The 72,089-nt window shown below is 34.5% G+C and overlaps 2 protein-coding genes across 2 annotated transcripts; one reads left to right on the forward strand and one right to left on the reverse strand.

The window, feature by feature from the left end:
* Positions 1–28,651: 28,651 nt before the first annotated feature.
* Positions 28,652–29,599, forward strand: LOC149945179 (uncharacterized). Its single transcript, XM_090176412.1, has one exon. The coding sequence runs from the start codon at positions 28,652–28,654 to the stop codon at positions 29,597–29,599; it is 948 nt and encodes a 315-aa protein (XP_090032538.1).
* Positions 29,600–35,113: 5,514 nt separating this feature from the next.
* Positions 35,114–59,910, reverse strand: LOC149945180 (uncharacterized). The gene is made up of 9 exons (XM_090176413.1): positions 59,784–59,910; positions 56,918–56,988; positions 38,942–39,179; positions 38,869–38,880; positions 38,651–38,778; positions 37,418–38,302; positions 36,648–36,711; positions 36,415–36,589; positions 35,114–35,210 (listed from the first exon to the last, which is right to left on the reverse strand). The coding sequence occupies exons 1-9, from the start codon at positions 59,908–59,910 to the stop codon at positions 35,114–35,116; spliced, it is 1,797 nt and encodes a 598-aa protein (XP_090032539.1).
* Positions 59,911–72,089: the final 12,179 nt, after the last annotated feature.

A 72,089-nucleotide genomic window follows, 5' to 3' on the forward strand; every position in this document is an offset into this window, starting at 1 on the left:
GCGTACGGCTGTGAGTTTGTAGCTCACCGAAACACGTAGCTAGTTCCCTCTATGAGGCTACCTCGCTTACATTGTTAGTGAAGGAGAGTCGAGGGGTCCGACACTCTTTCAAATTTCGTACACGCCAGTAATTTGAAAATTTCCAAATTTCAAATTACTTATTAAATTTTAGAAATCTTTTCAAATTTCTCAAATGTTTTGGCAAATTTTAAATTTTTTATCGATTCCGACAAATTTCTCAAATTTAATAAATCTTATGAAATTTGATGGTTTTCCGCAAATTTTTATGAAATCTTGCAAAAATTTGTAAATTTGAATTGAAATCTTAGCAAATCTTGAGAAAATTAATAAATTTGTACGGAAAATTTAAGAAATCTTCAAAATTTACAAATTTACAAAAAGCCCCGAAGGAGAAATTTCCAAAGATACTGTAAACTATTTCTGTGATAACTGCACACCAGAAGTATAATATGTAATATATTAATATCTTCATATATTAATATTGTAATATTACAATATCTACCCTATTAAAATATTTGTTTCCATATTATTTATTTGCCTTAAATTACTTCTTAAAACAAATTTACCCTATAATTAGGCTTCATCTTAAAAATATCTTTTTTCAAAATTTTCCACTAAGTTATGTTTTTTTAAAATGTCCAATGATAGACGAAATTGTCCAAAAATATACCTTCTTGTCCATAGTTTTCCTAATAGTGTCCAAAGTTAGCGAATTGGTGTCTAATTTTAAACCTTATTGTCCTTAGTTAGCACCCCCCAGTCCAATTCAAAACTATTTTGTCCAATGTTTGACTTACTCACTTCATATCTTTAAATAATTATTGTTTTAAAAATTCACAAATTTTAATGCCAAAAACCAGAGTAAATTAAAAATGAACATTTATTATTTGTATTTCAAATCGTTTTAAAATGGTCTACTCTAAATTTGTGTTTTTAAATGGAATTTTACAAAAAGTGTCCATTCTTACCCACACTCACCCTATATTTTAAAAAAGTTTTTTCTTTTATAATATTTACATAAGTGTCTGACCGGTTTCGTCGGGCTTAGCCCTTCATCGTCGGAGACAAAATCTTCCATGCTAGTTTCAAGACAATATATATACAGCCCGACACCACGCTAAAAAACACAGTTGACCTTTACATTTTGAGATTTCGAGAAGCAGCATACAAAAAAAACCTTTGTGCTATCTGTTTTTATTAATATTTCGTTTTAAGATATTTTAAGCATTTTGGGTTGGTGGATTACAATTAAATGGGGTTTAAGAATTTAATTAACAATTAACATATTAATAATTAAGTTATCTCTTCAAAAAAATTATACTAGATGGCGCTACAGTCGTTTCCGGCTTAATCATTATGCGTGGTTTTTTTATTTAAAATTTTACAGATTTCAATACTTTCTCTGCTGTTTAAAACAAGTTGGCAAGCCAAAATATACCTCTCCTCGGAAGAATTGTCCCTTGTGTTATTAATTTCTCGAGACGACCCTTAAAGATATTTCCGCATTTCAAAGTTATTTACTAAAAACTTAATCCCGGTTCAATCCCGCCCGGTATAAAAATTTTATTTCATTTAAAATAATTGAGACGAAACGACCAAATTTAATTTATTCAGAATATCATAAGTTAAGTAGTTACAACAGTGAGTTAGACGTACTATAACAATTCACAATTGAATTAAACCCTTTTTGCAGAACAAGTTGATCAGTTAAATATAATACGAAGCAAATTTTAATGAAAGAAATATCTACAGAGATTATTATAACGACCGTTAGCTTTTTGGTTTATAATTTTAACGGAATAGGGCCGATTTTAATGAAACGATAGTTTATCGAAATTTTTTTTAAATAATATTCCCTAAGGCCGCGCGATAAATTAACGAGAATAATTTCCCGTCGCCGTTATATGGAAAATTTATTTGATTCGGGTTTGCCAGAACTGTAATGTTGTGGGCGAGTGATTAGAAAATAAAACGGCAACCAGCATTATGCAAAATTATAAATGTTTATTTTTATTCAGAACAGTCTATGGAACGTTCTAGATTTAACTTTCATCAATAACCCAACAATATATATCCCTTCTACGTAATTGTACAGAACTGGTACTCAAGTGTCTAAGACTAGATTTGTCTTAGTTCATCGTGATTGAAAAATAAACCAAAACACACTTACACTTAAGTAAATATCATAAATTATACTGAGTAATTTTAACTAAATTCAAACTACCTAACTATAAACTCTGTCTTAATTAACAGCTGAGAGCTGTTCGCTACTAATTACTTCCAATCTACTTAATTACCCTCACAGGTTGAATTGATAATTTCAAGGGTATAATTAGGCTATTCCAATTCAAAAAATAATAACAATCAATTTTATCTTACAGCTGACTTGAGTTAGTTCACAATTACTTTTACACTTTCAGTCTTAAACACGCACTGTTCTTACACTGAAGTCCATTCACTCACGTTCCAAATGCGAAACACAATTTATCTCTTTTCTTGACCGAAGACCAAACAAACTAATTAAAACCGCAAAGTTACCTCATAACTTTTGACCGACACCAGGACCCCGTCCTGAAGTAGTTCGTCTGACAGCCAAGAACTAAGAAAAACTAAATCTTCTATATTGACGGCAACGGCCTTATATACTGTTATTTTGTGTTTTTTTTACCCGTCGAGATTTGACTGAAGTTCGAAAAATTTAAGAGATTATATTTTTTACCCGGTTTGATTGATAGTTCTCCACACGGTGGCGCAATACTATTACTTTGATATAGTTTCCGCGGGAGTTTTGAATAATTATCCTTTTTCTAAGCGATATTAAAAGGTAACAATGAACTACTTTTTGTGTTTTAACGAAATTTTGTTAAGAAATTAACAAAAATTTAACACAAAACCAAAAACCGTACCAAAGAATAAACAAACAAAGTTCAATAAACAATATATACAGATATTGTATTAATCCATTTAGTAAAAAAACCCGCCTTATCATAATTGTTCCTTTACTTTAATATTTTCCCTAAGGAAGTCAATGGCTCGGCGGCGAACTATCCTTATTGTTTCAATGCGACCCGATTTCAATTCCTGATCACGATCAAATTTTACATTAAAATACTAAAATATATAATTAAATATAAGATTAATATAATCTATAAATATTTAATTAAATATAAGATTAATATAATTTATAAATATTTAATTAAATATAAGATTAATATAATTTATAAATATTTAAAATGATGTCGAATAAATTATAGTACCTAACGTTATAACTTTGTAAAGGACATTCGCCAAAGCTGTTTTTTAGAAAAACACCGTCAATTAACAAGCGTTGGTGGCTGAGTGGTTAGAGTACATCTCTTGCACGAAGCAGACCCGGGTTCGATTCCCGGCCGGCGCCAAAAAATCGCAAATTGATACTAAGACGAATACCATGTACAACTGGTGGAAACCCTGCCATTGGACGTTGAGAGGTTGCATAACTCTCAGCATTCGGTCCGTCCCAAAGTCATTAAGAAGAAGTTGGAGAGAAAACGCCCATACAAACACAACCGACCCAACATCCACAACCTTCATAACACAACCAACTCCACACCCACAACAATCGCAACACGAACTCAACACCCACAACCATCACAACACGAACTCAACATTCACAACCTACACATAAACATTACTATAACGAAATATCCAATCAAACTGAGTTAAAACTGTCGCGACGGTGAGCGTTGACGAAAAAAGACCAACCAAACCCAACCCAACCGCAAAGCAATCCGTTAACGCTCACCGCCAGACTGTGCTGTTGCCAACCCTTCGAGAAACTGCGAACGCAGTGAGCCAAGAAACTGCGTACGCAATGATTACCCTTTGCCCCGAAAATGCGAACGCGTTCGCAGGCCTGACAGACAGACTGACACGGTGATTGTATAACCCCTCCGAGGGTACAAAGGTAAAAATACCGATATTTCAAATATTATTCATAATTACCTCTCCGATGGGACAAAGTCCCCTAGGAGGGGTTATACAACCACCATGTCTGTCTGTGGGTCTGTGGGTCTGTCTGTCAGGCCTGCGAATGCGTTCCCATTTTCGGTGCAAAGTGTAATCACTGCGTACGCAGTTTCTCGAAGGGTTGGCTAAACCACCGTGTGACGGTGAGCGTTAACGGATTCATTTGCGGTTTGGTTTGGATGGTGTTTTTTCGCTCACCGTCGTCACGTGACGGTTTGGTGTATAACGTTTTTATAATGTTTATGTGTAGGTTGTGAGTGTTGAATTTGTTGTGTTTGTGTTATGATGGTTGTGCATGTTGAGTCTGTTGTGTTTTTAAGGGCGTTTTCTCTCCAACTTCTTCTTAATGACTTTGGGACGGACCGAGTGCTGAGTGTAATGCTACCTCTCAACGTCCAATGGCAGGGTTTCCACCGATTGTACACGGTATTCGTCTTAGTATCAATTTGCGATTTTTTGGCGCCGGCCGGTAATCGAACCTGGGTCTGCCTCGTACAAGAGATTTACTCTAACCTCTCAACCACCAACGCTTGTTAAGTTACGGTGTTTTCCTAAAAAACAGCTTTGGCGAATGTCCTTTAAAAAGTTATAACGTTAGGTACTATAATTTATTCTACATTATTTTAAATATTTATAAATTATATTAATCTTATATTTAATGAAATATTTATAAATTATATTAATCTTATATTTCATTATATTTTTATAAATTATATTGATCTTATATTTAATTAAATATTTATAAATTATATTAATCTTATATTTAATTAAATATTTATAAATTATATTAACCTTATATTGTATTAAATAATTAAGTATTTTAATGTAAAAGTTGATCGTGATCAAGAATTGAACTCGGGTCGCATTGTTACCACGCGGATAGTTCACCGCCGAGCTATTGACTTCCTTAAGGAAAATGTTAAAGTAAAGGAACCATTATGATAAGGCGGGTTGTTTTACTAAACGGATGAATACAATATCTGTGGATATTTTTTATTGAACTTTGTTTTTTATTTTTGTGAACTTGTTTTTATTTGGTCGGGAATTGAACCGGGAGCGCGGTTTTAGGACTTTGATTCGTTGCCGCTGTGTTTTTGATTCGTTGCCGCTGTGTTATTGTTTCCTTTTACGTTGTGTTATAAATCTGTAATATTCAATGACATTGTAAAACTCTTTAATTGTCAGTAGGTTTATTTTTTGGGATACGTTTTTTACCTCTCCGAGGGAACAAAGTCCCCTAGAAGGGGTTATACAATCACCGTGTCTGTCTGTCTGTGTGTCTGCCCTGCGAACGCGTTCGCATTTTCCGTGCAAAGGTTAATCAATGTACGCAATGTCTCGAAATCTTTGCGTTCGCAGTTTTGCGTAGTGTTGGCAAAACCACCGCGTGACGGTGAGCGTTAACGGATTATTTTGCGGTTTGGTTTGGATGGTGTTTTTTCGCTCACCGTCGTGACGGTTTGGTGTATTATCAATTTGCGATCGCATCGGGCGGGATTTGAACCCGAGACCTCCTGCTTGACAGGCGGACGTTCTACCACAGAACCACCGACACTTGTTACGCCTTATTGAAAATTAGACTTTCAGCTTTATCGGAAGCATATTTAATAGAGTACGAAATTTTGGTTTAATTGAAATAGAATTGAAATTGAAATTATTGCATCGAAGAAATTCTAATTTAGCGTTTCTCTATTGATTAAAAACAAATACGCCACCCAGGTTTCGAACCCAGGCCTTTCGGCTTGGCAGTCGAGCGCTCTACCACAAAACCACCGATAGCTGCTTAGGTTCACTGAAATTAAGACACGCATCGTAAGCATAATAGGTAATAAATTCTTTTTTTATGAATGAATTTATGAAGGCCTAATCTGTTTTTTTACGAATGAAATTTTAAAGGTTAAATCTTGTTTTAGCGGAGTCAGCCGAGATAAGAGGGTTAAAGGGTAGACCCTGTGGGTGGTCCACTTTGTTAGTTTTTTGTTATTTATTAACGGGTATTATTAACGACCTATATATAGTTGTGTTAATTCAAAGACGATAATTTAACGTTTATTGCTTTAAGAGCTGGCGATTAGTCAAGTGGCTCTCGGTGCTTTGTTGATTGTAAGGTTTTTGCTTCTTGTAAGTATATTTGGTGTGGATATTTGGATATCTACGATTTCTAACGCAGTCAATGATTTCCTGGGTGTGCGAGTCATTATATGATATTGGAAATTGGACGGCATTGGTCTTTTTCATGCGGTATGTGTCACAACGTCAACTGGAAGTCTACGAGTGTTGAAATAAAATGAGCGTTAAAGATGCGGCAAGAATTTCGTAAGCGAGAAAAATACAATTACCATCTGTAGATATTTATTTCATTAAAATTTGCTTAGTATTATATTCAACTGATAAACATGTACTGTAAAAAGGGTTAAATTCAATTGTGCATTGTTTTAGTAAGTCTAACTCGCTGTTGTAACTACTTAATTTATAATATTCTGAATAAATTAAACTCGATTGTTTCGTCTCAATTATTAAAATTAAAATTAAAATTTTTACCGGGCAGGGTTTGAACCGAGAATACGTTTTTCGTAAATAACTCTGAATTGCGGAGATATCTTTGGGGGTCGTGTCGAGAAATTAATACCACTAGGGACAATGCTTCCGAGGAGAGGTATATTTTGGCTTGCCAACTTGTTATAATCTATACTGGTTATGAAATGTACAAAATGATCACCAACTTTTCGCAATAAAGACATTTAGCCACTTGTTTAGAAGTTCCGAAATGCAATATTAAGATAACAGTAGACATTTTTTACGCTTGGGCGTCCGTTGAAATCCAACGTTAAGATAGTAATTATCATAACGTTGGATTTCAACGAACACCCGAGTGTAATAGCTGCCTGCTGTATAGCTACCGCCATGCAATAATTAGTGAAGAATTTCACTAAAAATTGCAGTGAACTACTTACATATAGGTCACCCGGGATGTATATTAGATTTACTAATATCGGTAGATTTCTGATTATAGCCAAAGATCCTACACAGTACTGATGAGCCCCAAAAGAACGACACCGTTATGCTGTTGGAATTTCTGGCTGAAATTTTGACTTTTGATATAGCTTCAAATGTTATTCCTTCTAGTATGTCTAACAAGTTCCCAAAAATCGTAAGTAGCTGCTTCAAACATCAAAAGCCTAGTTTAGATCCAGTCTCCTAAAAATTGTGTAAAATACGTTTAAATAGAGTCTCCGACAAATTGTAAAACGTAGATATAAATTCATATAATTTCGACGTCGTTGCCGTTCGTGTATTAGATCCCAAGGATGTAATTTTGAAAAGTTGTTGTTAATGATTTTTTTATATTTATTAGAAGAGATAAGCAATATACTAGGACACATATAAGTAAGTTAAAAATCTGGAGGTGCATATATACTGCTGAACGATCTCTTAATGATCTTTTAATATTTGGCAATCTGTTGATCACTTTATCGCTAAAAAACAATTGGGGTCAATGAAGTTTTAATATTTCCCTTTTGCGTTGATTTCGATGTTTTTGGCTAATTTTAGAGAGCTCGTAACTCTGAAACGGGACTTTTTAGGGCCATGGTTCATTTAACATTTTAAACTCGTAGGAACCCATAGAGAAAAGTTTTAAAAATTTGGTACTCTTATCCGTAACACCCTGTATAGAGGTGGTATTATCTCTAATGCTAGAGTATCAAAATATGAAAAACGTACTCATCTGGTAGGGGTCTGTAGAAATTTCAAACTCGGATGAAATTCAACTCATGGTTCAAGGTCATTCAAAGTGTATCTATAAAACCTTTGGATTTATAGGAGTGGTTCCAATTTGAAAGGTTTTTTTGATGATGTTATGCATCGGGTTAAAGTTTTTTAGACTTAAAATTTCAATTCACACACTTTTTTCAAACACAACGATTGTAATCATTAAACTAATACCACTAATCGAAATACGGAAAACTGGGTATAAGAAATGAAAGGAAAGTTGCTCCAACTCCATCATGAATGCTATTTTATTTTGAAAATAATCTTTGTAATCAATGCTGCAACAGTGGCAGTACCGATACCACCTGAAATATCAGCCTACGACACTTTCACTATTTGAGTTCCTTCTTTTTCTTCCGTTGAGGTTCCGGGTCACCTCACGCTGAAATTTAACCGGTTTTTCGCAGCCTGACATTTATTGCAGCTGTTGAGCCTTGGCACTTCACTTTTGGGAAATTCGATTAACGCAGTAGCAGTTCTTGATTACCAACGACCACTGTCAGCTAATTTTGCTGTTTCTATTTTGGAAAATCCGTTTCTTCGTGTGAAAGGCCGACCTTTACCTTTTTATTTACGATTTCAAAAGTTTTAAGCTTAAAATGAAGATAAATATTAGCAGATATATCAAATATCAAAATATGAAAAAGAAATCACGATTTATTTCAACACACAAATTTTAACTATTACTGGTTACAATTGAATTTGTGATTGTGCAATTTCTTCACCGAATAAATTGAAATTAAGGTAACACATATTTTCAGAAAACTAAATGTTCAGGAACGACGCATTTTTCCGTTTTCTAAAAACACGATTTTTAAACAATAGTTTTTTGATACAACTTTTATTTGAAAATCTCAGCGATGAGAAACCTCTTGCTTTGAGAATATACAGCTGTTTGATTTAATGCTGTGCTATTGGAAGCTTAGTCTAATGTAGCCTTGAACATTTAAACCAGAAGACCACTTTACTTTACAATATCAGATATAAAAATAATATTTTTCCCGCCAAACTAATTTACTTTTTCCCAAATTTTATTGGTTTTGAAGCCGTGTGCCTTTTGAAACAAGCAAACGCTTTATTAATTCATGATGCTAGAACTAAAATTAGGGCTTACATGTATACGACAGCTGGATAGATCAGAACATGTCAAACCTTTGAATCAGACATTTTTAAACTAGGACTTAAGGGAAAAGCTTATTTAAAAAATTAAAACAAATATAATGAATGAAACAAAACGTTTGAAACTGCCTATCATATTAGTTCTGTTTTACACATTTAAATTATTCGACAGAATTACCTCAGAAATATACAGCAACAAATTTATATCACTTGATAGAATACTAAATTGTGAACCATTTTAGGTAAATCTAGCGTTAGTTATCGAGTCAGGACCAAACACACAAACATCCCAAAATATTTGGAGTATATTTGTGTATAGATTGTATCATAACCACATTTAGATACATTTTATAACCCAATTTTCTACTGCACACGTTTAATCGATTCTACACAATGAAATTCACCTACTGACACCAAATTTATTAATATATTCCCTTCTAGACTGGTTTAATTAATATTAAATGTTTTTACGTAACGATGAAAATGAGATCAGCTATGGTGTCATCCAGATTCAATCAAAAAATTTATTAATCGCAGATAATTATCGTTCAGATTTTAATATGAAAAGATTTTTAAGGAAAATCTTCTTTACTCAATTTTTGTTTGGTTAACAGAAATGTAATCTATTTTTTTATTTTAAAATATTGCTATACAACTAATTCTTTAAATTTCTTATTTGCAAATTATCGCATAAAGGTAAGTAGGATAAAAGTTATCGTAGGAGATACCCTTTCCCAATTTTTTAGGTTATCTGTGGCAGCCATTTTAAAATACTCTTATATCGCATATCAGATTTAACGAAATTGTATTTATAAATTTCTTTTGTTTTTGGAGATGGTGCCCAGTATTCCTTCAATGAAAAAGATTGCAATCGCCGAAACAGTACCAAAAATCCAGATTCGGAAAGCAGGGAACAAGAAAATACCGGATAGTGACTCCACCTCCTTTATCAGTGTTTTTTCATTCGGAAAAAAAGGTGTGTATGCATATTTTTCCGCAAATTTCATTGGTTGTCCTTGATTAGTTTCAGTGTAACGTAAATGTCTGTATAAAAAAAACTTTTAAAGGAATACCTAAAAAATAATTTAGGGCCCGGTGCAGAGACATTTTTAAGTATCGCAAAATAACGATTCCTCGCTAAATTAACAGAAAGGGGGCGTGGTTTCGGAAAATCGCGAGCTTCACGCCATATCGGTATGCAGAAACATTGCGATCGCAAAATAAACAGGAAAACATTACATTACTTCTTTGGGTGTATTCTAATCCTTGGTTTATTTATGGATCCTTATTTGCTGGTAGTGTATGCACTGGGTTTTAACTAATGAGTCATTAATGACCTGGTGAATTGGTTCAGTGTATCAAACATCTTTAACGATCAACCAGCGTTTATACCAATTCATCTACCAAGAAGAAAACTTTCCTCGGGTAGACTAGGAGTTGCGATAAAAGATGTAATGGAATTATGGATATTAATTTTCCGGAAAATAAAATGCGGAAAATTTTCCGCAAATCGGAAATATTTGAAACATAAATTACCTTTTAAGGGTTTTTAATGTTTTTACCTTTTTGTCGATATGAAATGTCTAATATCAGTAAAGATACTACAAAACATTAATAGCGTTACATGGTTAATCAGTTTTAACTATTCTAGAGGTTTAGTTGTACTTTCAGATTCGAAAAAATTAGGCGAAAATACCGCTTTATTTCAATTTGCAAACAATATATTAGACTAATCGGAAAAATACGGAAAATTTCCCGGAAAAAAGTCTTGGTCATTTTCCGGAAAATTTTCCGACTTACAACACTAAATGGAATATTCAAGTTTATTTGGCATGCATCAAGAGCTTACCGATCCAATTTGTTGTATAACCTTAAAAGTGTTTTTCAGTTAACTGTACCCGCTTATATCATTTGTTACCATTTATACCTTGAGTAGGCTACATAAATGTAAGATAATTAGTTAGAACAACACCTTATATCAAAAAGCAGGATCATTGTTTTGCGTGTGATCAATATAGGATATTTAGCTAGAAATTGCTTTAAGACAATTACCAATTTTTGTACACTCGTGAAATTGCTGTTTATTTATTTATTGATTTATTTTATGACTATATGTATTTTAATTGCTATAAGCTAAGTTTTTAAATAAATATTTTCCCAAAAACCAAATGATATGGCTCAATTTCTTTTCGGAAAATGTTGGCTTATAATAGTTAAAAATCTTATTTTCATTCGTTATTTCATTGGTGTACAAACCATATTATAAAAATATATTTTTATAATAACAAAACCATTAAACTGTGTAATAAATGCAACCAATCTAATAAATAATAAGAGAAAAAAGTTATATTATATTATATTATATTAACAGAAGAAACTCATTTTCAGGCACTATTTTATTGGTTTAAAAAGGATTTTGGATAAGCTATCATTCTTCAGAAACTGATTTGCTGCCTTTCGTGGCTATATAATATCAAGAATGTATTTATTTATATTTAGGAAGAATGATTATGTTGCGACAATCACCGGGCACGTTAAACGCCTTTCCACCGTCTCGCGGGGGGGGGGGAGACAAAACGTCACCGGCGTTTGATTGCCATCGCGTTAGGTGGCGTAAATTTTAGGCAGCCAATGAAATACCGGGACTATTCGTTTTATTTTAAGCGGAGGAGCGTACTGGGGGGACCAACGGGTGGATTGAGAGAAAGGATAAAAACCGTCTCGCCTTAGACATTCTTCCTAGGTATAAATAAATACATTCTTGATAATATAAATATATTTTAATAAAATAACGGATTTAACTAAAAAAATTCTAAAACCTAATAATAAAATTAGAGTAAGAAAATTATTAATTAGAAGAGCCAGGCTTTCATCGTCAAAATGCAAGCCAACCATAACCACGTGATAGCTTTTTCCGTAAAAAATTGAGCTATCCTATTGGTCGGTGACTTGGGTATAAAAATTCGGAAAAATAACAGCGTCGCCGATTAACAGGAATCACTAAAACGTCTCTGCACCGCGATTTTGATTGCGAGGATCGCTTAATAAACAGCTCGCTAGATCTGAATCGCTAAATTGCGATCATATTAAAATTAACAGGAATCGCAAAACGTCTCTGCACCAGGCCCTTAGATGGCATTATTTTTTCTTTTTTTCAAAAATCTGCAGGTTCCTGCGAAGTTACATTTTTCAATTAAATAAAGCTAGAATCGCAAAAATAAAAATTATATACTTCCGAGTACTACAAATTATTAAAGTTTAACAAGATTTGAAACAAAAATCGTGCTTAGTTTAAGCACTTGATATATCTTATCAGTATATATATTACCGAAACCTAATTTTATTTTATGCAAGTCACGATCAATTATTTTAGATAAAGATCATATCTTTTTATCAACAGCGATATAAATTAATGTTCCTAAAATTTAAAATTTAAAAACTTAATATATACCGGTAATTGCAGAGTTCCTTTAAAGCAACTTCGAGAGATGTTGAATAAAGAAAGTGAACATAATCATGTGCATACTGCTCCTTTCCCAAATACAACTTCTTGGTGTTAAAGACCTTCATTTTAAACTTGTTTATAATGAAAGTCAGGTAACCTGAACCGTGGAATATCGCCCCTTTTCCGTCGTAAATGGAGTTGATAATCTCATCACTATGTTCCTTGAAGTACGCTCCATAGGAGTTAACAGCGCGCTTTAGATTTGAATATTGTTGATTATCGCTTGTCTAAAATGGTTAAGGAATCAGAAAAAGAAAATTAAATGGACATGAATCTGTTTATTAAGACTCTTTTAATCCTCGTATAAAGCCCCATTTTCATGCTCGCTGGTAGCGGGTAAAAATCGACAAAATTCGCTTCCGCTACACACTTTTTCACTTTCCGCGTCGTTCTGTTTCAAACAGATATTTTAGCTTTATTTTCACGCTTGCGAGTGGCGGATGCGTATTTTGACAATTTTTATCCGCTACCAGCGAGCATGAAAATGGGCCTTAATATCTATGGTAAACATTGCTTTCACGCTCCCTTTATAATTGTGTATTATGGTCGCAGAGGTTGACAAAGATGGTCTCATCGGTCAATGAAGAATTAATGAAAATATTGGTATTGGAGGCATCGGTGATTGGTCTTGTTACGTAGCAGGCCATTGATATGGCTTTATTGGAGTTGAATGGTACGAACTACAAATTTGGATTGTACTGGTTGCGTTGTTCCTTGACAATATGTTTAAGGATGGGAATACCTTCCATGTTCTGGAATGGTCTGAGGGTAAAAATTCGCCATCTCGCCTTGTGGCTGGATATTTACACCTTGTAAGGTATCACAAGGAGCGGCCATGTTTAAGTAAAGTAAACGCTTAACTTTTTCACGAAATGGTTGCTTTTTCTGTGATAATTTGCCCAATTAAGTGAGAAGAAGTTTGGTATTTTAAGTTTTTAAATATATCGAAATAAGTGCATTTTAAGTTTCAGGGGAGGCGAACAACGACGTGTTTCCTTGATAAGAATTACACTCGTGGCTGGTCACGGCATGTAGAAGGTAGTTGCATTAAATATAATTTTAAAAAGATAATACTAGTTAAATTAAATTATTGGATTTGTTATCTCATATCATATCAAAGGAGATAAAACTGAGCACTGGTTTTAAAACTGATTATATTCCAATGCAGCTTGATGTACAGAAGCTTATGAGGTCTTAAGGACTTTTCAAAGAGGAACATATTAACTGAACAATAAATTTCGTTATTCCGTTTAATGATCAAAGACTTAGGTAAATGATTTTATGGCGAACGGCTGATAATCTTTCAAGAAAATACAATTTTATTACAATATCTACGGTGCGAGACTATTGCTTATTGATTTTGGATTATGTTTATCTTACTTTTTCTAAAAGCTGACGAAAGCTACTGTGGTAATACACATATGGACGTAGTTTAGGTTTCGATAAAAGATCGTCGATGGTATCAATGTACTTAGTATTTGATACAACTAATTCGCCTTTCAAATTATTTAAATAAGCACTCCTGAAAATGAAAACTGCCAAAACCCATCCACACAAGAATGTCCTAGTGTTATATCCATTATCATATGGCAAAGCTATATTTAATGAGAAAATATTCAAATGTACACCAACAGACTATATTTACGTTAGTTTCCGATTTCCTGTTACAAAAAATGATTTCAATCCCATTTTGGGTAAACAATGCCTTTGTCAAAGGGTTGGAAGTGAGGATATATTCCTTTCTACAGGTTTTTCACATCAGTGAACTGATAACGTAGTTATCTATACTCCATCAAGTATAAATACGTCAATTCTGAAATTCAGTTTAAACTTAAGTTTATTGTTGAGATCATATTTAGGGATGAGCAGGTTATTCGTCACGTGTATAAAAATACAATTAAAAAGAGATCATAAAGAAATTTAATGTTATGTAAATGGTTCTTATTTGTGTTAAAAATATGGATATTCTGTTTAGGTTGTGATTTCTAAACTAATTGAGCTAAAAGGCTTAAAACTGGGTTAAACATTTTCAAGGTCTCACATAATCTATTTATGGTAGAAAAATATTTCTTGCCAATATGGTTATAAATCTGTATATATTTACATTGTAAAATAAAAAATTCATGTTAAATTATGTTTAAGGAAAAAGATTCTTCGGGAATTTACGGGTTTTAGATATTTTTATCTGAGATACAGCTTATAAGATGTTTAGTGGCGATGTCAACGAATATGCAAGTGTACATCTAAACTTAAATAGTTAGCAGCGGTAAAAACTTTAAATAAATTAATTAAACTCTTCCTTTGCCTAAATTAAACATAAAACTGTTATGAGTAAATTATTTGTCTCGCACACGGTATCAGCAACCCTGAAAGTTGAAATATCCTTTCACCCCAAATATGATGTATCGCCATTAAATCAGATGGTTATTTTTATTCGTTTTGAACTAACGTTGGTTAGAATTTTCCGTATAAGCAGGTTAGGTTATGAATTGTAGACTATGTAGTGTTTCCTATTGCATAAAAACATGTTGAGGTTTAGTGTAGGGAGCTGATGGCTCGCGTGGTTTGAAGGGATTGCCAGCACCCTCCTACGCATTGTAACCCGGTCACCTGATTTAATGGCTTTAATAGTCGCTTGATGACTTAGGCCTAAGGTTGTTCTTAGAGTATTAGCTGATTTTTTATTATGTTGACGTTTAACAATATCGGTATAAACCCTGTTTGGTTTTTAAATAAGCCTAAAATGTTCTTAATACAGCACCCATGCTTGGATTTGTCGTCATTTCTCTGGAGTTGAAAGATTCGACTAGGCTTTCATATACGGCTTACAATCTTTATAAATAAGTCAACTTGATTTAAAACTAGCATAGAAACATTCGAATTTTTTTATATTAAAACCCCAATCATTAAAAATTAAACAAAACATATTTCAAAAACGTTAAACTGTAGATCGTTTTTATAACTCTCATTGTGTATTTCTTGATATTTATGGGAAAAAGTGAAAATTTAATCGTGGTTTCAATAAGCAATTTACAGTTCCATCACGGTTAGACGTCGCCGCTGTCAAAGCCACTAAAAATAATAAATGCCGAACACTTGATTTAATAACAAGGCTTACAAATTAGATAATTGACTTTGCCCAAAAAGCATCTGTTACTTAAAGCGGAAAACTTAACCGACTTATATTTAATTAAATATACTTTTGCATTCTGACTTTCATTTCAGATATATAAAAAGTTACTTTTTTCCCTACTCAATATTTAGAACTAGACTTGACAAGGCTTAAGATTCACGGTCATTTATCAAATAGATGCCGGGTAAAGCCAGAACTGTTAAATTCGGCTAAAAATATAACGTGGTTTGAAATTGGCGAATGAATGTCTGCCCGTATCTTTCTCTCTCCGATTAAGGTAGCCCTGTTTAATTCGGGTTAAAATATAATTTTCTAAGGCGAATCCAAAGCGATAAGTTTTGTATTTAGAATTCGACTATAAGTTATTTTCAAATGGGAAAGGATCTTCGTTGGAAGCACAAAAAAGTTGGCTTTCCGTACTGTTCTGGAATAAATCCGCTACGAAAAACCACAAGTGCTCCATCAAATTTGAAGTGCCTCGTTTGATCAAGTGAATCACTGGCAAGTATCGCGCCAAAAGAACTAAAGCCACGAAAGAAAACACCGCCGTTATCCAAACATCACTTTGAAACCCAAGAATCGACAAAATTTCAAATTTCTTGGTGAGCTCCACAATGGTTATAATAATTTCACTGCTCTCAAAAATTGGTGGAGAAGCATGAATTTTTAATACTACGTTATCGTTCAGAACGTAAGTATTAACAGCGGCGTCCAATATCTGAAAAAAATATATAATATAAAAATAATAGGAATCCACGGGGGTTCTCAAATTGACAATTCGGGTAATTTTGGTCAAAAAATTTCAAACTTAGATTTCTAACATTTCCAGATTGTAAACAGAAAATTCTTTAATTTGTTAATTTCAAAAAAAAAAATTAAAACATCTAATGATATTGAAAAGTGGATTTTTCACCGTTATTTGGTAGACAAAAATTTCCATTGAAAAGGTTTTATGGTATACTGAACATCGGATGAATTAAAATGTTTTGCTGGAAATCAACCCATTTTTCACTGACATATGAGTTTTTATGATACTACCCGAAGAACGTCTTTTGAATTTCTACATGTCTGATCTTACGTTCTTTGAGACTTCAACACATTTGTTTTTCTATTCAACGGTTCGGAGTTTTTAAATAACATTTTTTTAAATTTATTATATAGTTACTTCCTTTGCTGCAATGCAGAAAAGATGACAAATATTTTCCATTACTTAAAAACTAAGTCTTTGTTATTGATTCTCAATGGGAGTAAATTATTATGTTTCTTACGTGTAGCAAAGTTTTTTGAGTTGCTCGTGCTTTCGAAAATTCTCACAATTTTGATAGGAAATTTCATGGTTCAGTTAAAAAAAAATCATCTTGAAAAGGGCATTACTGTCTTCTGGTGTATATTCGGTCCTTGAGCCTACGGAGCAACGCGGTACGACAGAAAATGGCCTAATGACTCGTCACAGCTACCGTAATCCAGCGGAAAATCAAATGCGTGAGACTTCACTTGTACCGACTTTCTCGTGCCATCTTTTTGGCTTCTTCTTTATAACAGGTCTGTGCTCACTCTAGGCTAAGTATTCGGGGCTGGAGAGTCAGTACAGGTTGAAGACGGCAACATTCGAAACTCTGGACTCTATCGGTCGGAGTGGCCTGGTGCTAGCTCATGCCATTGGAATTAAATATCGCGAAGCTACAGGTGAGCCGCGATTGCTTAAAATTATCGATACAAAGAAATGGCATTGCTGTTCAGCGATGTAACGCCGCTTGAAAATAAAAAAATTTCCACTTTTGTTTGATGCTATGAAATTATGAAACCCTTTACGTATACACAATATCGTAAAATAATAATCAACTTATTACTCTGAAGTTTGGAAAATTTAAGAAAAACTAATATATTTAACTTTATTAAATTCACGCTACAAACTAGCGGCCTCTTTGGCGTCGAATTTGTGTGGCTTGCAGTGGCGTTACTAAGCCAATTTCACCCAATGCGTTGCATTGAGGTCCACAAGCTAGGCCGTCCATCAAGACGGGTGGAATGTAAGTGGCGTAAAAATTAAGGGGTTCCATTTTCCCAGTTTACATTGTTTCCCAATTTCCCTAATTGCGCCACTAGTTACTTTTGAGCATCCTATTGTGACTATAAGTAAAAATAATAGGGCAACGATAACGTCTGAATGGAAATCATCTTAAGAATAAGATTGCCATCCAGCACCCTCAGCGGTCACCAACGCCCCAGACCTTGCTACAGTAAATCTTAGTTTTTTCTTAAAAAGAAGTATTCAACGTGATAAGCGACATGCTCTTAGCCATACACGAACAACTTTGGCTCCAGCACACCAAAATTGTGATGTTGAAAATTTTCTAACCACCTTGTTCCATCAGCGATGGATTGAAAGCAATGGTCTGTTCAATGACGCAGCTTAGGGATAAATAATAAAGTATATTGTATGTACTTTAAAATTAAAATTTCATTTACATAGTATTTTTAGGGTGGTATCAAATTCTCATTTTTCATATCTATGTGAAAAAATGGTTTATTTCAAATAAAACAAATTTATTCGTAGGCTTATAATATTTTAAAGACATTTTTGTTGACAACCTATCGAGAAAAAAACATTTCACGTTATTGTTTTTATATGTCCACACCAAAAATCCTACTTTGTAAACAACCTATATTATTTAATTCCTCAAGTAACTGTTGTAAGAAAACATGTAAAGAGAATTATAATAACTTTGTTGACGCTTTGAAATTTCACTTCATCGCGTACTAAAACTCAGATATAAAAACATTGTTTTTTATTCCTAACTGTGTTTCAACGTCTAACTTTACTTTTTTAAGCATTAAGCAATCTCATAAAATAAATTAAATCAACTTAAATTCCGTATTTTGTAAATACATTTTTAAAAATAATTTTTAATATTTTATTCGGTTTGCTCATTTACAATTTTAAAATTTTAGAACATTGATAATTATCCATAAATAGATTAAAATAAAGGTTATGACCATATTATTTAACCTTTTTAAAAAAATATATATTTATTGCACAGTAAAACGGTTTCTGTGTATCCGAATTATAGTTTTGAATTAGTTCTGATTTCCACAGGTACGAAACTGCTTGTGATAAATATCACATAGTTGTTACAAATTGATTTATTTCTTCACATTTCGCTTGGCCTTTAAACCTAGGAGCAACAAACACAACACCCCTCACAAGGATAAAGCAACCCGTCAAAAATTTTGAATTTTCTAATACAGTTTTCGGTGTTGGTCCATTTGATCGAAAAATATGTGATCGACAGTCGATCATTATACGTTGCAATTGATCAAAATTCCATTTGATAGAATCCCATTTGTCATTTGTTTCATAAGATCGAACCTTCAAATGATCGAATACTATTTGATCGAATTCAAAAGAAATTATAGTACCAGTTGGTATGTTTTTATTTAACCGATTGTCAATATGAAGTGCAGAAGGAATAATGATGGAATAATTCATTGCTTTAACTGTATTAAGCCACAAAGATGAAGAGATTTTTACTTTATACACTATATGATGGAATGTTTTATGACATCGACGATAACGGCCCGTTGTTTTTGATATATACAAATAGGGTTAGGTTAGGTTGATGTACGCGCGCCGTAGGCGCGTATGCACCGTTGTATACGAGGGGTCTGACCACAGTTTAAAGAAATAATTATTATTCATGGAGTCTACTGTATTTCATTCTGACTAGATGTTGCCTTTTCGATTTACTCCCAAAAACTATTAGTTTTACCCTACAGCAGCTTTAGATCCAATTTCGTTCGATCAAATGCCATTCGATCAAATGCAATTCGATCAAATGGAAATTCGATCGAATGGGACCCGTTCGATCATTTGGGAATCGATCAAATAGACTCAAACCCAGTTTTCATTGGTTAGGCGCTTTAGCGCCTTCTGCCGTCGGAAGGGGAAAATTCGGAAATTGTCTTCCCCCCCGTCCGTAAAACGTTCAGCAAAAAGGCTCGTCCAATGAAATTTGTATACAACACGGCGTTAGCGTGTTTAACACTAGCTGCGTTCTCCTCGTGTTTGTTTCTCCTAGTTTAAACGACGGAATTGTAAACCATGTATGAAAGACCAGAAAATCATTACAACAATTTTGATTTTAGAAACCTTATAACGAGAGAACCACATTATTGATAACGAGATTTAAAAGAATTAGCATAAGCCATAAAAATTGCAGGTTATTTAAAACTAGATGAGAGCTAAAATTTTCTAAATAATTAGGGGAGGTTAAATTAAAAGTTCTCTAATATACAGATAATACAAATTTATAAGAAATATGTATCGAGAAGGGCTGCTGAAAATGGAGCTCTGAACCAAAAGCTTGGACATTTGAAATATTTTGTAATAAATGGAAAATAAAATGAATAAATATGACCAATTTTATACAAACATTTTACGTCATCTATAGTTACTTACTTTACTTTGTACCGCAAAACATAGGTAAGTAGTCTCATGGTTGCCGTAATTTAACACATCGTTTGGATTCAAACTTAAAACAACTCTGTCATGCCCAATAATTTGTAATCTACAGAAAAATGAAATAAAGTAAAAATTAGAGACATTTTTAAATTGAACACGATTGGGTATCATTTTCTGAGGGTAAAAAAGGAAGAAACAAATGGTTATTTAAAACCAATGTGCCGACTGAAATTTAAAAAATAATAATAAAACGTTAAATGATAAATGTATTCTGATTATTGTTTTCTGGTTTGCTTATACAGGGTTTTTCAGATAAGTCAGGCATACATTAAAGGCGTGCTCTTTGGGTAACAAGAAGCTAAAGAAACGTTTTCTTAAATGTAACCGTATACAAGTAATTGGCTGTCAAAAAGCAGCCTCCGAAACGTCGAAAAACGCGTAAATAAACAGTTTCTATTATCGCTTAGACCCAATATTTTCCATTTACTAAACATTGGTTAATTAACATTTTCGATAAAAAACAAAATTAGTATCAAAAGTGCAGTAATAAAATGAAAAAGATAAGCAACGTGCCGAATAACGTTTTTAAAAACAAGGTGTTTCTAAGTGACTACGCCTATTAAAAAAAAAGGTAATTATTGAATTTCGTATTTTAATACTTCTAATGTCATAAGTAAGTACCAAATTTAGCACCTTGTGAGGCACTTTGGGACGTATCTAGTTCATCTCCGTGTTTTCTTTTCCGAATGCTAGCACAGTGAATGTAGTTGGCTCGTGTAATTTATGGTCTCATTATAAAAGTTTTTATTAAAACATGGTTTGTAGACAAAAACTGTTGACAATCATTGGACGGGTAAGAGGCTTGAACTTGCATTAAGTCGGAGGTGGAGATAAAACCATTTTATCAGAGCTAACATCTCCCAGTAACCGACCTTATGGGTAACAAGAGTTGGAACCCGACTCCCCGGTAAAGCCACCAGTTATTGCACACTCCGACCCGTTATGGGCCTCTTAAGTGGTGTTAGGTAAGCGGACAATTTTTGTCCATTTTAATTTATTATGGAGATTTGATAACTAACTGACCATTTCTGACTTTATTGACCACTCCCATCGCAAAGGGACCAGTTTGGACCATATTGACAACTCCCATCACAATCTGTCCATATTGACCATTCCTAATTCAACTGATCAAGGTAAAAATTTCGAAAGGTCATAAAACTAGATATTTTTACTTTGAGTAGTAGGGATACAATAAGAGTTTAAGGCCATACACGACCACTGCATGTAGTGGCAATGTAATGGGATAGCGGCGAAAATGTAGTGGAGTAGTGGCGGATTTTTGCCGCAAAGCGACGCGTTTTTCCGCATATCGACGCGTTTTACCAATCGTTTTTCCGCATATGTCAGTTAAAAAACATAAATTCGTGTCCAGCTTGTTTCTTGGTGTTCTCTTGTGTTTTAAATGACGCTTAATCAGAAGTATTTTAAATAATGCCTAGAATAAGTCGTGAATGTATTGAAATTGGGGCGGATGTTAAACGTACTAATTTTATAACCAATAAATTAGTATGAAAACCATATATTTTACACGTAATATCCTATGAGGACCGGGTGAATTTTAATATACGTAATATGGCATGCGATTAGGTAGAATATAATTAATTTAAAACCCCATTTTAATAAATAAGATAATAAAGTTAAACAGTTTTAGCCATTAAAAATCTGATAATTCTAAAGTTTTATTGAAAGATAAGATATCATACACATTTTTATAAATCAACTGGTATATAAGACGCGCATGTTTCGAGAGAGGGAGAGAAAGAGAGGTCAATTTCCAGGATAAGTGAAACATGGCCCCATGTAACAGCCGGATAGATCTAGTCCACCTTATGTTAGGCCTTCGTGAACGTTGGAATTTAAGCATTCTTAATTTTCTCTTCGATATTCAGAAAGATGGAAATTTACCAATATACTATTCGAATACGTCAAATATAATTAATTTTAAACCCTATTTTAATATTTATTTATTTAATAAACAGATATTAAAAACATTATTTTTATTTTTATTTTCTATACAACTTATCTCTTAATCATAGTTTAGTACATTCGGAAAAATTTTAAATATTGTAAATTTGTGCAGAAATAATCTCGAAATGGTTATAGACAGAATATTTTACCCGGCGAGGAATTGTACACTAACTCATATACAAATTAAGACGTTAAACCAAATCAAAATTTTTAAAATATTATAAATATTTTAAGTCAATAAAGAAATTAAGAAATGATTTTAAAAATAAGATCTCTTCTATTTTCTACAAAAGTTACGTTTTATTTCTTTAATTATTTTAATATTAAATCGCACAATTTTAACAGTACTGAAGCCAGACAATGGTATACAACATTACAAAAAGTTCTAATGGTACTGATTCACGATGTCAATTATTCTAGATTTAGTTTCGAACTGAGAAACTGTTTAAACTAGTTCGCTATCTTCCAACTATCTTGCAATATTTTCAACCCAATTATATCTGTTTTTACATCTTTAACTTTATTTCTCAGTACAATTTATCGGTAACTAGCTTCTTCTAACTTTAATTTCCATTCTTCTATATGCTTTTCCATTTCTTCCAAATGCTTTCTTATTTCATGCACATCTAGCCACGTCTCATGGTACTTTTCCACTATTTCACTCACTTCTTCAAATGTATTGAAATCCATACGGTTATAAGAAACAAAACATAATAAAATAAAAATTTCAAAAAAACTAAAATTTAAGTTGTAAAAGAAGACACTATGATTCGTAAACGTTCGGTTTCTACGTTTATATGGTTTATAGTAAAATGGACACGATTAAAGTTTACATTTATGGATTTATGAAAAAAGAATTTTCATATCAAGGATATAAACACACCAATCAAAGATAATAAAAGTTTTCAGCCTGTCTAGATTGGATCCATAACCAAATTATCGTTTTTATTAACTTAGTTACGGAACTCGGGGATTACGTAGTGTTGTAAATAGTAAAAATTAGAATAAAAAAAATCAAAAATTATTATTATTTTATGTATTTATTTGCACAAATTTTCCAAACCATTTCGTTAAAAATAAAATAAAAATATTTCTGAAAAATAAAATAATTTTTTTTAGTTTTTAAGGTAAGACAACTGTATATTTACTCATCTTTTCAGTGAAAATAAAAAAATATATGAAAATTTGTGCAAATAAATAAAAAAATAAAAAATACTTGTTTTTGACTTTTTAATTTTTACTATTTACGTAATAATAATAATAATCAGCTGGGCTAATACCCAAGGCACCACCTTAGGCCTAAAGTATCGATCGACTTTTAAAGGCTTTAATCCCCATTTACAACTTAAAATTAATCAACAGGGACGGTAGTCCCTATGCAAAGTCCGGGTATAGAGTAGAGCACCTACCCGAGCACTTGCTAAATTATCTCGAGTCAGAATGAAGCCGATTTTACCCCCTCGTATCTCAAAAACCATAGGTCGTATCAAAACAAGTGATAAATCGTTTGAAAGGTTACGAGAACGCGACAAACATATACGAATTCCATCGAACAGGGTTCAGGCGACGTTTCGTAGTAATGGGGCAAAGTAAGGCTTAATTTTTCTTCTTCTTCTTCTTCCATCTTCTCCTCGCAGTGTTAAATCACATCTCATTTCAACATATATAATTTTTGTTATTTTACTAATTTAAATAATTACCCTTTACGCGTTTGTATATTCGAAATTGAGCGCGCGAATTCACATAAAATATGGGACGCGAGCTGCAAGGAAAAAATAACGCGCGCCATGTAAACCGCGAACGATTTTATTTTGAAATCAAATAAAGAGTCAGTTGCATTTTTACTGTGAAGGAGAGTAGAACGTTCTTTAATTTGGTGCTTGTCTCCGCCCATTGTAACCAACGATTTTCGATCGTTTATTGTAGAAATTAATCGCGGCTACTAATTGTACGAACCCTTCCCGGTTGTTTCACCCTTTTTTAGATTAATTCAGTTTTATATTTAATTTTCGCGTTCTCGCTGTAACATTGTGGTGCCGAAACCCGGGAAAGTTGGTAACGCTTTTTTTTACTACATCGAACGAGCTCTACGATTTACGAGTAAGAACCCATAAAACTTCACAATGGATGAATTTACTCGCTTAAAGTCTAAGAGAACCGCTACGAAAAAATCCGCTACACGGACGAAGAATAACTTGGAATTGGAGCTGATGAAACCTTCGCCAGACTTCGCCGCCATCGAGGGCTACGTAAAAATCCTTCAAGCCAAGGAAAATCTACTGGTCAGTTTAAACAAATCTATTGAACCCCTTTTCACCACGGAAAAAGAATTGGAGGATGATCAGCAAATCGCTCAAGATTATATCGACGATCTTATTGTCTCTATATTTCGAGGGAAGAAAACTTTCGAGCTCACTACGCAAGCCGCATCACTAGCGGCAAATCTCGCATCGTCCACGGCGATTTCAATGTCACAAGGTTTAGTCGCAAATTCTAGGCCACTTGGGAACTCTTCCACGCTTAACAATTTAAGCCAGCCTGTTCACACACAATCGGGAGTCCCAAACTCGGGACCCATCCCACCATCGCAATCGGTTACCGGCGTAGCACCGAGCGTAAGATTACCAAAATTGGAAATACGCCGCTTTACCGGAAAAATCAGTGAATGGCAGAACTTTTGGGCACGCTTCGCAACAGCTATTCACGATAATCCTAACCTCAGCAAAACCGATAAGTACAGTTATTTGTTATCATACATAGACGGCGCCGCACTAAAGGCCATAGACGGATTACCGATGTCAGACGCTAATTACGACTCCGCCATCAGTACGCTAACTACAAGATTTTAACGTAAAGAAATCATAATTAGTGAACATATTAACAACCTACTCTGCCTATTTGCCGTGAGAAAATCAAGCGACGTAGTAGGCCTCAGAAGATTGCACGATTCCTGTATGACGCAACTGAGAAGTTTAGAATACTTAAACGTAATTGATCAAAACTATGGAAGTCTCCTTTGTCCAATCATCACGCAACGCCTCCCGGAAGACATCACGCTAGTTTTCAGCCGAGAATATGCCGCGGTACAACAATTGAAAATTACAGATTTAATGTTTTTTCTTCAAAAATAAATCGCTAGCCGAGAACGTGCTTCCGTCTTAGGAAGGGCTACGGACTCGGACCGCAGAGACGCTGATCAAGATCGCGGAAAATCGGAGAGACAGTCGCAATCGCGGGATTCTCGTCACGATAATCGCGGATCAAAACTGCCTTATGGAGCCGCCGCACTCGCCGTTAATGCCGACGCTAGGTCTTGCCTATATTGCGAAATAATGACCACACTACCACGCAGTGCAGACAACTTACGGTAGACGAGAAAAAAGCACTACTTATTCGAAAAAAAACGTTGCTTCATCTGTTTGAGAGATCGCCATCAAGCGCGTGATTGTACTTCAAAATATCGTACCTGTAAAAATTGTAACAACCGACATCACACCAGCATTTGCGATCAACTTGGAAACCGAAACGACAAAGAGGCTGCGGAAAACTCGAACGGAGTCGCTCAAATGGCAGCCGGAGTCCCGAGGAGCCAAACGGGGGCCGTTTACCTCCAAACCGCCTTAGCGGTGGCCCAACGTCCCGTGGGCCGACAAAAAAAACCCGTCCGGTGTCTCCTCGACAACGAGAGTCACGTGACGTTTATCAAAGAAAAGTTATCACGAGAACTGGGTCTACAAGTGTTATACGAAGAGGTCCTAGAAACCAATAGTTTCGGAAATTCAAAACCGGAACGAATGCTAAGACGAAAAGTTCGCGTCGAACTTAGAAGTCGCCATAAACCCGAAAAGAACCTAGTCATCGACGCCTACGAAACCCCCGAAATCTGCGGTTCGGTATTCGCTGTACCGGGCGCCGACCTCGCCAAGGAATTCGAGAAACGGAAACTTCCAATGGCCGATTGTCCCGAATTCGAAATCGCAAATCGAGATTCGAGAGCAGTTGACATACTCATCGGCGCCGATTATCTATGGGCCGTTACCTTGAGTGGAAAAACTGAACGCTTCAGTCCGACCCTTACCGCCGTGGAAACAATCTTCGGATGGACACTTCAAGGCCCCGTTACAACGACATCACGTAACGTTGGTACACTCGCCGTCTCACTTATACACACCGGTTCACGCGTTTTTCAAGACGATAAAGACCTCTCAACCCAACTACGCAGCTTCTGGAATTTGAAATCTATCGGAGTGTACGACAATGATCAAGACACCGAATCTGGTAACCGAATTTTAGATAAATTCGCGCAAACAACTGTGTTTGAAGGCGGTCGCTACACCGTCGGTTTACCGTTCAAGACGAGCAATTTTAATTTGGGGGACAACTACGCTGTCGCAGCCAAACGCACATCAAACCTGGTTTTCAAACTTCGCAAAGATCCGGCTATTTTCAACGAATACAATGACATCATCAAGGATCAAGTCACCACGGGCATCGTCGAAAAGGTTGATCCTGCTCGGAAAACTGGAAAAAGTACTCTACTATTTACCGCATCGCGCCGTGATACGAGAATCCAGCACGTCTACGCGAACTCGTATCGTTTATGACGCGTCTTCACACGCAACCGGAGTGTCAAGCCTCAACTTCTGCCTGGAAACAGGTCCTAAACTTAACCCCGAACTATTTGATATATTGCTTCGTTTTCGAGAAAGGAAAATCGCTTTCACCGGTGATATTACCAAAGCGTTTTTGCAAATCGGAATCCACGAGGAAGATCGGGACGCTTTGAGATTCCTCTGGTTAGACGTTGATAAGCCCTACGGAAGTCACACACTCCAAACGTACCGGATGACACGTGTTCCATTCGGCGCCACTTCCAACCCTTTTCTACTGGCCGCTACGATCCACCTTCATTCCAAGAAGTATCAAGAGGTCAAACCCAGAGTGAGCAAACTGATCAACGACTCGTTTTACGTCGACGATTTAATCTCCGGCGCTGATTCAGACGAAGAAGCACTGGAGATAATCTCCGAAGTGAACGAAATCATGCGAAACGCAGGCATGACGCTCGCCAAATGGCAAAGTAACTCGCCCCGGCTGAGACACGTATTGGCCACCAAAAATCAAGATGGGAAGCCCACAATTACCCAAACAGACTTCGCCACAACTAAAGTTCTTGGTCTCACATGGGACAGTTCGAGAGACATTCTGACTTTTGAGATCAAGGATTTACTACAATTCGTTCAGAGCCGAGAAAGTACCAAGAGATGGGTCCTAAAATCTGTCGCGAAGATTTTCGACCCCTTGGGATTTCTTTCACCTTTCACCATTCGAGCCAAGCTACTTTTCCAGCGACTTTGGGAAAATGGCTTACTTTGGGACGAGCCACTTCCAGCGGATTTAGCCGAAATATTCGAATCATGGTGCTGCGAACTACGAGATCTGAGAAAGGTCGTCATTCCTCGGTATTACTTTCAAGGAACCAACAAACTGGACGAGGAAAGCCTCGAAGTCCACTGCTTTTCAGACGCCAGCCAAAAAGCCTATGCCGCTGTAGCGTATATCCTGTTCCGAAGCAAAGGACGAAACATTGCAACCAATCTCATTACCTCTAAATCGAGAGTGGCTCCGCTCAAAAAGCTAACTCTACCCAGACTCGAGCTGATGGGAGCGCTCTTAGCTGCCACACTCGTAAAACACCTGCTGACGAAACTGGAGCTAAAACCAAAGAAAATTTTCATGTGGAGCGATTCAAAGGTAACCCTAGGATGGATCAAAGGAACAGCTGATCGTTGGAAACCCTTCATCGCGAACCGAGTAAGAGAAATCCAATCTATTTCCAATCCTATGTTTTGGAACCACTGCAAAGGTACCGAAAATCCCGCCGATCTTCCGACACGCGGATGCCATGTGTTAAACTTAGCCCAAGACCAATTCTGGTGGCACGGCTCAAGTTGGCTCAAAGAAACCGCTAACCTTAAAGACGCCTCGTCTAGTGAAAAAACCTTCGAAGAGGTGGAAGAGGAGCTACGCAACAGGGTACTCACGCTAACCATTTCCGCAACGAATGACGAATCGCCGATTAACATTCGCACATTCAACTCCTTAAAAAAATCTCTATCGCCATACTGGCTGGATTCGCCGCTACCTACACAACCTTCGCTTTAAAGATCAACGCATTACAGGGGAGCTTTCCGCCGAAGAAATAAGCCTCGCTGAAATCTACTGGGTTCGCACTACCCAAAAAGAACAGTTCCCGCAAGAAATCGAACGCCTTGCCAAAAACTAGAGTATCGACAAGAATTCTAAAATCCTGACTCTTCACCCACACCTCGACTCTGACGGACTTCTACGCTTAGGAGGACGACTGAAAGGAAGCGGACTCTCACACTCAGAAAGACATCCTTGGATTATCGCGCCAAATCATCCTTACACCGACCTTCTAGTTCGAAACGCGCACGAGAGGGTAATGCACGCTGGAGTCGTTATTACCACCGTTTCGTTACGCGATAAATTTTGGATCATCAAGTCGCGTAATTTCGTAAAATCGGTATTAAAAGGTTGCAACGTTTGCAAATATTTTCGTGCCAAACCTTCGGATGCGGTGATGGCACCCCTCCCAGAGTTCCGGACAACCCAAACCCCAGTTTTTGAAAGCTGCGGATTAGATTTTGCAGGACCTCTCTACGCGAGAGACGGAAGCAAAAGTTACGTTGTTTTATTCACGTGTGCTGTCACGAGAGCAGTTCATTTTGAGCTGGTCTCGGACCAGTCGACAGAAAAATTTCTCCTTGCGCTTCGGAGATTTATAAGTCGTCGCGGTATGGTCAAACGCATCTATTCCGACAACGCAAAAACTTTCAAACGCGCCAAAACCGACCTCAGTGAACTTTTGCAAAACGTAGATAGCCCAGAAGTCAGGCGTTATTTTGGAAACCTCCAAATCTCTTGGACTTACATCGCGGATCGCGCCGCCTGGTGGGGTGGCTTTTGGGAGAGACTAGTGGGCTCCGTTAAAAACGCTCTTCGCAAAACAATCGGAACCGCCAAACTCTCTTTCGAAGAAATTTCCACTATACTCGCTGAAGTAGAAGCGGCGATCAACTCGCGTCCAATCACCTTCGTCTCCGAGGATCCCAACGAGCCAGCGCCATTAACTCCAAATCACTTTCTCATCGGGGACCGAACAGCCAGTTTACCGTCTAGAACCTACCCCAAGCTCATAAATCTTCCCGTCAACCAAGTGAAACTCACTCGCTGGTTGAAGTACCGCCAAACCCTCATCGAGAGTTTCTGGAAACGTTGGAGGTCTGAGTATCTCCTACAACTCAGGTCCGCTCACCATCGAACCGCAAACCAATCTACAACCCCTCTTCAAGCCGGAGACGTCGTGCTCATCGGAGAAGAGAAGATGCCACGCCTCAGCTGGAAACTAGGCATCATAGACGAGACTTTTAAAGGTCGCGACGGACATATCAGATCTTGCATGGTGAGATTACCGGACAGAACTAAGCTACACAGACCGATCCAGCTTCTCTACCATTTAGAACTTTAACATAAACCTTTTTAAAATTATTGAACAAAAAACATAGTTCAATCGCGGGGAGAATGTTAAATCACATCTCATTTCAACATATATAATTTTTGTTATTTTACTAATTTAAATAATTACCCTTTACGCGTTTGTATATTCGAAATTGAGCGCGCGAATTCACATAAAATATGGGACGCGAGCTGCAAGGAAAAAATAACGCGCGCCATGTAAACCGCGAACGATTTTATTTTGAAATCAAATAAAGAGTCAATTGCATTTTTACTGTGAAGGAGAGTAGAACGTTATTTAATTTGGTGCTTGTCTCCGCCCATTGTAACCAACGATTTTCGATCGTTTCTTGTAGAAATTAATCGCGGCTACTAATTGTACGAACCCTTCCCGGTTGTTTCACCCTTTTTTAGATTAATTCAGTTTTATATTTAATTTTCGCGTTCTCGCTGTAACACCTTGACCACTCTACAGCAAAAACTACTCAACCGATTTAAATGCAATTTGGTAGACAGTTTCAAATTAAGCTCCCATTGTGTCCTTCCAAAGGAGAAGTTCATATCTGGTATAGTTGTTGAGCTACGGCGACAAATGTACATTTTAGCGAGTCGATAACGCAACCATGGAGTAATAAACACATAAGAAGTACTAAACCGGAGCGATTCAAAAAAATTAATGCAAAAGGTTTGAGGGTTGATTCTAGGTGAAAACGTGGGGCTGTGTTCGACAAAATAGTCTTAAATGAAAAGTCCAACTTGCTTAAATTATTATTTGAAGTGAAAAAGCATCGTTTAAAACAGCGATAAAAATAATATATGATACAATTAAATGCCAATTTAAATACAAAAATTAAAATTAAATTGTTTTATTATGCCGTTTATGTGGACAGATATACTTCCGAACCTATTAGCCGTTTTTAATGTAGTATGACGTGTTTCCGAAATGACTAAGCGATTAGCTATATTATTATCAGCTGACTAATCAACCATAAACCTATACAGAACCACGGCCCAATGCACGCGCTCGTTCCGCGTGCGCTCTGCTCGCGATCATGTTTGAGAATGCCAGATATTCCGAAAAACCAACAATTAGGCTCCTTTTCTTCTCAATTGGCGTGAAAAATTCTGATTCGTAACCAGCTACTCTTCTACGTCTTAATTGGTGAGCGCACATAATTCCAATGCTCTTTATAATAATTATTAAACGAGTTAATTGTAAATAGAACCATATAAAATTGTAACAAATACACTCACTCGCTAATTGAAAAGCCGTCTGCTGCAACTCTACCATTCAGAGGCTCAGAGCCAATGAAATTTAATTTTAAATTGACGTCAACTCTAACTTTCACAGCCGGCGCTAAACGAAAATGGCGCCACCCTACTAGTTGTTTTTATATATTATAGAAGCGTAAATAAAATTTATTTGAAAGTTTTTAAACAAAATGAAAATTATTTAAAAAAAATTAAAACTGGGCCTTTAATTTTAAATAAATTTATTTTATCCTGGACTTTTCCTTTAAAGGTTAAAATGCCCGCTATAACGGATATACTTGAAAACTATGTATGCAACATATTTATAGGTGGATTGTAGGAAAAAAGGGGCGCTGAGTTCGACAACAATAGTCTTGCGAGTGTCAGGGTGGTGGTTGTCCGCCATAGGGCTTGTCGATAAATAAGTCCAGTTTATGACGTTTATGGGAATATAATTACAGAAATAGATTAAACATTCGAATGCTACTGATTTATAGGTTGTTTCTAAGTGAAAGAGGTGCAGTTTGTTCGAAGTGTCTCGCCAGTGTCAGGGTGGGCAGTGTGCCGCCAGAGGGCGGTAAACCATGCCAATGAGTAATAAACACAGTACAAAACGTGTAAAATTTAATAACAATCGTACACGTCTATTTATTAACATTAAAAAATGAGTTAAAGAGCATAATGCCGTCACGTTTTCAAAAAATTAAAGTAAACAATATCTAAACGTACACAATGTTGGCGAAAGAGCTAGGCAGTTCTCAGTATTCCAAATAGGTAAAAGTTAACTTTCCAATTTTGTTTATAAACATTATTTCCGCTTTGTTACGATTAAAGGTATTATAATAACTTCACTTCTATTGTTATAAACAAAAAGGCGTAAAATCCACCCAAAAACCATTCGGTTAAAAATTGCAAGGTCTTTTAAACAAAAACGTCACGTCCTATATTACTCTGGGCCATAAAAGTAGTGAAATCAAATAACGGGCAAGATCTGTAATTATATTCCCATAAACGTCATAAACTGGACTTATTTATCGACAAGTGATGTGTTCTGAAGTAATATGCTAGACCTTGCGCGTCCTAAGTGTTTTACTGAGTTAAAATACTTTGTACAAACATTTCTTAGCTTAGCTGTAACTATTCTAATGATACAATATCAGTTAAATAATTTACGAAGTTAATTAAAGAAAAAGGTCAAAATAAGAAAAAACGTTTTCTTAAGAATGTATAAAGAGTGAACAAATCAAAAACATTTACAACATAACGGACGGAAGGCAAGCATAAATATCAAGAATTAGTGAAGAATTAGTTCCTAAAAACGATGTAGATGGCAGCATTACCTAATCACGGGACCATTTCAACCTCCCGACTTTAAAGTTTTCTTTCGTTCTCGCAAAATAAAAACACTCGATAAAATTACTGAAACTGTCCGTACTAGTGGTACTCGAACATTTCTGTACATTATCGATAGGTGGCGGTGCGACTACTGAAACTGGCAAATTACTGAAGGCAGACAAGTTGTTGACTGCAGTGATGTAATTACTGCAGTCAACTATTTGTCTGCTTTATTTAATTATGGTTTTAAGGTAAACGAGTAAATTTAAACAAAGAAGATAATATATTTCGATCTAAACAATATATTTGATACACTGCGATTCTAATATTCGGATATCATAAGTGTATTAACATATTTTCGGTAAATCTTTGCAATGTTTTAAACATTTTTATACCCTGACACATTAATAATTAAATAAACACAATAACTCCCCAATGCTTGATGGATTTCCACTGTCTACGAACGAGGTATTCTAAAGACTATCATCACACAATGAAATATATATTTAAAAAGAAAGAAAGCGATTTCTATCGGCAAAGACGTTCAAGATAAGAGTTACAAATGCCTAAGAATTCACCTTTTGACAAGAGTCTTACCGATCCTACATACCAACAAATCTGGAATATATGTTTAACGATTGGATGAATTCATGTTTATATGAACAATTCAGTAATTTCAAAATGTTTTTTATTCAAGATTTTTCAATAGACAATTGGTAAATTGCTTTGACTTAAACGAAGCACAAAGGTTGATGTTTTCAGAATGATATTTACAAAAAACTTTCTGGTTGACTTTGTTGAGGGAACTTTACTTGGTCCTCCAAATTTACAACATTTCTTTCTAAATGTTTGGAGAAAATAAGACTTCTTTCCAAATCTTTGCGGTAAAAGTTCGCTGACTTGGAGAAAATGAGTGTCATTATTCATGGAATTCATTTCCCGCCTCATTCCAATGTTAACCACAAATAATACGAGCAATCCACGCATTGGTTCGTCTATCTTTTTCATTCAAGTTCAGGTAGGGGAACGATACTTTGAAATTGTAAACTTAATGTTCTCCTGTTCTCATTACGAAAAACGCCAACTCATTAATGATGTACTGTTCGTTTGCCGGAGAAAATTTCCCTCAATAATGCAGGACATCTTCTAAAATAAAAATAAGTATTTTTAGTGATTGGGAAAACTAGTTAATTCTTTCAGCGGTTTACGTACTCAGCTTTTTCTTTGTTTCCAAGTTGATGGATATCACCTCAATTTGACAGATGACGTTTGTATCTCCGTCTTATTTATATCCCGGTTTATCTCGAATAAACATGATAACAACTTTAAATTCCCCATCTCAATATCACCACCCACTACTTTTCATTTTCATCCACCACTTTTCTACTGGATTTAACATACACTTCCACTTCCACTACCACTACATGAAGCGTCAATATGCGGAAATTACTACGTTTAACATCCACCCCAATTCCATTACATTCGCGATCTATTCTAGGCACTAAAATTTAAGTCCTCGAAAAAATTACTCCCTGATAACACACACCACCTCCACTTACTTTAACAAATACGTATATGGAAATTCACACGGTCCTCATAGGGTATTACGTGTACAATTACATAACTCGAGAAAAATAGGTTTTTCATACTAATTTATTGGTTATAAAATTACTACGTGTAACATCCACATCAATTACAATACATTCGAGACTTATTCTAGGCACTAAAACTTAAGTCCTCGAAAAATTACTCCGCGATAACATACACCACCTCCAATACTTTAACAAACAAGCCGGACACGAATTTATGGTTTTTTTACTGACATATGCGGAAAAACGATGTGTTAAACGCGTCAATATGCGTAAATTACACGCGGAAAACGTGTCGCTTCGCTGAAAAAATCAGCCACTTCCCCACTACATTTCCACTACATGTAGTGGAACTGTATGGCCTTAAACTTTTATTGTACCCCTACTACTCTGCACTGAGAGAAAAATTTGCTGTTAAAAATACGGAAAATCTCTGGAGTCCAAATACTCCAGAAATGTTCTATATTTTATACAGGTCTGTATGTATTACAAGTTTGCAGACCAAACCTGTATTTTCTAAAGAAAATAATATTTGTGTAATCACCGATACTACATTGTAAAATTTACAGAAGTGATGTAATAAAAACAGAGAATCATATTTATTTTATACAGAAAACTTCTGTCTTAATAACAGTAAATTATGTATTAAATACATAAAATTAGATTAAAAGCTTTACATAACTTACTGTTATTTATTTAAATTCTTCTGTAATAAAAACAGAACATTCGTATTAATGATGTACAGAAAACTTCAGTGAAAATAACAGTAAATTATGTATTAAAAACGCAAAATAGGTTTTAACAATATACAGAAGACTTTGGTATAAATAACAGTAAATTATGTATTAAAACTTTTACATAACTTACTGTTATTAATTAAAATTCTTAGGTAATAATAACAGAATATTCGTATTAACTATAAACAGAAAACCTCTGTATAAATAACAGTAAATTATGTATTAAAAACAAAACAAGTTTTAACGATTCACATAACTTAGTGTTATTTATAAAGAAGTCTTATGTAATAACAACTGAAATTTTGTTTCAATGATTTACATAAGATTTCTGCATAAATTTCAGTAAGTTAAATAATAAAAACAGAAGTTGCTTTAACAATTTAGAGGTGACTTCTTTAAAAGAGGAAATTGCTGACTTTACAACAAAATATGCAAGACAAACAAAAATCATAAACCATTTACAGAAGAAACCAACTAAAAAGATGCCAAACAGTATGTAGTGTCCAATTGTGCCTATCCGTGTAATTTGTAATATTAAATAAGACAATGTGATAAGATGAGTTCATAGAAAAAACAAGATAAAATTTATAAAAATCATTTAATGAAAATCCACATTTACAGCCAATCGTATTGCGACAGTTTATTTATCAAAAACATAATTTTGACATTCGCCTCATCTTTAGGATTTTCAGAGTTGATTTTCGCAACGCATCTATAAAGAACAGTTTTTAGTTAACGATTTCTTCAATAAAAAGAATTGTCATCTAATAGGCTCGCAATATGAGGGTTTATATCTTGAGTAAGGTTTAGGTAACAGGGCTGCAATGACGGTATTTAGCACCTGGACAAAAATTATGTTTCAAACTCTCACCAAAGAACTCAAATATCATAAATAATTTACTATAATATCTTGCCTAAAGCTGAGGTTATGTGAAACAGAAGTCTTCAATTAGATATATAAATACTGGATATTCTCGGTAAGCCCGGGCTGCAAGCTGCCTTTAATAAACTAAAATTTGAGACAAGATTGCATTAGGGTAAGACTTTGGGAAAGACACTACCCTCCCTGGTCTATAGTTAGAGAACAAGAATCTAGCAAAAGTGTCTGCTGAATCTATGGCTCTGTTTCACATGATCTTACTTTTGAAATATTTAGGTGGGTGTAAGCCAATAATAAACACTATCGCACTAAAAATACCACTATAGCAAAAGCATTTAAATTGAGACTAAAAACATTATAACTTTTAGGAAAACACTACAGTAAAAAAATGCTAGAAGGAGATAAATTAATTTTCCCTAAGCTTCTTTAATATACTGGTGGATTATTTTTCACTCTCGAGTTTAATAAATATCCAGAACAGTACCAATATCAAATTTAGGTCCACTCATATCTTCACCATGACGTCAACTAAATTAGTTTTAACATGTTCAGAAGTCTACGAAATTTGATGGGAATGTAAGTACTTTTATTGGGAGATAAGATTTTTTTTAAAATACTCGAGGGTCTAAATTGGAAAAAGTACTCTGAAGAGATTTTAAGTTATGGCCGACACACGTGACGTAGGTGCATGAATTAACAAAACTGTGGAATGATTTAGTTCAAAACAGTCCACCGTGGCGCTTGTAAACAACGCCCAAGGTATGAATCCTTGTGCAGTTTGTGCGGAGTATGCCATGTAGATTCCACCACCCCATTTTTGTTGCCCTTTAAAACCCATTTAACCAAATAAAACAAATTCCATCCATTTATATTGATTCATAAAAAGGGTACTAAACATTGGCAAACTGAACAACACAAATTTAGCGATTGAGGATTTTCCTTAATATTACTGAAGGGTTATCAAAAAAAATTGACAGATTTGAGAATATATGTTGAAAATTAGGTTATGATGTTCTTAACAGGTTCAAATAAATACCTTTGAAAGAACTCCATTGTAACCGCCGATGTAGTTGGGTACTGGATGTTCAAAACATAATAAAGTCCAAATAAAAATGACAGTCCCATAGACAAGTCAGCAGGGAAAATGTGGTCATTCACAATAATTTGGTCCACGGCAACCAGATACTGATTTGCCTTTCCTAGACTTTCACCTATTTCAAAAATATTTATTATTCCTATTCCTATCAAAGTTTTTATTTTTTTAAATACCTATGATTATTAGACACGGATGGGATGGCAGCTTCTTTTCCATGTCACTATGAGGTGTTCCAGGCTGAAATAATTCAAAGCTAAATTATTAAAATGGTTTTAAGCTTTAGCTTGCGCAAATATACTATTTAATTTTTTTTTTATATACAACGATATTTCAGGTGCACAAGGAGTTTTATTTAAAAGAAATAAAAATATTTACAACCCTTTCTTTTTTTTTAATTTGATGACTAGTTTCGGACACACTATTGGTCCGTCATCAGGGGTATAAACCCGATTACAAAAACAGAACCTGTATTTATAGTCTCAGTCAACTGCGTATTTAGAATAACAACTTTCGCCAATTATTAAGTTTTTCCACCCCCGGACCGTAATCTCGGTTTAAGCAAATATTTTTATCTTTGGATTTTTTGATATATGCCTCGAAAATATCGAGTTCTATTGGTTTTTTAAAATGTTTTTTAAGAGTGCCGGAGTCAAGTTAATTTTATGATTAGTTTCGAAAATATGGTTAGCAAGTGCTGATTTTTCTGTTCTTTTTAAATAAAACTCCTTGTGCACCTGAAATATCGTTGTATATAAAAAAAAAAATTTTAAATAAAGCTAAATTAATTAAATTTAGTAGCGCAACAATATAATAGACAATAAGCTCCAAAAAAAGATTTTGCTTTTTTGTGTAGTCTACAAGAGGATCTTTTGAGTGATCTTAATAATTAATATCTCATTTAAGAAATCGCTTACCAAAATAGAATGAAACAGAAAAATATTACCTCAAACAGCGGAAACATAGACTTAGGGTCTTCATTAAAATGATTCATTAGAAGATTCACAATAGCACCGATAAGAGCTTCATTTCTATTTTCATTGTCGCCATCTTTAAGTTTCGCCAGAGTTGATTTTACCTTAATTTTGGTACTTTTTGAAAAGAAATTTAAAATTTGATTTGTTTTTTCTCTAAAAAAAGTAGAGAAAAGATCCAAGATATTTAAGTTTAAAAGTTCTATTAAGTGTACATTTAGACCAAAAGGTTCAAATAGGAAAGGCCAATTTAATTTTAAGTTCTGAACAGACATATCTTCATTGATATGAGCTCTTTGAAGTGCATAACTTTTTTTCATATTCTCTTTAACACTTTCAATATCAACAATGACTTTCATATGTTCCAATTTCATTTCATCTAAAATTTCTTGACAGGTTCTCGCATCTTCTTCAGTAAGGCTTGGATTAAAAGCTGCATTTGATTCATCCCTTTCTTTAGGTTTCTTTCCAGATGCCGAGTTTTTGTCAGAGCTTTTCCTTTTAACAGGTGGCATCAAATTTTCAGATCGCCGCGACATGTTGTCTAATTTGTTAAATACTTGTGCCAAAAATGAATCATACCCATTACCGACTTTTTTTCCATTTATTTTGTCATCTATTGCGTTTGGATATTTCTTCACAAACATTTCTGTTACTGTACGCATATTACCCCTACTAGGGCGATCACATTTCTTTAAGACATCAATAAACAGGCTTCTTTTAACCAGGTGTCTAGTCTCTTCACTAAGCTTTTTTCCTTTATACAAAATACGTTGTACATTCTTTGGAAAAATGTCATCCACTATGGTGTACGATTCAATCCACTTATTACATCTAGAGGTAGCGTGGTGGTCATTCTGTAAAAAAAACTGGCAATGAAAATCATTTTTCTATTACATAAATGAAACTGGGTTAAAAAAAACTTGGTCCCAAACTGTAGAAACAAAATGGCATACCAAAGGGTGCTATGGGGAAAAATTTTATTTGGCACCTTTTGAGTAAGTGCTTTTAATCGACCCTTGATAAAAAGTGCTTTGCTTAAGAGTGTAATAAAAAACCTTTAATGGTGCCCTTGCAGCGATAATTATCCCGACCAAACCACTAACTTGATGTTCCTAAACCCAGGGCCCTGGTAAAATCATAATTTCAAGCCTAATAAAACCAGGTGGGCTGAGTTTTTCTTAACCCTGATTTTTTTTAAATACCTGTGAATTATTTTCATTCCTTGTCACTGACAGTATTCCACCATTAGGGTCATTTGTAGCAGAACCTACTGGACTTTCTGCAGAGACATCCAATTTGGATACCGAATGATTTAAATCCAATTCATTTTCTAATTGAAAATCAGTATAAGTATCATATATATACAACCAGGTTTTTATTTTATTTTAACTAGTTCTCTAAGTGAACAGAACTATATTACCAGCTTTGTCCACTAATCAACCAAATATTTAATTTGGATGGGTAACAAATAATGAAATGCAAACTTTTCTTACTTTTATTAATTGAATCCACAAGTATGAGAAGTTTTCGTATATGTACAGGTTTCAGAATTGTGATTTTCAGCAAGTCATCTTCAATTAAAAGCCCAAAGTCTCTAACAGACTCCACACCGAGGTCTGAAATCATATTGGATATTTTTTCAGCTGGAAGGCCTGAGCAATGCTTTAAAATCATTTTTATCAAATGTTCCGTGGTGTCATTTTCTTCTACATCCAAAATGGAGTCATCTGTCTAATTGCAAAGAAAAATTCATGTACAAAGGAGAAAAGTCTAAGTTTATTTTTTCGGGTCACATGCTCAGGGGTATCACTCTAACTTAAAAAAAAATCCCGAGGCCCAACCAAACCCCTTTTAAGCTTTTAAGTTGGAGTTTTTACTGTTTTGGTTGGGAAAACGTGATTTACTCACCACTGTTACCAAAATAGGCTATTGCAAATGTCGGTCAAAATAGTTTTATATGGGTGTGCGATTGTAACAACGAAGATTTAAATACCGTTTGGTGGTTTTAGATTTAAATATTTGACCTTCCAAGTGAACTAATTGGCCACAACTGTTTGATTATATGTTTTACCCGAGGGGCAGATCACTCCAATGATAACTAGGCCAACCTCGTAGGATTAAATCATGATTAGATTGGATTAAAAAAAATCTGTAGCTTATTCTCTTACCAAAAAATAAGTTGTCTAGGAACTACTTCAACTTCGTTTTAAGTTCGTATTTGGGACCAATACCAAATAAATGTTAATTAAAACCAACATTTAATTTTCTGACTACTAAAAAACAAACTACTTACAAACTTAAAGAAAAAAGGTTTTCCTGCCAACCTTATAACAACTTATTACGCTTCTAACTAGTTGATTGAAACATGCTGGCAGCTGGAGCCTACCTAAAACCAAGTTAATATGTTCCTAAAAACAACCTTTTTAAATAAAACTTCTAGCCAGTGGTTAATAATGGCTAGTTAGGAGATATTGCATTTAAAATGTTAAAAATTAATAGTTTGGTATTATTACTATTACAACCCCAAAAGGTCTAAAAATTATAAATTTTAGTTTAAAAATATTTAACATCCCTACTTTTATTAGAAAAATAGTTTAATACTATTAAACGTAATTTCTCATTAGTAAGCGTAACAACAATCAAAGAAACATTCTAGAATGAAATAATAACTGAGACGGTAGCAGACAAATCCAAACTACCTAAAAATCAGTGTTTAATATCCCAAACTATAGGCTTCGCAAACATTACATCGCCAAAGTAGCCCAAATTCTGGTAACTTTAGGTGGAATGTTTGTCAAAATAGCCCAAATTGGCTATTTTACACTTATGCAGATGATAAAAATGATTTTTATTTTCATTAAAAATTATATTAGCCATTAAACACCATCATTATTGGCCACTGGCTTTTTCCACCTTGGAACTCTGAACTAAAATGTGTATAGAAACTAAAAATCAACTTATTTGTAACAAAGTGATCTGCCCCTCAGTTCAACCATAACAATCTTCTAGGAAGTTCTAGAAAATTTCAGCTAACTATTTTTCGAAAGGTTCAATTATGCGCCCTGGGCTAGTGTCCAGGTTTCCAGGAACAAGCTAAGGCACTCTGGTATGAAAGCATGTGTAGAGCATTGCTTGAATAAAAATTAATTTCACTACCTCAACATGCCACGCAAATTTTATCAAAATTGAGGAACTATTGTTCTAATTTGACATGGAATGGCAATTTGTAAAAAGCAACTGTTGATTTTGAATTGCGCTTTTCTAAAAAACCGCTTTCAAAATGCTTTTACCTAATAAGGGTATTAAACAATTTAGAATTGATTATTTTTAATATTTTAATACCAGTTTTGGAAAACAGTAATGGTATTGGATGATCTACTTTTCAGCAATTAGTAAAATATTAAGTAGGTAAACATAATTATGCAATGGTCTCTTTACTTTGCAGTTCTTGATACATTTACAAGAAAAGTGATATCTATTCGCCCTGATATTCATTAAATTTGAGTACATTATCAATTTACACTGCACCCATTGATGCTCAGTTTTAATATCCAATTATTGCTTAAGAAAATTTCATGAAATTCAATATAATATTGCTTTTAGATAAAACTTTACACCTTATTTAATAAAATTTTGGCGCCATGAGCCTAGGCTTTGTTTACCGCTACTGGTTAGGCCTTTTACAACCCTCGGGCCTCTAAAAGAAATTTGGGCGCCATAAGCCTAGGCTTTATTTAAATTGTTTACCGCTGCCGGTTAAACCTACACGTTGATTACTGATGTTAATTTAAGGTTATCAGATTTCCTCTAAATTCTATTACATTATTTAAGAAACAAATTGAAAAATCAAATTAATATCCTTACCTTACTGTATGAACTTCAGTTCTTAATTGAACCTTGCGTCAGAATCACGTTGAGATGTGAAATGGGGGAATACGATATCCATAACAAAGAATATATAGGTGTAGGTGTCTATATTCTTTGTTCATAAGCGACTCAAAGCGAGGCATATATCACGGCCAACTTGCGCAATAAATATATATTTTTGTTCGTAGTTGGCATAGAAACATCAACGAAAGGGCTGGCCGCCATTGCCCGAGTGTCAAAGTTGGCCGTGCATGTATCAAGCAGGACGCCGAAGCTCCAAAAGTCGTTCTGACGCCGGTTGACGCCGCCGGCCATTTATGGCAATGTATAGGCTTCGAGCTTAGAAAAGATAGCGCCATCTACTTTAATACATGTCAACTAAATGTGTGAAGAAATAGCAGACGACTTTTGAAGAAGAATGTTCTTTAACTGAAACATGCATCTTGAATATTGAGATAATATTGAATGAGCAGACAGCTTTCACAAATTCGATTTAAAACTCAGTCGGTAAGCGGCGATACTTTTGACCAAAGTTTAAACTACGCCCGAATCGTATTCCGAATAAAAACGCCAACGCCGCTACTGTATCGATACTTAAAGGTTACATTTAATTAAAATAAACCCTATTTATTCGTGAAGATTACGGTATAATAAATCTTAAAAACAGTTCATTTATTTTTAGCGACCGTAATTAATTTTTAATTCGCACTAGAAATTTAACTTTTAAGCAGACGACGCGGTCACGTGTTATTAAGGCCGCCGTTAATACAAATATGTATGGGCGTGTGTATGGAAATGTGTCAACAGATGTATGGGCATATGCCTACACTTATGTATGTGCATATGTATACACTTATGTATGGGCATATGAATACACATGTATGTACATATGTATAAACATACACATGTATGTACATGTACATATGTATAAACATAAACACGTATACATATACATGTTTTTCCCAAAAATAATAAATTTTATTTTAATTTTTTGGAAATTTTAAAACATTTGTATTTCTTCAAATTCATATTAACGTAGGTAAAATATTTCCTGTAAATTCAACATTTACTTACCGCATAATATAATGAACATAATTTTGTGTTTTCTTCCACTACCAAAAACAAATGTATTTTACTATTTACAGAATTAAATTTTTTATTTGACAGATTTTTGTAAATAAAACATAAGTCATGGTAATTTTAACATAAAAGTACCATAATCCCACATAAACAAGGTAAATGTTTTTCAATAATACAGAAAAAACTGTAAATTACGCAAAACAGCTCGAAACTGTAAATATTTTCTGTAAAAAATACAGCTATTTCTCTCAGTGTGCTTAAAAATTCGCCCGGCTGATACATTCCTGAGGCATGGTCTAACGGTTGCCATAACGTGTTTTCGGATCCCCGACTTAGAGTCCAAGACCTTCCCTTGTAAATGATTTTTTTTCTGAATTGAAATAATTTTTGTTATAGTCCTGCTAATGTAAAAATTCAAGGTGTAATACATAAATAATTTGACTGTTGATGTTGCGAATGATTCGACCAACACTCAACTTGACAGTTCTGTGTCGATAATAATTCCAAAAACAAATACAACATATGGTAATGAGGATCTGCAATAAGAGTATTTAAAAAAACAACTGTTCCAAAAGTGAGATTTTAAATATATCAAAACGAAAAGATCGTTCTTTAATAATGATCATGGGTAAGGCATTCTTACCCGCGTAGCAGAATCCATGAGGCGCCCTTCAATTCGGCCCTTGGCCTTTACAATTTGCTGCTCAATAAACGTGGTTTCAGGTAAATGTTATATTGGTATTGCCAAGAATCCTTTTTTTTAATAATAAATACATAGCATTGGGTCACGATACTCTAGTTTCAGCGGGACATCTGTTTCGATATAGATTACCCCTTGTTTTACCACGTTAGCTCGAAGAAACTCCACCTCCATTTTCTCAAAAAAATCTTATTTTCGCCTACGAATGCGTTAACGAGAGTTTTCGTAGATAATACTATACTGTTTATAGTTAAAATGTCCCTGGAACGTGTTTTTGAAAAATTATCGTATTTTAACATGACACTCCCTCTTTTTCGAAAGTTTACGAGAACGGACCTTAAAAACGTAACCCTTGTTTATCATCTTAAAAAAATATTTTTAGGCAAAGCTCGCGGAATTCTAGAATTTGTCATTTCCTTAATGGTGGTTCAGCAACGAATCTAGAAATGGCAGAAACATTATAAAAAAGTCGATTGCTCTAGATATTTAACTTTTTCGGATATTTAGGGCATTTAATATGTAGTTGGCACCTTTACAAATGTCAGCCTTTGGGTCTCTTTATACGCTTGTTATTATTGTCCATATTTTAAGTAATTAACAATTAATAATCATGCTCAATTTACGTCTTTAGCTTAGGGACCAAATAGGAAAGCTTCAGCAATGGGAATTTTTAATAAATTGTGTGAAAGAGAAACGTTTAACTTTAAAGTCAAACTTGAAATAACTGTAATCTTACGTTTTATTGAGGTTACGAAGTACATATTTTGCACAAGATACATCCCTGGCAATATAGGGTGTGTATTTATTGTCAAGAAAATAATTTATTGCCCAATCGACGTATAAAAAATTCTACAGTTTAAAAAAATAAGTGTTAGCAAGATTTTTATAGGATTTATCTCCAATAAACAAATAAAGCGTACCTTGTGCATTGAAATGCGAAAAATTGTTGTATTTTCAAAATTCATAATTAGCTGAAGTGATGTTCACTAAAGTTTTAAATTTGTTGATATTGGAACCAAAACATTAATAAATTAAAACTTACTGAAGCTAGAGACCCCTAGTGGCGCGAATTAAAATTTATATATAACGGGATTTTCTTAGCGTCGGTATAATTTTCTCAAAGCGTTACCGACTTTAGTAGAACTTTTAAAGACACTATACTCTACTAAAATTACATAACGCTGTAGAAAACAGAGTGTCACAAAAAATCATACGCAATTGAACTTTCAAATTCCGCCACTAGAGTTCTGAAGCTTGTACCTGGCGTTCAGGAAATAAATGTGAAATACCACACAAAAGTAAATGTTTGCTTTTTGTGAAATAGTGATTTGAAAGTGGTTGAACATGAATTGCACAGCAGGTAGACAGCACCGTAGATAAGCCGTCGGATACAGAAATTTTGCCAAATTGACGATCGAATTAGACTACACAAGAACTGAGCATTCTGGAAATCAATCATATAATATTAAGAGCACATCGTTTTTAGAAACTTAAGAATAGCTTAACATTATTGCAATAACTTAAAAACGTCAATGTAGTGGTAAAAATTACAAAATCTACAGTAAAATTTCCACTCAAATCTCCGAAGGTACAAGCAACTTAATATATAGTTCGATAAAATATTTCATAGTTTACGTTGAGTAATGAAGGAGAGAGAATACAATCTTGAATTCTGTAACAGAGGGAAAAGTATACGGTTTTGTGGATTAGGGTCACACTTACATTGTTTCAAACAAAATTTATATGCAAGCATATTTAAGAAGAAATTGTGGTAATCTAAATAAGAAGAGAACATCAAAGAAGTGCGGCACTACTGGAGGCTCACTTTCTACAGAGTTATCGCATTAATTTCCCGCATTTTCTCAGCGCTTGGTTTGGACTTAAGAGGAGGCAATGATACATTTGCTTCATCACATTATGATCACTTTACCGGATATTAAGTAAGTGGTTCAATTTTAGATCCTTCATTGTACTCCATAAAATAAGTATGAAAATAAAAGCTCCTTTCAAACATCATTGTTATCTCAAACGATATGTGAAAGGTAACCTAATTGATTTTTTATAAAGTTTGAAAATCAATAGTGACGGACTTCAAGAAAGTCAGTTATTTTTAGTGCTCGGAATTTTTTATTCATTATACACAAATTTTCTGATTTAATTAAAAAACGTTGGTAAAAAGAATATCATTTTAACTTAATTGTTTTTTACGCAACCAAGCCTTTATTTATATAAAAGTGGAATTTATTTAAAAATTGCTTGTTTTATTTAAATAATAGGCTTATTCACTTTCGATTATTTAAATATTTAACAATTTTTATTCAACTATTGGTTATTTAAATAAATATTATTTAAATATCGCCGAGCTTATTTTATTCATGTATAAAAATTAATCGAGATCCGAGCACTAGTTATTTTAAGGTATAAGACGAGTCTCAAATAGGACGAAACCGGTCTACCGTTGGATTTTCTGGCTGTTTTATTTTAATTAATTTTATTTAGTTATTCACTCGAAGATCTATTTGGTCCGAGTTTCGCGTTATTGTTCGCTCGAAGACCTATCGGTACGAGCTATTAATAAGTTTTTACATTTCTTCAAATTTGTTTAGGGTTTAGCTTTATTATTTTTCATTATGGACTTATCTACTTATTCGTCAATTTTATCATCCTTTATAAGTCGAATAAGCCCTTGATGTTTCCTACATTGATCAACTTCAATAATTAGATATGTATATTTTAAAATTTTGGATTACCAGTTAAAAGAATTATTTTGTCTCTGAGAGTTCACGGAAGTGATGTAATTAGGATTAAAGTTATACTGAGCAACTTTATTATCCATAGTGTCAATAAAATTTACATGGCTTAAAAGAACTACGCTGTTCTAAAATGCATTTTGGATTAGAAAAGGTTTTGTAATTTTTTTTTGCCTACTAGGTTATATAATTTTAAGACTAGGCTAGCTGTTAAAGTTACGCTTAAGCAATTAACGAAAGTTTTCGCAAATAGTTAGAGCTCAGAAAACGTTTTCTGAAAAGACTGCAAAGAGGATTTTTTAATTGACAAACGGACAACATACAGAAAAAATAAAAATATGTAAAATCTCTACCATTCACTTGTAATATACTTATGAAGTCAAAAGTGTATGAAAATTAACCATCACTGATGCAGTTTTAAAGATAATACTTTCCCAATAATCGATGGTAAAAACTCGCTTAGTGGCCTTCTTTTGAGGATTAATTAAAAATGGCCGGTAAGGCCATTCTTATTTAAGTGGTCAGCGCGATTTCCTTTGGCTAAAATTAATAAAGCCAAGCGCAGGAGAATCAATAGTCGGGCCGCTAAAACTTTTAAGACTTTATTTTAAGCGATTTTCATGCCCAAGATTCAGTATTGTGGTTGCCTAGCGGCATTATTCTTACTGTCAATAATTGTTGTCTGGAAGTACTACAATTACTATTAAAGTATCAACTTTGGTGTACAGTACAGAGATAGCCATAAGGATTTGTTGCTACTGTCAACTTCAGCGAGAAACGTATTGGAATCCCGTCATTTAACGAAAGTTAGTCGACTGTAGATAAGAAGCTTCGTACTGTAATAAGTTAGTGTACCATTTTTGACATGGAAGGCCAACTGATCAGCTCGTAGCCAGTTTCCCGGAAAAATGCAAAAATCAAATTTTGTCGGTCTTTGAATTAACGTTGTTTTTCGCACTTTACTCAACAAATAATAAACCGTTTATTATGGGAACTTTATTTAAATCTCATTATTTATACGTAATTAAGTATTTTTTAAGTAAAAATTATCATTATCGTAATTAATTTACTTGCAGATGAATAGTAATTAACATTTAACCGTTAAGCCTTTGCTTCGTACGGAAAATTAGCCCGTAGAACCCGATCATATATTCTAGGATAAAATAAAGTATTTAGAAGTACCAGAAAGGATTTTGTTGAAAGCGAAATTTAGTTTAAAGTTAATTTGGTTTTATCTCTTCCATAAGTTTTTTTTACCCAGCTGATTTTTTAGAGTTAAAAAAAAATAAAAATTTAATTTTCATTTAGGTGTATCCATCTAACACTGTGTGAATAATTTTGGGAATTTTAATTACAGTAATGAAGTATGTAAATATTTGAATAATTTTTCATAACAATTTACGTTTTCGGCATTCAAACTTAATCCTCTATGTAAAGGCGTCTTAATTATTGAAAAGCTTAAAGAGTGAGTAGACTGAAATTATTGTTATTTGAGGATCAGTAGTGTACGAGCCATACCGTTGTAAGGTAGTACTGCCACAACAAGACTGGAGACCCAAAATTCAAGTACTGTTGATAAATGTGCTTACTTACACTAAGCGTGTTAGAATTGTTTTAGATTTTTAATATAATATATATTCATATTAATTGCCTTTGTGGCTATTTTCATTTACAATGTCTGTGTACCCCATTCTAATATAATATAAATTACACATGGTTGGTTTTTTATTTGAAAGCTCGGCAGAGTTGGAAAACTCTTGATACATGATTGAGATCAAAGTAAACGATTAGAACCTGTTCACAAATCACGCTCTGCTACCCATAAACACTATCTCAACAAAGGTCTGTTTTTGATTGAAAGTTTTACTAAAATTAGCATATTTCACTTGCTTACTAGAACCAGTTATACACCTATTATCTTGTTATCCAAATCTTAATGGGAAATTAAAAATCAATTTGAAATAACATTTTGAAATAATGATGATAATTGGTTAAGTAAAATATTTAAAATAATATTCAATATTCTAAATTACTTTCAATAATATTAAAATGGCTGTTCAAAATATATTTAAAAATAAAACCTAATTATTTTCTAACTTATGGCTTTTATTTTCAATTATAAATTTTAGGCAAAATATGCCCTGTGAGGCAGAGCAATGGGACAGCTATTAATTAAAAAATGCTTTTATCAAAGCAGTTGGAAGGTTGATTTAAGGGGTAGTTTGGATCAATGAAGGCACAGATATTGGAAATGTTTTAGAATTAAAGAGTTATTTTTTGGAATTAGTTTAAAAAGCAAAACATATTTCTAAAATAATTTCCATCAATTTTTTCTCACCTTTTATGTATTTTAAAACCCTTTCCTTAAATTTGAGCCTTGAAACTGTAACAGTAAACTGAGAAAATTTTCAATTGTAAAGGATTACGTGTAAAATTACAGCATTTAAATTGCTGAAACTCATTATAGAAACTAAACTAGTAAAAACGTCATCAATAAAAGAGATTTGCCATCAATTTAATCAAGAAAGTTATTAAAGTTAACATTCCGTACATTGTGAACCCAAAGTTACGACTGAATGACTTATTTCAATTCGACTAGGTCTTTCTTGAAAGTATCTTTAACAATTCAAACAGGCTACTGCTGTGTAACATATTTCATCAGGCCTTTCTAGAAAGAAATGTGGTCATTTTAATGTAACTCTAAGATCACTCTTTTTACTACCATCGGGTACTTGACTTGTGAGGATCTTCAGTTTTTCATGATGGATGCCAAATTTAAATACTGATGTATATTTCAACTTTACACCAGAAGTTTAAAATAATAAGTGCAGACTTGAATAGATAGAATTTAGTACATGTCTGTTTTATGAATTCATTAAGAGAATTAGCTTACATAGAAAGTTGCAAACTCCTTGGACCGTTTAATTTCATATGTATTTATAAAAAATTTTAATTTAACATATAAAACAGTATATTTATTAAGGTTATAATATTTTGCGAGTAGTAGTTTGAATCACAAAACTGCAAATGTTTCAAACTACAGAATCCAGTTCGACAGCATAGCAGACGTCTAAACAGGGCTTCCACATTTAATTTTTTTGGAGAGACACAAATCGGGGTCTGCCCTAGGCCTAAGACACCAGCACACACAATAACTGATTAATCAGGGTGAGATATGTGTAACGTGGGGATTGGTGGACGTCCTCACACGGCCTTCCACAAACTCTGCCTCCCAGACGCTCTGGATTACAGGAGTGAGCCACTACTCCCGGCCTCCACAATTGATTTATTAAATTTTCCTCTTGCGATAATTCATTAAATGAAAAATCCCGTTTTTCACGTGTTTGACCTAGGAATTTCCATTTTGTATCCCTCACTTTTAATACTTATCTATATAGATATTCAGATAAATTCTGAAAATGAACACAAATTTAGTGTTTTATTTATTACAAAATTACTAACATTTTGCATAAACATATTCTCAAAAGTTGCTTTAGATATTTAGATCGTGACTTTCATTACTTTTATAATGACCCTTTATTAAATTTCCATCGTTTTGCCCGTGTTTCCTCTTAAATTGCATTATTCCCTTTTAGCGTTTTTAAAGGTTGAAGAATTCCGGAAAAAGGAAAAATTCAATGCATAGGGAAGCATTGCGTCTATAGCATTGAAAATCAATGCCAGAAATAAGCGTTTCAAAAATATGGTGCCTTATCAAGCAACATAACTCAGCTCGTAGTATCAAGGTTTCTTAAGAAACCTTGGTAGAATGTCTTTTTCTTTCAAATTTTTTATCCCACTTTCCTATTTTATATCCATGGCGGCCGATTTTAAAATTCATTTTAAATATTTCCAATAGAATATGCATAATTCTGAACTAAACACGCGTACTGCTTTACAAATGAAAATTTCCTCAGTTTACTGTTACAGTTTCAAGGCTCAAATTTAAGGAAAGGGTTTTAAAATATATAAAAGGTGAGAAAAAATTGATGCAAATTATTTAAGAAATATATTTTGCTTTTTAAAATAATTCCAAAAAATAACTCTTTAATTCTTAAACATTTCCAATATCTGTGCCTTCATTGATCCGAACTACCCCTTAAATCAACCTTCCAACTGCTTTGATAAAAGCATTTTTTATTTAATATTCCTTAATGACTCGCAAGCACTGCATCCTCCCCATGGGCCGCCATTATCTAAAATGCTAAACTGCATTTGTGCTAACACAGGACTAGTTCACTCACGGATCCATAGCTTTATATTTCCTGGCAGTTGAATTGATGAAACTTCGTAAATTATTTTAAAATTTGATATTGGAGAAAAGGACGATCTAGTGCAAGAGTGCATGATAGAATAAGTAAGTTTTATTGTACAAGTAAAGTGATTAAATTAACTCTAAGATCTCTTTACCTTCTTCACTTCCTGCCACAAATTCTGCTTCCGTAAAACAAATTGTGGTCGATAGCTATCTATGACCACCCTATGTACCGAAATGCCATGCGGCTTATCGATCGATGAACGTTGAATCGGCGCTAGACTCGCGAGGGCTGAAGGCCTATAGGAAACAATTTTTAGAAGTAAATTTGTAGTGTATGAGCCACTGTCCTAAGAAGCGGGAGATGACACATACAGTAAAAGAATTATCCTGTCATTTCGAATAATTCAGTCCGCCCACTGCTTCTCTGAAAGTAATTGTTTCTTTGCTCATTGAAATTAATCTAATGGCGTTGACACAGGCTTAGTATTTTTCATTAGAAAACATTCAAAATTTTTCCTGCTGAGCCTTTTGATATCCTATGCATCCGGTTACCAAGGCAATATGGGGCGTGTGAACTTTAACTGAAGCGAACTAACAAATCTGTCCTTTTTCTCTTGGTACCGAACTGCTCTGGGAGCATCGTCGACCTAAACAAAGTTAACCAGTTTCGTTACCAAACAGACATAGATCAGCCATTCTTTTCTTTTTTTAAAATTATCTCAGTATATCTTTCGGGTTAAAGCATGTACATGTAGCTCTCATTTTCTAAGCGGTCGTAAAAAACAACGGTCTTTATATCAAACTAGCATAATATAAGATTGTGACTTGCCGCAATACAGTGAAGGGTTGGCATGATTTCATGGACTGCCACCCGTTAAAAGGTTTCTTGGTTATCCCTAATCTCAATTTAAAGAAATCCACATTTTTCAGTCTTTTTTTGTGCCATTTAACGAACCTGTAGGCAGAGCTTTTACGATATATCATTCAGAAGTTGAAGTTTCTTCGACAGGGTTGGCAAAATCCTTGTTTTTTTTCAAAAAGAACAAAAACAATGTTTTTTATTGTTTTAACAAGATTCATTGTTTTTAACTGTTTTTAAATCAAACAATAAAAAACAAATAATAAACAATAAAAACTATGTTTAAAACACGTTTTAAACTATTCATTATACTTATGTATCAGAATCACGAGAAAACTCATTTAAATAAATATTACGTATCATTAAACGTATTATCATAAGTGGCATAAATACCCTCAGTGTGTCAATAAGATGAATTTTTCAATGATACCTTGTTTAACGAAGGTGACGTAAATTACGTAAATTTCGTCACCGGAAAAAATTACGTCATGTGTTTGCGAAGCAGCGTCTGCGGCGCGTGCATTAAAAATACCATATAGGGTACTTGATCGGAATTCGTGAGTCCTACGTTTCTTTCGTTTGTTTAGAACAAGCTCAAATTGAAGATTTTCTGCGGGAAAGGCTCCTATTGGCACACTTAGGGTAATTATGCTACTTATGGTATTATAAATTAACTCACAGTGAGAAGAACCAAAGAGTACACGCTTATTTAAACGAGCGAAGAATTTCGCTAAGCGTTGTTGACCAACCATTGCCGCCTAGTCGGTTTTAACCCGATCTAACCACACCGGCCGTGTTTCTTGTTACTTAAAACCCGGCACAACCCGACTAAACAGCAACCCGACTTTTATCTCGTGCATAGGTAGGGTCCCAAATAGATGTTTATTGGCAGCTATATACATTCTTTTAAACAAAAAGACAAAATTCAATGCGTTCGTAGGATTTTTGCACTGGTAGGAAATTTAATAAATCATATCGAGCCCTTTCAGTAGCTCTTTTCAAAGAATCTTAAAATCAAACTACCCGTTATCAATACAATTTACCTTTCTTAGAGCCTTGGAATGGTTTTTCTACCTTTTCCCTAATATTAATTAACCAAAATCTTACAAAAAAAAACAATGAAAATTTACCTTACAAAAAACATGTTTAAAACAGATAGTTTAAAACGTTTAAAACAAATTGGTGTTTGTTTCAAATATTTGTTTTCAACGTGTTTTACACACTTGTTTTAAACATTTTGTTTAAAACTTGCCAACCCTGTTCTTCGAGATCCTGAGTATGATTATCGACCAGAGGTTTCATCTCGTTATCAACAGCTACCCTCCATGTACTGCTATCTTGATGTTTCGGGGTTCAGGATATTATTATATACATTGTTGCGAAGCCTTGTCAAGATTTTTATGTCAACGTCTGATTCCACGGTTTTCTTATGGCCAAGAGAGAACATTTTTGGGAACCGGTCTTTTCTTTATCAAAGATAACTTCCCACAGACATCTTTAGTATAACCAACCATCAATCGTCTGACGCTTTTACGATTCCATATCGGGCGTGGTTCATCTGGTGTTTTGACATAGCCGAACGCGTCAAAATTATTTACTCTCGCTTCTTGACCAAAGAACAACTCGTATAATGTTTTTCCTTCCAAATGATTTGTTTAAATTCGATTGATGATATCATTTGGCACATTGTCTGCATAAGCTCAGACTGTTAGGCAACTCCGCTCATTCTTCGATATCCCAACAGCTGCTATTTTTGAGATGTCGAAAGAAGCAACAAAGAACTTTTTTTCAACGGAGAAATATAAATTCGATGAAGTAAGCCGTTGTTTTATTTTATGAAATGCAAACTAGCTCAATAAAAGAAAGGACTACGGTTCAAGGATGTCCGCCCGCAAATGAAGTTTACTCGAATTGAATGACAGAAGTGATCTCACTGTTCAGTTTTTGAAGTAAAACATTTCCCAAATTCCGGCAAAAAGTAAACTCATGTTTTCCTTTTTAATATAAAGTGGTTTTGATACCTGAAAATATGGTTTTACATAAGGGTCTCCTAAAACCACCGAATTTACGAATTTATAATTGCAGGTATATTCTTCAGTAGAAAAATGGAAAAATGCTTGAAAATAAGAACGTGGGCAAAACTCGCATCAGTCGTTTTCATCTAAAACCGCAAGCTCGGCAACATTGCACCAGTCACAAAAGTTTAAACATCCAGAAAAGACCATAAAGACAAAAGGGCATTGGCGATAATAAACTTAAAAATGTTAAGCGATTTACCTTTTCAAACCTTATTTTAAAGGTCTGTCACTTTGTCCCGTTATTCCAATTTCCTTCACACAAAATGTACCACGGTTTTGAATATACGACCGCAACAACAAAGAGGTACAACGGCGTTTGAGATATTTTTATAAAGTCATTTGAATTTTACTCTCAAGAGTTTCATTGATTTTGCTCTAAGAGTACCGAGCTCATTCTTATTTAAGGTTAAAAGTTAAAGCTTTCATGATAAAGATATATAACTTTTGATTTTGAAAACAACTCACATTAAAATAAAAGTTATGTATTTGACGTGGCCTCATTTTATTTTATGTGAAACAAATCGCTACAGACTTTTTAGCTTGAACTGTCATTATGAAAATCGATATTTCGTTCGCAAACTATTTAAGACACTAACGTTCTCTGAAATAAGAAATGGAATTTCCGAACACGGGATGCCCCTACTAGCGAAACTTTAGCCGGACGACCATAAACGGCATCGTTTGACAAGTAGATTATCTACATTTTTACCCAACATGAAAACACACGCAGCTGGGCTTTTTTAAGGCATTCAAGTTACCATAAATGTCTCCCCTATTTTTCCTTTTCACAGCCAAGAGGTAGATTTTGTCAGGATTCTTTGAATCTTCAATTTTGTAGGTCACAATGTTGATGGCCGACATCGTTGTATTTTAATTTTTTTGGAAAGATTATTTTATTCTTTCTAAGTGAAAATAAATTAACTAGTTTTACAGAAGAACGAATAAACACTATCAGGAAACTCAGTGACTATAGATTTAAAGTTTATTTCAATTGATTAAGGAAGAGCAATTCGGGTAAAACGTACTAGTAAGAGTTCTATAAACTGTAATTTTTGGGCAAAAAACGTTTTTATTCTGACTTCGGTTATTATTTTAAATAATAAAGGATTCTCCAAATCACATCGATGAGTATTTGTACATCTACCGTTCTGAAACACCAAATACCCCAATAAAGAGTCTGAATAGACCAACCAAAACACTCCTTCAAAAACGTAATGGCACACATTTGAAACTCGTTTAAAATTCTTTTTATCATGAGGTTAATTTTTTTCAGCATCTTTTATGGACCTACTTTGAGCCACAGTGTTTTCGGAGCCAAAATTTTATTTTCAATAACACAAAACAAATCCATTGGTATTATCATAACTAGAGCTCTAGGTTTGGAAAACAATTATCCGTTTTTTTATTCATAACTGAATATTAACGGAATAAGATAGTTTAGTAACCGCGAATAATGTTCATATAGAAACAGTTCACCGAAATTATGTTGGTTATTTTATGTTTTCCACCGATCTCTAAGCAGAGCTATATAATTCTTTGCACTAATGTTGAGAATAATTGATAAGTAATTTTTTATTGTAATTTTTCATGCATTTTTCATATTAAAGAGAAGGGTTAAATGGCTTTTTGGAAGTTAAGTTTAAACTTTGTTGAATTTCAATCCGATGAGCGCAGATTAGTGTTATCATTTTAGAGTTTTTAAGGTGAAAACAATGTAGGTCGTTGTATAGTATGTGTAACTTGATAAGAAGCAACTCTACTTGGCAATCAATTTACCATCTGAGTTTATCGTTATAAGCGTGCATAATTAACATGCTTTGGTGCAAAGTTTCGATAACTGCTGCTCAGTTTCTTTCTTATTTTCCATACCTGTTGTGCAGATAGAATTTGAACGTTTCCCAAATTCTGATGAAAATGTACTTCTGGTTTTTCATTTATTTTAAAAGTTGTATTTGGTCTTGAAATACTTTGAAAAATATATGAAGCATAACGAGGATAAATAAACATTTCTAAGCTCGGCTTATTAAAATTGTTGTAAGCTCCACTTTGCACATTTATAATAAGCTGCTTTGGTTTAGTCTCACAACTGAATTTCGAAAGGTTGACATCGAACTGTCATATTTAAGGCTGTTTACCTTTGTGGAATTTTCTGATGTTGCTTTTGTTACACGATAAGCGGTATTGAGTTAAGAAGTACCAAGACATAATAAAAGTACTTTAACAAATGCGTTTATCTAGGGATCATTAATGGACGCCGGATTTGCAGAAGTTGCCTATTAATGACTATAATAGCTTTATTTAGAGTTTAAATTTGTCGTTCTTTAAAGGCACTTTCGAGGATAGAACAAATTTTTTCTATGCTTAAAAGGTTATCGTCGTTTATAAGTTTTGAAATACTAGTAATAGTGTTTCTTTGAAATATGAGGTCTAAGTTTGCAGCTTAAATCTACGCACCCTGTATCTTATTATAAGACACATAATAATTTAAGCCTACCAAATCCTTCGTTTAGTCCAGTAGTTTTTAAATATATTCCTTTGATGCAACGTTTTCTATCTGGACAAAAATCCGAAATTCTTCAAATTCGTGAGATCGGATTTAAAGCGAAAATCTCTTGTTTATATATATTTGGACGTTTCTCTAAAATGCCTTTATAAATCAATGGCGCAATTGGTGGATAAGTCTTAATACGACTCAGTTATTTTTAAGCATTTATTTAGTAATAATGAGCTCAAGAATGCGAACAAATAGTTACTACCGAAGCTTTCATCAAAATGAAGAAAAATTATTCACAAAATAGTGTTAACAATACATCATTTTAAAAACTACTGGTTTGCCTGATCAAAACAATAGTGCTTCAACTAATTCCTTATACTTTACCATAACCTACAATTGAAGAGTTCAAACTAAAATATATAAAGGCCTAGAATAGGCCTAGTAGGAAATAACCAATATGAATCAAATAAATCTTTAGACCAATGTTATATTATATAAAAACCATTAAGCAAGAAGCAAAGTGTTAAAACAAACAAAATTAAAAGCACCAAAAAAACTATTTTAAAATCCAATGTTACAAACGAAGAAGTACAAAAACCCAATTGAAGAAGAAAGAACAGTTTCGACCAAACGTTGGACTTAAAAATAAATTAGTATTTTGTTTACAATCATGTTTTGTGTGCAATCCCTAGGATATTGTATGTACTTGTTACACATTGATGCCGAATTAAACTCTCCACCAAATTGGTCTACGAGGGTAAATGATATGTCAATCGTTAGAAACATCGTAATTTGGTAGCCCATCAAGAATTGATGCGATTGGACGGTCACAACTGGGCCTTTTACCCATATTATTGGTTTGGGCGATTTTAAACTTTAAATATACACTCGATTCATAAATGAAGTTGGATTTGATTAAAAATTATATTTTTATTTAGCCTTCGTCAATTCTAATCACCGTTTTAAGTTAATTAAAAAACGGTTTTATTTAAATCTAATTCGCGGGATCCCGCAACCAGCGTAACCGTTATTGTTATATTATAATTCGAAACTAATTATATGTTAAGAACTACACTCCATCTTTCTCAAATATGTCAAATCTGACCTTGACTTTTCAAAAAAGGTCTCTTCCAATTTTGCAGCATTCATTTTTTTAGAGGGAGTAAGTTGCATACTTTATAAGCGGATTATTTTCGGTGATCATTTATTATAGCTGGGTGTTGGTAAGGCTTTTCAGGGCACATATTTGAGGCTATTTATCCCTCTGCGTTTGTTCTAAAGGGTTTTAACTTATTAATGTAGCATTTCATAGGTTCTTTTTTGATCGTGCAATTTTCCCGGTGAGTTGGTTATTAAAGATGCTGCCTTTTTTATGTTGCTTACTTGGGTTCTTTCTCTGGGCCTTCTTGGGCCTCGTTCTTCTGAACTCCAATTTGTGGGTCCAACATCTTGCACTTTAATATCATATTTACTCGTGCGAACATGTATTCGCTCATTTTCTTTTCAACGAGTGTTTGGGCCTAGTCTGCGTGTTGATCTTTTTACATTATCTTTAAAAAATAGGGCCGGTGGGCTTTGCTTTGAAACTGCATGCGTCCGTGACATATCTTGCTGATGTTTTCAAACAAGTACAAAAACTGTTTTTTTTTGGAAAAGGATAATTTTTTGTAAATAGGATTCCAAACAAGGTCGAGATAAACTGATTTAATTCGAGATGAAACCTATTTCAATTGAAAGAAACCTATGAATATTCTTTTAAATTTTGGGCATAGGCTTAATGAGAAATGGAATACTTTTACTTAACGTTAGAGAATGGTTGAAAACCAAAATATTTCACATTATATACTAATTGAAAACTTGGCCTTTGAGCGTAGTTGGCCAATTGTCGGCCTAAATTGGCGTTTTGGTAAATTACATGTGAAAAGTTTGAGACTCTAGTTATAGTTTAACACTTTTAATACTAGTCGAATCTGATATTTACAATGATGTGTGCGCTCTATATACAGGGTCTTTTTTTTTGCTCGGAAAAGTGTTTTTTTTTCAAAACTATTTATAGTACCGATTTCAAATTTGGAAGGTCAATTCTCTATACCGGGGGACATCGGTTTGAGAAATTTGAGCGTTTTCGGTAATGTTTTTCACCAATTTTGAAAAATTATTTTTCGACCACTAGGTGCGAGATAAAAAATTTCTATTATAAAGTTGTAGGCCGTCATCGAAAACCCTTAAAAATTGTTCACTCGACGAAAAACAATTTATTTATCAGTGAAAATTCGAGCTTGAAAAATTTACAAGTTGGTGAAGCCAAATTACGATTGTTTGAAACGATAATTGAAACCGAATTACCTAATCCAGTTGAAACTTTGGTTAAAAAAACGACCGGATTTAAAAAACACGAGGCTATAGGTCAATCCTAAACATGCATTGGGTATTTAAAGGAAAACTTTGGGAGATTATTATCAGTGTTTGATAATATTTCGAACAATGCCTCGTTATTCAGTAGCTGAGCGTACCGAGATAGTTGCCATTTACTATGGAGAAGCAGCGCAAAACCTTAGAAGAGTGACTGAAATCTTCGCAGAAAGACATCCAAATGGAGCACCATCTGTAAATACAGTAAGACGAGCAATTTCAATCAATTTGGTCACTTGCAACCTAGGTTTCGCGGATTGGGTCAACCGGATTTAGACTTCGAGAACAATGTACTCGCGTACTTTGTGGCATATCCTCGTCACAGTTGCGCTAACGCCGCTGCTGATTTGGGTTGTTCTGCAAATCGTGTGTGGAAAATTCTTCGTAAGAATCGCTATCACCCATACAGAGCTACGCTCCACCAAGAACTAATTGACGGAGACCATCAAAGACGTTATGAATTTAGCAACTGGTTACAAAATGCTGTCCAAGAAGATAGACAATTTTTGCGCCATGTTTTGTTCTCCGACGAAGCGTCATTTTCTAGAGATGGGCCCTTTAATCATCAAAACAGCCATCTTTGGTCTGACATCAACCCACATTGGGGTTTTGAATATCATCACCAGGTTCAATTTGAACGGGTCAATGTTTGGGTTGGACTTGTTGGAAACCGTTTGATTGGTCCCTTTTTCCTGCCGACGAACCTCAACGGCCAAAGGTATTTACATTTTCTACAGAACGAACTGAGTGACGCAATCGACGACCTTCCATTGGCTGAAAGACGTCAGTTGTGGTTTCAGCAAGATGGCGCCCCTCCGCATTTTTCCCGGCAAGTAACTGAGCACCTCAACAACGAGTTTCCTGAAAGGTGGATAGGGAGAAATGGTCCAGTGCATTGGCCAGCAAGGTCACCTGACCTAACACCGCTGGATCATTTTCTCTGGGGATTCGTTAAAGCAAAGGTATACGCCACGCCCATTGAAACTAGGGAGGAACTCATTAGACGAATAATCAGTGCTTGCCGAGACGTCACACCAGAAATGGTAGAGAAAGCGTTTGAGAACTTAATTGTCCGCGCACAAACCTGTGTTGCAGCCAATGGTGATATTATTGAAAATGTTTTGTAAAAATGTATGTGAATAAAATATCTGCATTTAAAAACCAAACGTGTACATTTTTTCAAGTGTGAAAACTCTACTACGTTTGTATTATCGTTTCAAACAATCGTAATTTGGCTTCACCAACTTGTAAATATTTCAAGCTCGAATTTTCACTGATAAATAAGTTGTTTTTCGTCGAGTGAACAATTTTTAAGGGTTTTCGATGACGGCCTACAACTTTATAATAGAAATTTTTTATCTCGCACCTAGTGGTCGAAAAATAATTTTTCAAAATTGGTGGAAAACATTACCGAAAACGCTCAAATTTCTCAAACTGATGTCCCCCGGTATAGAGAATTGACCTTCCAAATTTGAAATCGGTACTATAAATAGTTTTTGAAAAAAAACACTTTTCCGAGCAAAAAAAAAGACCCTGTATATACACTTGATTAAACTGATTACGTTATCAGTTTATCATAAAAAAACATAAGGACCCATATGACCAACGTTTTAGTGTGCCATCTAGTAGTTACAAGTATTTCAACTTTTTTATATATATTTAATTTTGATGGCTTCTTAATGGGTCTTCCTGATCGATTTGTTTCTATTGGTTGCACCTTTTACGGGAGACGGAAATGGAGGACATGTGTTTGGAAATGGAGAAGTAGCGATCCGTGTTGCAGAGTGGAGAATTTTCGATTTAGTCTCATTCATGTTGCTTAATTGTGGTTTTATACGTATAGCTTGCTTGGTTGGGTTTCCAGTTGACAAAGAAGGATTTCCTGTTGATGAGGTTGATGTTGGCATTGGTGGTAGCTGAGCTACTGCGACTTGAGAAGCCTCAAATAAAGTTGCCAATGGCATAGTTGACGAGATCGATGAAGTTTAAATTGGAACTGTGATTTCTCCTTGGCTCTTCTCTTTGAAAAATGCATTCCATAGTAAAGACTGGTTCGATTCCTGATTTGCTGAATTTATTTTTATTATGGGAGAAGCTTTGGTTAGAAAAAATCTATCTTGGTTTTGGGTTGTAAAGTCATTTCGGATTACTTGTTTTGTAGTGAGGTTCGCTAGATCTGGATTTACAATCGTTCGGACTCGTAACTTCTGACACCATGAAAAGATTGAGACTGCAGTTATAGATTAAAACATTTAATACTAGTCGAATCTGATATTTACAATGACGTGTGCTCTCTTTATATATACACTTGATTAATCTGATTACGTTATCAGTTTATCATAAAAACTTAAGGTCCCATATGACCAACTTTTTAGAGTCTAGTGCGCCATAGTTACAAGTATTTCAACATGTACTTTTTAAGGAATTTAATATTTTAACGTGATTTCTTTCATTTACGTACAAAAATGCGAAGGCTATTGGCCCCTATGGACAGCTTGTTTTTTCATCAGCTCATATCTTCGTGAAAAAGTGTTATTTTCCAATTAAACCAATTTCTTTGAACATTTTCGACAGCACTCTACAACTTTCTCATTGAAAAGTTTTTTCTAGCACCTACCGGTGAAAAAATATTTTTTGTACAAAAACCCGAAATTATTTCTGGTTTTTCTGAAATTTAGGATTTAAAGCGATCCCACACTAGAAATAATACACTGAAAATTTCGCAACTCTATCTCTTGCAGTGTCTGAAAAAAATGTCTAGTCAGAGCAATTCAAAACACCCTGTATATTCTAACAGAAGGTTTCGCTTCAAAAACTGATATCACGAATTAAGATAATAACGGATTTACACCAAAATAAAAAGGCTCCCTCAAGGGAATACATTTAAAAGCTTACATTATTATCTGTATCAAATAAAGAAACAGAGTGCGTAGATATTAGATGTGATGTCCGATCTCATATTTTAAATAAACACTATCAGAAGTAGTTATTTAGATAAGTCCTTTTTTGCTGCTTATGTTATAACGTGTAAATATTAAAAAAAAAATTGGCTGATCAGATAATTGTAGCACATTTAAAAAATTGTCATAATAATAATCAGAATAGGCTAATACCTAAGGCACCAGTAGGCCCAAGTCATATTAGTAGCGACTTTAAATACCTAGATTATGTTTACCTAATCTAACTTTTTCGGTAATCGACCGTTGATATATCCCGGAATTAGGCCCAAGGTGGTGCCTTGGGTATTAGCCTAGCTGATTATTATTATTAAACAGAGCAGGCTCCTTGTGATGGACGATGCATGATTTTTTCTAGTGTAGCTATTGAGAAAGAAACTCCCAGTTTTATTTCACAGATGCGCGTTTCTTTCAATAATATTTTAATATCATTTCTCTCTGAACATTAGGTCCCCATTTGCAGTTTCGGAAAACCCCTTTCTGTTATGAATTGAGTAGAGCAACAGAGGTCAGAATATTGCGCCTAAGACTTGAAGGTTGAAGTTTTTTCTTCAACAATTTAACGTGTACAAGTATTAATTTGATTTAAGTTGATCATATTTATTTGAAATATTTATATTATCTGGTATAAATTAAATGCAAGGGTTGGTAAGTAGTTTAACTATTAAAAGAAGATAGATACGTTATTGTTACTGTAAAAAAGGTTTTAAACACAATTTAAAACATTTTACAAATTCTTATTTTATAGCATGTTAAAAACTATTCATAATATTACCTTGTTAAAAGACCTTTTTCAGGATTTTATGTATCTTTATTAATCGTCGAAACTAAATAACATTACAAATAAGGGAGCAAAACAAAATTAAGAAACAATCCCATAATGAGGACCTCGGAGGGAACATGTTTCAATTGGGGTGGCATTGACCTATTTAACAGATATTGCTATTCGTTGTATAAGGAAATCAGCGAGACGAGTTTCACCGGGAGTGGCCCTGTTTTTTGGCCTAATAGCGTGAGTTAGGGCTAAACCATCGTGGCTGAAAATGCCAATTGTTTTATTGCCACGTACTGAAAAAATAACAACCCTCCAGATCAGAAATAGTTGCTAAGACAGCGACTAAATTATTAACCACTTTTTTACCGATTTCCGCTAACATTAAAATTTTAAAATTTAGTATTATTAGTTTATTAGTTATTTATTGCAGTAATCTGCAACAAAAAATAAACTAATAATAATAAATTTTAAAATTTTAATGTTAAATGAGTAGTGAACAAAATAAATATAAATATGGATACCTTTGTGGGCAAAATTTTACCAAATATTTTGTGTTAAAAATTGGAGGAGCAGTGGACTGTGATTTGAAAGCAGAATGACTTCATTCTGTTGTTCACAGGAGTATTTTTAATACTATTTCAATTAAATTGGCAAATTAATCAACAATAAAAAATAATATATGTCCCTTTAAGGCTGCACATCTAACGAGCTCTAAACTGTTTTTTCAGTTCGGAGAACTGTTTTTGTTATAATATATGCCCATTTATGAGAAGTGGTGGTTTATAAAATTTGGTTGAGTCACTCTAGTAATTTTTTTAAAAATATTAAAAATGAAATGTTTGTATCAATAAAAGTTTGTCGATAACTGAGCCGGTTTTTCAAAAAACAAGGAAACAAAAATAAATTTTTGTAATGTGAATCGTGTACCCGTGTTTAGGTGCTGGTTTGCTCAGATTTAAAGAGTGTAAGTCAATATTTGTAACATTATTTTTGGAAATACTACTGAAATTAAATACTATTATAAATAATTATAAGTGAAAAATATAGCAATTACAAAATTCTTAGTTAATATTTTGTTACTAGATGGCGGTATAAAAATTGGATTAAATGTTCAAAACTAAAATTTTAAATACTAATAAATTTAAACACCATTATGAATAATCAATTTATATTAAGTAAAAAATACAGCAATTCCGAAATTCTTAGTTATATTAAGTGAAACATACAACAATTCCAATATGTTTAGTTATTTTTATACGAGATGGCGTTGGGAGCCTAAAATGAATGAAAATGACCAGAGAATGAATTCTAGGAATATTAGTAATATTATTCGAGGAATTTAAGTAATATAATTTATTTGACATAAAAAGAAGAGAAAATGTTCAAATTGAAGTTAAATTAAAATGAAAAAAATATTGACGGAAGCGAGAAACGATCTTTCACCCGCTCGCTCCGAAATGCGCGTCCATAACCATTACACCGACCTCTCCGATAAGTCACTCTTTAAAAAGTAAAATACGGAAAACGCGGCTTCCGCTTTCTTCGTAATTTTCTATGTTTTAAATACTTCAAACTTGTGACTATCAACTAATGCACATATTTTATTGGTTTATTTTTACTCCATTTAAAAAGGATAATTGCCATTGTATAATACCAGGGGGTAAGCGCGTAAGCATAAACGCAACGGGTGCCTTACGCGGCCGTCACTTCTCCTACCGCTGAGGGGGAGTTACGCGCGTGGCTAGACGAAACACGATATCGCACAGGTGCGACAGAGAGAAAAATAAACAAACAACAAGCTATCTTGTGACCAGATTTAAGGCTTGTATATAGTTCTCTTCGCTATATTTTGACGACTATTTTGAAACGATCGTCAGTGGCAGAGATGTATTATTTCAATTAAAAAAAGGTGACTCACTTTCTCGTTTTTGTTAACAGTCTGTTTTTAGGTTTGTAGAGCCTATTTCAAAAATCCCTTACCATTTTCATATATCTTCATTTTCCAGTCTGTTTTTGTACGATAAAGCAGCAATTTAGAACTCGCGATCATAGTTGAATTATACAGGGTGTCCACCTAAAAAATCTGTTTTAGGTATGATTTTGAAATTTTCAATTCGTATACAAGATGTAGGGGGAAACCTACTGTGAAAATGTCGATGACCTTGAACCATGTCTTCAAGGTCATCCAAAAACTAACTCGAGAACCGTAAGTGTTACAAAGATGGTTCCAATTAGAAAAGTGTTCCACGTGACTTTTTCTAAGTACAAATTGCTTTGAAATGATCGGATTTGACCAAAAGGAAGCCGAGAAATGCTAGATGAAAAAAAAGAAGTTCGTTAAGTTGATAACGTGTTGAAAGCGAAGTTCGGGAGCTGATAACTCTAAAGATACTCGTGTTAGAGTACTGAAATTTATCACACGTCCTCATCAGGATTGATAGTCTTTTGTATAACAATTTCAATGATCTTCAATCATGTCTTCAAGGTCATACCAAAAACTAACGCGTTAACCGTAAGTGTTAGAAAGTTGTTTCCAATTAGAATTAAGGTGTGAAAACATTATCTCGTGATCCATTGGGTTTAGAAACTAGGTTTCAATAGGAAATTTGCTAATCACCACTTTCTCGTCAAAATAGTTTTGAACCATGTCTTCAAAGACATTCAAAAATGACCTTGAAAAATAACTTGAAACTGAATCAGCTTAAACTACGTCTTCAAGGTAAGCCAATTTTACAAACTTGAAAAACTCCCACCATAATGAGTTTGTCTAGCAAATTTCGATGTAACATGAATTGGTTTCGAGTTAGGTGCGTTTTCTTTCAATTTTCATTTTAACGACCTTTATGATTTTGAAAAAAAGTTCCTCGACTTCCTATTGGTCAAATTCGATCGAATCAAAGCTAATTAGACCTACAATGTGACGTGGAACACTTTTCTAATTGGAACCAACTTTTTAACACTTACGTTTCTCGCGTTAGTTTTTGGATGACCTTGAAGACATGGTTCAAGGTCATCGACATTTTCGCAGTAGGTTTCCCCCTACATCTTGTATACGAATTGAAAATTTCAAAATAGTACCTATAACAGATTTTGAGATATTCGCCCTGGTTCATTTTTTAGAGGACTACCTTTATATATAAATATTGGTTGTATACTATGGGACCGAATCCCATTGAACCGAAAAGTATTTTCGTTTATAGCCCAACATGGCGGGATTCAGTTGAATGGGAAATTTAAATCTGGTTCGTTTTCACTTCGGGTAGGTTAGTTCAGGTTAGGTTAGGTTAGTTCAGGTTGGGTTGGGTTAGGTTAGGTTAGGTTAGTTCAGGTTGGGTTGGGTTAGGTTAGGTTAGATATGGTGGGCAACTATTTCACGTCGGGTCTTATCAAGGTTATTTTCCAAAATTAAACCCGTAAAATATCAAATTTCAAGGGAAAAAGGTCTAAAAATACACGTCGGTACGAAATAATAAATATTTAAGACATTGTTTAGTCCAAATTATATATACTATCGTCACGTAAACTACGATATATAAATATGTATCACTAACTGTTGAAGATAAGGAACGTTATCGGTTTTTTTCCCGTTCCGTTTTTTTCCTAACAGGTTAAAATGTTCAAGTGTAAATAAGATATTTTTTAATCACGTTTACTATTTTTTAACCTTGTATATACAGGGTCTTTTTTTTTGCTCGGAAAAGTGTTTTTTTTTCAAAAACTATTTATAGTACCGATTTCAAATTTGGAAGGTCAATTCTCTATACCGGGGGACATCAGTTTGAGAAATTTGAGCGTTTTCGGTAATGTTTTTCACCAATTTTGAAAAATTATTTTTCGACCACTAGGTGCGAGATAAAAAAATTCTATTATAAAGTTGTAGGCCGTCATCGAAAACCCTTAAAAATTGTTCACTCGACGAAAAACAACTTATTTATCAGTGAAAATTCGAGCTTGAAAAATTTACAAGTTGGTGAAGCCAAATTACGATTGTTTGAAACGATAATTGAAAAGGGAACAAGTCTAATACAAACGTAGTAGAGTTTTCACACTTGAAAAAATGTACACGTTTGGTTTTTAAATGCAGATATTTTATTCACATAAATTTTTACAAAACATTTTCAATAATATCACCATTGGCTGCAACACAGGTTTGTGCGCGGACAATTAAGTTCTCAAACGCTTTCTCTACCATTTCTGGTGTGACGTCTCGGCAAGCACTGATTATTCGTCTAATGAGTTCCTCCCTAGTTTCAATGGGCGTGGCGTATACCTTTGCTTTAACGAATCCCCAGAGAAAATAATCCAGCGGTGTTAGGTCAGGTGACCTTGCTGGCCTATGCACTGGACCATTTCTCCCTATCCACCTTTCAGGAAACTCGTTGTTGAGGTGCTCAGTTACTTGCCGGGAAAAATGCGGAGGGGCGCCATCTTGCTGAAACCACAACTGACGTCTTTCAGCCAATGGAAGGTCGTCGATTGCGTCACTCAGTTCGTTCTGTAGAAAATGTAAATACCTTTGGCCGTTGAGGTTCGTCGGCAGGAAAAAGGGACCAATCAAACGGTTTCCAACAAGTCCAACCCAAACATTGACCCGTTCAAATTGAACCTGGTGATGATATTCAAAACCCCAATGTGGGTTGATGTCAGACCAAAGATGGCCGTTTTGATGATTAAAGGGCCCATCTCTAGAAAATGACGCTTCGTCGGAGAACAAAACATGGCGCAAAAATTGTCTATCTTCTTGGACAGCATTTAGTAACCAGTTGCTAAATTCATAACGTCTTTGATGGTCTCCGTCAATTAGTCCTTGGTGGAGCGTAGCTCTGTATGGGTGATAGCGATTCTTACGAAGAATTTTCCACACACGATTTACAGAACAACCCAAATCAGCAGCGGCGTTAGCGCAACTGTGACGAGGATATGCCACAAAGTACGCGAGTACATTGTTCTCGAAGTCTAAATCCGGTTGACCCAATCCGCGAAACCTAGGTTGCAAGTTACCAAATTGATTGAAATCGTGAATTGCTCGTCTTACTGTATTTACAGATGGTGCTCCATTTGGATGTCTTTCTGCAAAGATTTCAGTCACTCTTCTAAGGTTTTGCGCTGCTTCTCCATAGTAAATGGCAACTATCTCGGTACGCTCAGCTACTGAATAACGAGGCATTGTTCGAAATATTATCAAACACTGATAATAATCTCCCAAAGTTTTCCTTTAAATACCCAATGCATGTTTAGGATTGACCTATAGCCTCGTGTTTTTTAAATCCGGTCGTTTTTTTAACCAAAGTTTCAACTGGATTAGGTAATTCGGTTTCAATTATCGTTTCAAACAATCGTAATTTGGCTTCACCAACTTGTAAATTTTTCAAGCTCGAATTTTCACTGATAAATAAATTGTTTTTCGTCGAGTGAACAATTTTTAAGGGTTTTCGATGACGGCCTACAACTTTATAATAGAAATTTTTTATATCGCACCTAGTGGTCGAAAAATAATTTTTCAAAATTGGTGAAAAACATTACCGAAAACGCTCAAATTTCTCAAACTGATGTCCCCCGGTATAGAGAATTGACCTTCCAAATTTGAAATCGGTACTATAAATAGTTTTTGAAAAAAAAACACTTTTCCGAGCAAAAACAAAGACCCTGTATATTCGCTCACGGCGCGTATAAGTGTGTCACTTTAATTATGCCTTCCATCTTGTACAGTATTCATTATTAATGTTTTAATTAATAAACGTTCGTTATTTTAATTACTGCATCATGACTTCTTACTAGTTTCATTAGTTAGTTAGTGTAGGGTAGCTTTGCTGTTATTATTGGAGTTAAATCTCCAATACTAACGGTATATTGAATGAAAACCGCGCAAAACGCGGTTTTCGGTCGATTGGAATTCGGTTGAATGGTACATTCAGACGAATGGGATTTCGGTCCAATGGTCTACAATCATAAATATTGTAAAATAGTGTAGGATTAAATTTTGAGAAAACCTAGTTTAAAATGAGTTTGAGAAAAACCACCCCGTCTGGTTTCCAAAAGCGGAGAAAACGCAAATTGGAAGAAACTCTAATTAAGAGCCAATCTGGATCTATTAAAAAACTATTTCAGGCGCGTGGTAGTATCGAATGGGTAGGTGAGGCGCCCTGGAATAGTTTTTTTCCTGCTTCGTGGGTGCGTGCTTACAACAGCCTACTTCCAGGGGGTAGTAGGTCAAACTTTGAAGCCCTCTAGCGCTCTTTACACTCGTCGCAGAGAAACGCGACAAAAACCTGCATACTTCTCAGCTCATCCCCTACAACCGCCAGAAATTTCTGTACTGACTTTTGAATCACCCTCAAAGCAAAGATAATTTAACCTCGTACGAGTTAAAATTATCTTTGCTCAAAGTAACTTTGTTAGTTATAGTAGTAGTATAGTTTCAGTCTTTCAGATGGTTATTCATACAGCGAAAACACATGTTTTAAATTCGAAAATAACTAGCTAATGTTTATAAAAGTTATTTTTATCTCCTGATACAATAATGCATAAATATGTTCACACAAAGTAAGCGTCCATGCGTAATTTAAATTTTTGAAAACATTTCACTTTTCAATGGGCCTCGGTGATTTCCAAATACTAAGAGCAATTCGCCGAGAGTTATTAGTCTTTAGTTACATAATAATTTACGTTGTCAATGGCGAAACAGACCATTATTAAAAAAATGCATTAGGTAAGTATGTAGTGTCATACTTATGTTTATTATGTAACTTATGGTTTAAGTAAATATATTTAAAATTGGTGGGCAAGAGGGGGCCCCAAATTGTGGTGCCAACGTGGGAAAAAAATCCTGGCGGCGCCACTGAACGGGCAACTTGAAATTTTTAACAGTGTTTCGATGTTTTAAATTGTTTGACGGTGTTAACTATTTAAATAGGAAAATGTGCATATCGTGGGCAGTGCTACGAAATCCAAGGAATCCAAATCTGGTCTCCAAATTAAAATTGGGCGAGTGGTTGATTTTATAATCATGCGCAAAAAAAGTAATTGGTGACTTTAAAGTTTCGATTCGCAGATCCGTCCCGATCGTGTACACGTTAAGGTGACGTGAAGCGGATTCCCCCGTTTTGGGCTGCCTTAAAAAGCATCCTATACAATTCAGCTGGTGGAATGGCTGCGTTGCCTGTTACGAGGCAGCCTACGTAATCTCCCACCATAGGAAATAACCAGCCGGAAGTATCTACTAGCACCAATCTCATTCAAACACCAAAATCAACTCCACCATTACACGAAACACCAACTAGTCAACCAAAGACACTCCCTTCCAGAGATGGGCATATTAACTTCACAGCCAGCGTTTGAAAAATTCAAATTCCTTCACTAATCTTCTTTCGCAGAAGTAATACATTCTGGTTGAAACACAAAGAAAGCTTCATATAAGGAATATTTCAAAAAACGCGACTACATGAAAAGTATGCTCGTCATGAAGTTCGCGGGTAGAAATATTCTTTTACGTTCTCATCGGGCCATGTTCGATAACTTTGTAGTTATTATCTCTGATAAAAGTCAAGGGCGCGTGCTCGATTTCAGTTATTTAATATTTTCACTTCAGTTGCTAAGCTACTTAATTTCTGGCCTAGAGTGGAAACGATTATTACCTCTCCGAGGGGACAAAGTCCCCTAGGAGGGGTTATACAACGACCGTGTCTGTCTGTGGGTCTGTGGGTGGGTCTGTGGGTGGGTCTGTGGGTGGGTCTGTGGGTAGGTCTGTGGGTGGGTCTGTCTGTCTGTCAGGCCTGCGAACGCGTTCGCATTTTCGGTACAAAGTGTAATCACTGCGTACGCAGTTTCTCGAGATCTCTGCGTTCGCAGTTGCTAGTAATTAGGGAACAAAGTCGAAAAACCGTGTTTGCAAAACCACCGTGGGACGGTGAGCGTTAACGGATTAATTTGCAGTCGGGGTTGGTTTGGTGGTTTTTTTTTCGTCAACGCTCGCCGTCACGACAGGTTTACTTCAGTAGTTTGGATATTTCGCTATTGTAATGTTTATGTGTAGGGTGGTAATGTTGTGTTATTGTTATGACGTTTGTGGGTGTTGAGTTTGTGGTGTGTATGTACGGGTGGTAACTCTCCAACTCTTTCTTATTGACTTTTGGGACGGACCGAGTGCTGAGTGTAATGCTACCTCTCAACATCCAATGGCAGGGTTTCCACCAATTGTTCACGGTATTCGTCTTAGCATCAATTTGCGATCGCATCGGGCGGGTTTCGAACCCGAGACCGCCTGTTTGACAGGCGGACGTTCTACCACAGAACCACCGACACTTATTACGTTTCATTGAAAATTAGACCTTCAGCTTTATCAAAAGCGTATTTAATAGAGCATGAAATTTTGGTTTAATTGAAATAGAGCAAAATTTCGTGAAAGATTTAAATTATTGCATCGAAGAAATTCTAATTTAACGATTTCTCATTTGATTAAAAATTAATGCGTCACCCAGGTTTCGAACCCGGGCCGTTAAGTTAGGCAGTCGAGCGCTCTACCACAGAACCAACGATAACTTCAAGCTATACTGCAAATAAGACACTCATTGTAAGCATAATAGTTAACAAAGTCTTGCATTTTTTACGAATGAAATTGTGAAGGCCTAATGTGGTTTTTTTACGAAAAAATTATAAAGACTTAATCTTGTTTAATATAATAAGTTGCTTTATTTCAATTTGATACTTTTGTTTAGGGTTTTTTTAATGAATGGAGTTAAAGATTTTTTTCTTCTATTATTTGACGTTTTATTTTAATGAATGGAGTTTAAGATTGTTTCTTCTATTATTTGACGTTTTATTTTTGCGGTTGTATATTTGTTTTATCTTTTATTCTTTTAAAATTATTTACTTCTTCCGCAAAATGGTTCATTTTTCGGAGGAACCTTTTTACTTATTTTTTGTGTATTAATGTTTTGAGAACCTTTACGTTTGGGAAAGGATAATTTTTGATGGAACCTTCAAAGTGTATACGTCGCATTTTCAAAAAATTTAATGGTCAAATCTTGTTTTAGCGCAGTCAGCAGATAAGATAAAGGGTAGAACCCGTTAGTTTTTTGTAATTTATTTAGTTTTTTTCAGTCGTATATTCTTATCTATTAGGTTTAGCGTATTGGTTTTCAAGCTTAATAATTCATTTATTAACAACATATCGAGTTGGTCTGGTTTTCAACTCGGTCGTAATTTATTTTAAACGTTTTCTCGGCTGATTAAGATGTTTAATGCAGTTCATCAATTGGGTTCGTTTTGTTTATTTATAAAGAACCCTAACTATTCCCTCTACGGTCATTTATTGATATACGTTTAGTCAAGTGGCTTTCTGTGCTTTGTGAATGGTAAGTTTTTCGCTTCTTGTTAATAAGTTTTTTGTTGGTGTGGATATTTGGATATCTACGATTCCTAATGCAGTCATTGATATCCTGGGTGTGCGAGTCATTATATGATATGGGAAATTGGACGGTTTTGGTCTTTTTCATGCGGTATGTGTCACAACGTCAACAGGTTCCGACAGTCTACGAGTCGTCCACTACCAGATATCCACGGTATCTTGATCGGGCGATAGTTGAAATAAAATGAGCGTTAACTATGCGGCAAGTATTTCGTAAGCGACAAAAATACAAATACCCTCTGTAGATATTTCTTTCATTAAAATTGGCTTCGTATTATTTTTAACTGCTAAACTTGTACCGTAAATAGGGTTAAAGTCAATTGTGCATTGTTTTAGTACGTCTAACTCACTGTTGTAACTACTTAATTTATAATATTCTGAATAAATTAATCTCGGTTGTTTCGTCTCAATTATTTTAATTCAAATTAAAATTTTATACCGGGCGGGATTGAACCGGGATTACGTTATTAGTAAATAACTCTGAATTGGGGAGATATAACTTTGAGGGTAATCTCGAGAAATTATTACCACTAGGGACAATGCTTCCGAGGAGCGGTATATTTTGGCTTGCCAACTTGTTTTTAGTCCACCTCCTCTACGGATATCGGCCAAGATATCGGCACTCAGACTTTTCAACTCATAAAGCTTGAGAATGCTTTGATGGCATAAAGCTCAGCCTAAGAGGCCTCTGTGCTTTGTTAAACCAAAATTTAGTTAAAGGACATGGGGTCGATTTATCATACCAGTTTTGGTTATTTAATGTTATTCAGAGGGGTTTACTGACTTATATACTAGGAAACGGTGTGCTCGCCTTTTAAATCAATTATAAACTGATATAAAGGTGGAATGATGAGCGTATCCCATAGCGATGAAGCGAACTGAAGCCGTACATAAGCCACTGTATTTCATTAACGGGCAGCCTCGCCGATGACTAAAGTAGGTCTTCAAAAAAGAAACCAAGCACAGCCCTCGTTCAATAGCTCGTTGGATTCATTTATAATTTTA

The sequence above is a fragment of the Leiobunum rupestre genome, chromosome 5 (genome assembly GCF_980474605.1).
Source record: "Leiobunum rupestre chromosome 5, qqLeiRupe1.1.hap1, whole genome shotgun sequence".
Classification (NCBI taxonomy): Eukaryota; Metazoa; Arthropoda; class Arachnida; order Opiliones; family Sclerosomatidae; genus Leiobunum; species Leiobunum rupestre.

Excerpts from the sequence above, each read along its gene's own strand:
- LOC149945179 (XM_090176412.1), top strand. The coding sequence starts at position 28,652 with ATGGCACCCCTCCCAGAGTTCCGGACAACCCAAACCCCAGTTTTTGAA.
- LOC149945180 (XM_090176413.1), bottom strand. The coding sequence starts at position 59,910 with ATGCCATTGGCAACTTTATTTGAGGCTTCTCAAGTCGCAGTAGCTCAG. Across the intron at positions 36,712-37,417 it reads CTATGTTTCCGCTGTTTGAG|CCTGGAACACCTCATAGTGA; the intron begins GTAATATTTTTC and ends GAATTATTTCAG. Across the intron at positions 35,211-36,414 it reads ACAATGGAGTTCTTTCAAAG|ATGCGTTGCGAAAATCAACT; the intron begins GTATTTATTTGA and ends TGTTCTTTATAG.